General features: G+C 41.6%; 1 protein-coding gene and 1 long non-coding RNA gene across 2 annotated transcripts; both read right to left on the bottom strand.

The window, feature by feature from the left end:
• Positions 1–24,915: 24,915 nt before the first annotated feature.
• LOC120438103 (protein NLRC3-like) lies at positions 24,916–30,317 on the bottom strand (the record flags this gene model as incomplete). The annotated part of the gene is made up of 2 exons (XM_039608546.1): positions 24,916–25,108; positions 28,546–30,317. Coding segments are annotated over 2 exons (1,950 nt in total), but the record flags the coding sequence as incomplete, so codon positions are not given.
• Positions 30,318–33,585: 3,268 nt separating this feature from the next.
• Positions 33,586–37,583, bottom strand: LOC120438101. The gene is made up of 3 exons (XR_005611669.1): positions 37,519–37,583; positions 37,324–37,434; positions 33,586–33,645 (listed from the first exon to the last, which is right to left on the bottom strand). It is a non-coding gene; the product is annotated as an uncharacterized LOC120438101 (long non-coding RNA).
• Positions 37,584–68,508: the final 30,925 nt, after the last annotated feature.

Raw genomic sequence — 68,508 nt, 5'->3', positions numbered from 1 at the left:
TTCACTGTGTTTGTGTCGATTGTGAGTTGACAGGAATCTGATGGAGAGAACAAACACAATCCAGCTGCAGTTATTGATCCATCATCTGTTCATTGATTGACACTTTGATGATGACTCCTGACATGATGAAGATGGTTGAATGTGTGCTGCTTTGTTTTCATGAATCCCATTAAAAACACACTTACACTTCCTCAGACCTGGTCTCAACCATCGGACTCCAGCAGGCTCCACCCTGAAAGGAGGAGGGGTCAGAGCAGTCAGCATGCACACATGGACATTACATGGCTCTCATACACACACTGTTACACACTGAGCTGAAAGCTCGGCTCCACTGTTTTATTCAAAGAAATCTACATTTATTTATCAGCACATTTAAAAACAGCTTGAGCCAAAGTGCTGCACAGAGTAGAGATAAAATAGGAAACATACACAGTAATTACTATAAAGACTCGTCACAATTGAAAGCTACAGAGTACAAATGTGTTTCCAACCGGGTTTTAAAAATGTCGAGTGTTGGTGACGACCTGATGTGAAGGGCGACTGTTCCAGAGTTTGGCTGCAGCGATCGATAAAGCTCACCTCTGTTTTTACGACTAGTTCTGGTCAGAAGCTACTTATCTGCAGACCTGAGGGCTCGACTTGAGAACAAATTTATTGTGAATTCAGCTGTGAATGTAAGGTTTGTCATTATTTAAGCTTCCATTTCCAAATGTTAGCTGACACTTTATTAGGTACACAGTGGCATCTATCTCAGGTACACCTGTGACCTAGATGTTCCTGCAAACAGACTCCTTGGAGACCCCCTACATAAATATCCATGTACTATCCAGCTAGACTAGTGTGTCTGTCCCTGAAAATATTCCTGCATGTGTGATTGTTCATATCTCATCTGCAGGAAACAAACAGGAAGTGAGTGTAAGACACAGGAAATGTTTCCAGCTCTTCCTCCTCTATCAGACATTCTCTCCATACCTGAGAGTGTCCAGTCTCCAGTCTGGATCCTTCAGTCCAGCTGACAGCAGCTTCATTCCTGAGTCTCCTGGATGATTGTAGCTCAGGTCCAGCTCTCTCAGATGGGAGGGGTTGGAGCTCAGAGCTGAAGCCAGAGAAGTACAGCTTTCCTCTGTGATCAGACAGCCTGACAGACTGCAGACACACAAAACAACACAAGTTGTTTAACAGTGTACGGTAACAGCCTCCAATATTAGAGAGAAAGCCCCAACCATCAGACAATCGACTGTGAGCAGCACTTGGTGATGGTGGGAAGGACACAAAGATCCTCCCAGTGAAAACAGGCTCCAGGAGGAGCATCTACCATGACTGGTTGCAGGGTGAGGGGAAAGAGAAGAGATGAGCTCAGAGAGACAAGAACAAAACACAAACTAAGGAGAGAGAAGACAAAGTTAAGGACATGCAGTAGTGACATATAAAAGCATCAGGAGTGAAAAGAGGGGAGTGGAGAAGAAAGCAGAGCATCATGGGAAGTCCACCAACAGCCTGAGCCTATAGCAGCATAACTAAGGGATGGTTCAGGGTCACCTGATCCAACTCAAACTATAAGCTTTATCAAAAAGGAAAGTTTGAAGCTGATCTTTAAAGTAGAGAGGGTGTCTGTCTCCTTAACTCAAACTGGGAGCTGCTTCCACACCAAGTCCAACATAGCCAGGCTTTCTTTGCTGCTTTGACAAAACCTCAATTCCCAGTCAGAGATGATGAGCATCATCACAGTGATGATCATTTCTCTGTTAACCCAGGCTTTCTGCTTCAGGATCTGTGCACGCTCACAGAACAAGGAGACCTTTAAACATCATTTCAGTAAATGGATGGACTGAGCTCAGCCTACAGATGAACTGGTGCCAGAGATCATAAAGAACATCAAACAGTCAAATTCAACACGTTAGATGGAAATATGAGATTAATGTTGCAGACAATCATGAACCTGCTGAATTCATGAACATCAAGAATGCAGCGAGTGGTAAAATAAAGATTTGACCTCAGTGTTTCTGTCTATTCCTAACATATTCCTAACATGATAGCTGCACTTTACAGCTCTAAAACTGGAACTGACACATATTTAAACTCTACATGTTACTCAGTACATTCAGTACTGACTAGTGATGTGATTTCCGGCTCTTTTAGAGAACCAGCTCTTTCGGTTCGGCTCACTGAAAAGAGCCGGCTCTTTCGGCTCCGAACCGGCTCCTCAGGTTTTTTGTTGCTTTAATTAATTTATTATTAACAATAATATAAAATTTTGCACAAAAGGAATTACTAACATAAAAAGTGGTTTTATTTATATATAAATATATGCGGTGGCCCCTAGAGAGAAAACACGTACAAACCCAAAACACATTTCTAGCATTAACTGAACTTCCAAAACAGAGCTACCTAGATCACTTAAATTACACAATTGAAAGCATATGTGTATTGTTTGTGTATTTATACACAAGCACTCATATATATTATTCAAATAAAAAAAAAAAAGTTCATTTACCTGTTACTACCACACACCAAATCCAGTTGTTGGTACTTGCTGGCTTGTGTAGCCTCTAGGTAACAAAAGCTCAACACTGCGCCTAGCATCCTGGAGCACTTCTGTTGTGTTTTGTATGTGTTTTGGAGTTTTTACGTGTTTTGGAGTTTGTACGTGCTTTTGTCTCTAGGGGCCACCATAAATATACTTTTATTTATTCACTCCACATAAAATGTAATAAATAAATCATATAATACAAAACCAACTATTCACAGTTCAACTTTTAACTATTTAAATTTTCAGCTTTTTCCTTTTAAACAAATTTAAAGTGAAACAGCACAAAACACTGCAAACCACAACACAATTAAATATAAATTAAAACATGAAAAAGAAGATGCACATTCTCTGTCATATGGGCCTGCATGAATAAACTTTCTGAATCCTTTATCATCCGCAACTGAAAATAGTTGTGGATGATTACTATACCTTTCTAATGTGACGTTGTTGTCCCTGGCTCTCTTTCTCTCTCTCTCCCTCCCGCTCTGTTCCTGTGCTACTGAGTGGAACTACCGCCCCTCCCCCCTCTGCCCAGTGCAAAGCACAAGGCTCGCGTGCGGATTGAAGCGGAAAAAAAGTGCGAGAGAGAGAGGGTGAGAGAAAAAAAACCCCACGGCTCCCAATAAGGAGCCGGCTCGCGTCGTTCACGTCAAAGATACGGTATGGGCTCAAAATGTGGTCATAAATATTTTGTACTTGTAAATCAGGATTTGTATGTGTAAAAAGAATTTGTGCGTGCGTAAAAAAGATTTGTATGTGTAAAAAAGATTTGTGTGTGGACTTAGCCAAAAACCCCCCTGCAAGTTACAAGTACGAATTTTGACCCTATTTTTCTTCCTGTCATCTGATTGGTCAATGTCATGTCAATCACAAATGTAACAATCCAATCAGAGAACAGATGGGTTTGGCTGTCGGAGGGCACTTTTTGAATTGCCGAGAACGCACGGGAGCACGCACCGCCGAGAATGCAGCACGGACTCGTGATTTGTACAATTGGAACACCTGCGCACGTGATGATGTCACAGGTCCGGAGTTTTTACTGTCGTCCCTCCTAATTTAACTGTGAGTAACATGTTATGAAGCTTAACTTTAATCACAGCCAAACCGATTTACTCAGGAACAAATAAAACACTGAAATAAACCAAACATTAACATTTAGAAGTGATCTAAGTGACTTATATATCATTGTTAACCTCAGTAGTGAAACCTCTATTAATAAAATAGTGTACATGTACATACGCGTACATACCTTAATAAAACAAGCAGGTGAGATGTTAGAACGCTTTTATTGCTATTCTAGTGGACACTCAATACTATAGACAGCTGCTGGAGTTTCTGTAACCTGAGTAGTAAAAAGACCACGGGCGGGGGGGTGAAAACGATGTGCCGGGAGTCCGCTGTTGAGTTTTGGACGAAATGCATTCTGGGATGTTTAGCTGTCCCAAGTCACCACCGATGCATGCTCGATAAAACGGGCGGAGCGAGAACACATCCGGGACTTTTTCGTTCTCGGCTTGATGCGTTTCAATTGAACAGTACTTGGTCTCCGACTGATGACGTATCACGAGTACACGAGAACGCAAGCACGCACAAGCACGCATATTGAGAAACGCCCAGGTACAGATCTTTGACACGGACAGGTTCATTTTAAACTGTTCCAGAGGGCAGTGTTGATCCAACTAAAGTAATTTGGAAGCAAAGTTGAGTTTTCTTATCGTCGGAGTTGGTCTGTTGGTCTCTCTGGAGACTACTGGACGTAGCTGGGTAACCATGGTTACCTGGGAGTTACAGAAACGTGCAGAACATGTGATTCATGTTGCACAGCAGTGGGACACTCAGTACAGATAGTTCATCAAATATGATGCTGCCAGAGACGTCTGCCTTTGAACACGCCCCTGCATGTTTGTGTATATAAGTACATGAATGCTCTACGTCATTTGAATCTTTGATTCTTGTTTCTGTTGCAGGTCTGGGAGGAGAAAAGTTGGTTTCATGCTCTGTGATTCTGTGTTTTGTCATCTCTCTCAGGTGATGGAGAGCTCAGACGATGACCCCGCCTACGTGGTCAAATTCAAGTCTGTATTCAGAACAGACCTGGAGACACGCAAGCAAAATGCCAACATTGTATATGTGAAAGCTGCTGCTGCACTGGAGCCAGATTCAAGGAGCTCAAGTGTTTACCCAGATCTTACTGAACTTACTGCAGGAACAGAGGGTTGTTGGAGGGAAACCTGTGGAAGCAACAACATCCGAGCCACCAGAGAAAAAGTTGGTCCTATTGGTGCTTCATCAGAGTGTGAACAGGAGGAAGACTCAGCTGAGAACAGTGTGGTGGATACAGAGCAGAGCCCACCATCAGTACAGAGGCCTGTCCATTACAGTATGCTCCAAACATGCAGCACATGTACTTGGCCACAGCTGCAACATCTGTACCTGTGAGAGCTTGTTCTCTGCTGCTGCTCATATTGTACAGAAGAAGAGAGTTTCTTTATCATCAGAAAATGTCAATGAGCTTGTGTCTTAGCAGCTGGCTCGGTGCAGAGGAGGAAGAACATGTCAAGTCAGAGGAAGATAAATGCAGTTCATGTTGTCAACTCAACCTGGACGATTGAAAGAGTTTTTCTTTGTCTTGTTTCTGACTGAGATTCTCCAAAGGAAATCCAGCACAAACACACACTTCACACACTCAAAGTCCTGCACAGTAAATGAGCTGATGAGCGTTTGTGCTGCTGCCTGATAACAGAACAATAGTTCTGCTGGTTCCTGTTCTGAAAACACACATTTATAAATGTTCACTTGCTGTTGATCAAAGGTGCCTGTTATAATGTTGTGATGGTGTCTCTGGACTCTGAGGGGAACTTTGTTTGGAACAAACTAGATCAAATGTTAACGTCCTGGCAGAGGCAAAGAACTTTGATTTGATATTTGATTAGATTAGATTCATGTTTCAGCTCAGATTGACAGAAATATTTGAACTGCTACTGTGTTAAAGGGAACACTGCTGTTAGAAAGCACCTGATTTGTTTCTGCACACTGAATGTTGCACTTCTCATACTGCAGTACTATTAACATAAGGACACAATACACTACTTTTGAATTAATTATTGAATGTTGCTGTAACAATGCCATTAATGCTGATTCAAAGTGTTCATGGTTGCCCAGCACTACAAATGACTGTACAAGTGTGACTGATACACTTTCTAATGTGTGTGTAGCCACACTGTGTGTGACTGTGTCACAGGTGAGTCTGTGTATCCAGGTTCTATGAGCAGAACAGGATATAGTGACTGAGCCCAGCAGCTTAAAGTCTGACTCCATCCTCCATTTAAATAACTCACACCAACAACTGAACAGCTTTGCCTTTGTGTAGCTGACACTTCATTTTAATGTCCTTCTATTCTGGTTCATCTGGTTTCAGTTTCTATGAGCACACAGGTTCCATCAGTGACTCTGTGACCTCAGTAATCTTTGCTGGACCTTAAGGCTCTGAACAAAGCTGCACATCACAAGACTAAATAGAATCAGTCTTTCATTTCTCACTCTGTTTGACTCCAGCTCTCGATGTCCCACCATAACCCATGGAAAGAATTACTGTCCATCCAGGCTCCTGAACATGAAGCTGATGAAGGTGGAGTATTGTGAGGGCTGATGGAGATGATGATGAGGAATCCAGGAGCAGTGGGTGGATGGCAGCATCACCATGAAGGATCAGTGTGAGAACACATCATTATCCACAAAGAAAACCAGTCTGAGTGTCTGACGCTCTTGTTAGGAAGACGCAGTCCCAGCAGTTAGCTTGTCTGCTAGTTAGCTGGTTTGATAGTTAGCTGAGAGCTAACTCACTAGAACATTCGATGCTAAACTGTGTAAACCAGAGGTGTCAAACATATGGCCCGTGGGCCAAATCCAGCCCTTGATATAATTTTATATGTCAAATATTGATGAATTTTCAGGCTTGCTGATAATCAATGTGAGCACGGCTGAGATGTTATTCTGATGAGCAAACCATGTGGCCAAACACTTTAAGAGACAGACTGGGATCGTACCATTATGTGAAAGAAAACGGAAATGTCCCACAGACAGCAAGGGTAGTGGTATAGATCAGGTACACAGAGAAACAGGGAGCTGTGCTTAAATGCAAACAAAGGGTTTCAAACTCGTCCAGGTCTTAAACCTCACGTGTTCTTCCTAATAGCAGTAAATGGATAAAAATAAGGCTTTTATGAAAACAATGAATAAAAATGGCTGCCTTTAAAAAGACTAAATGTACAGTTCAGTATTGAATACTACATAAAATAAAGCATATATAAAGTGTGTCTGAATGGCAGAGGTGCAGAAATATGTGCATATAGCACAGAGCCACGGCTCAGTGTCTGAATGAGTCTCACAGACCTGAATGTGCTGTTGAAGCCATTTATAATTATAACCTAATTCTTTACTCGTTTGATCTGCTCCTTACCACAAGCCACCAGGCAAAGAACGTTTTGGACTTTTAACTATATTTTCTTAAGTTTTACAACTTTTCTTACATACCCAAAATATTAACTCTAGAAACAAAAACAGAAAGAAAAAAAAACCCAATCACAGGACATTTTGTAGAGTTCAAACCTGCAGCTGCAGCTGGAGCGCAAACAGCAACAACACTATTTGTAAACGTGTCCTGGAGTTTATGCAGGTGCAGACAGAGCTACTGCTGTAAGTAAGCCTAACAGCTTCCAGATCATTTATTCTGGCAATATGGCAAGAAGGTCATCACTGCTTCAAGCACTGCCTATATGATCTGGTCAGAGAGCAAGGACAGCAAGCAGTCCTCTGCCCTTGAAGAAAATACATCTGCCCAAGATGAAGAAACTTCCTCTCCAGAAGATGAGGGGACAATCTTCAAAGAAGCTGACTGCATCGCCACTGATGTTGAGTACTAGCCAGTGCCCGAATCCTTTTCTTTGGGGGTTGGGGGCCTGGAGGTGGAGGCCGAGCAGCTGATGGAAAAGAACATAGGAGCATTTTCTGAGAGCGAGGAGTCAAGCGACTGAGTGGATCCCTCATGAAAGGAAAACCATGTGGGTCCCACCACTGAAGAGAGACTGCTCTACAATCCAGTACCCACTGGTATCAAACCAGGGGTCAACCTGTATGCAGTTCCCTGCATTAGCGGCCTGAGATCTACTTTTGACTTTTTTATAACAAAGGAGATCTTTTAGCTGCTGTGCACCCTTACAAACCTGCACGGGAGGCCGAGGTGTGAGGATTGGAGGATTATAGATGAAGTGGAGATAAAACCTACACCAGAATAAAGCAATACATAGCATGTTGGATGACAACACTGGAAGTTCTCAGGAAGTAAAAAAAAGGCATGGGGTTCAGACTCCACCTGACGGAGGAGCTCAGAGGACAACGTCTTTCCTTCGGTCACATTGGCTGAGGAACTCCTCATATGAAAACTGGCACAGGGGAAACAACCCAGAGCTTCCTCCTCAGCTCCTCCAGTTGCAACAGAGGAAGATTTTGTTGTCTGTCTTTGGCTTCACCAAAACTACCACAGCAATATCCCACATGCCAAAGCAACGGAGGAATATGCTTCTTTTGACAGCAACACACAGGGAACCAGCAGTCAGTGATGGGGAATAAAGGATGCGTGAAAGCAAGAAGCAATCCTGGACTACAATAGGCACAAATACAGCTTGGATAACTTAGAGAGGATGTTGGCACCTCGAGTTGTTGAAGGAAAACTAACTGATGGCTGCTGGCTCTTTTCTCCAATCTCCTGGATGTCTTGGGATACGATGTCTTTGTCCCGCCGGAAACAACTTCACTGAAGTGGGGGAGTCCTCTACAACCACCAAATGAAGAGTGATCCTGGGAGAGCTGGGGCACATGCTGGTGACCTCAACAACTGCAAGACACCCTTGTCCCTGATTCTCAGCCAATTCTGCTATTGATCTCAAGATACAGCAGTCTGAACCAGAGTATGACCCACACCCCACCAACAAAATGAGAAGAAGGTGAAAAGGCACACCTCCAGGATTGGAACAGCAGCCCTGTGCACCAGGTGTAGAAAGTGTGCCTACAAAAACCACTCTACTGTGGTTAGTACATCTTGCTGCTAATGAGGATGCACACAGAAGCACACAGATACTGGAATATAAATTTTGATCATTTTATTGGTCATTTCGGTGGTTATTTGGTCATTAAATGGCCTTTCTGGCCACTAACACACCATTTGTGATTTTCTTTTTGGCCATTCATTCAAACCCCCCCCACCCCAAAAAAAGTAAAAATAAATAATTCTTGCTGTTACTGTTACTGACCTGCAATGAAGATAAAAAGAAATATTAGGTTTCATCATTCATATGCTAAAAAAAGTGAACTTTATTACTATTTTCCCCCAAAAGCTTAGTAAGAATACATAATCTGACTGGTATTCAAAGGGTATAATATCTGAATTTGAATTATATTTTGGTTTTTATGACTAGGACCGGTGCTAATTTAAAAAATCAAGTCAATGAAAGTAGAAAAATGTTTTAATATATATGAATTTTGTAGCATTTTGTAAACATAAACAGGGGGTGGCCATTTTGGCCACGAACAAGTTTAGAGGAGTTTTTTTTGTTTTTCTGTCACTGCACAAAAAAACAAAGATGCATAAAACTCATTGATACTTTTAATTATTGCTACGCATCTAACCTCCATCATGGTTAGAAAATAAATCAGTTTGCATGTATTATTTAGAAAAAAAATGGGGATTTTATGCTCTTATCCCTATGTAAATCATTAAAATTATGTGATTTAACTGGTATTTAAAGGGTTAACATTCTGAATTTGAATCAAATTTTGATTTTCATGAACAGCACTAATGCTAATCTAAAAAATCAAGTCAAAAAAAGTGGAATTTGTTCTTAATATATATGAATTTTATAGCATTTTGTAAAATGGAACGGGGTGGCCATTGTTGGCCACGAACAGTCTGAGAGGGAGTTTTATGTTTTTGCTCTCCTGCACAAAAATAACAATACATTATAATCAGTGTTGATGTGAATCAATTATATGCCCCAGACTCTACTATTAATAATACAAGAAATTTCAGTAGCAATGCAATTATACAAAATTGCGAGATTTGAGGTTGTCTTCCCTCTAGTGCAGTGGATAAACAAACTGGTGTTTAAAGGGTTAAAAATTTAAAAAGTAATAACTATTTTATATTTATGAAAAGAACTGAAGTTAGTTAAAAGCTTTATGCAGAAAAAATGGCAAAAAAAAAAAAATTTTTTATAAAAATTACAGACCTAATCTGTTAGTGGCAACTTTTGGCCACGAACAAGCTGAAAGGGTAGTGATTTTGAACAAGCCGTTCATTTACTGCTGGTTCAGTGAATTTTGGTTGGACAGTGATGAAACCTACAGTCTCAGAATCTGTAAGAAGTCTGCTCTCATCACTGTTTTACCATCATGTTTCTACTTACACTATAACAAAACAGGAAGCAGTTCCCAGGAACTGCTTCCTGTTTTAGAACTTTTCAACATAAGAGTATGTTGCACTTCAGAAGACCTCCACATCTCCTCTTATTAGAGGGCTGCCTTATTATTAATTTGCTAATTCTGTCAGTTGAAGAAAAAACAATGCTTGATCTCACCTGAGAGTTTCCAGTGTACAGTGTGGACTCTTCAGTCCTTCAGACAGAAGCTTCACGCCTGAATCCTTCAGGTCGTTGTTACTCAGGTCCAGCTCTCTCAGATTAGAGGTCTGAGAGCTGAGAGCTGAGGCCAGAGCTTCACAGCTTCTCTCTGACAGGTCACAGTGACTCAGTCTGAAAAATAACAGATAAACAATTACAGAAATAAAACACTTATGTTGAAGTGTAACAAGATATTATTATATTTTTGCAATATTTAATCTTAGTTTTTTGTCAGGAAACTGAGCACTGATGCAGAGCAACATGTGGAGAGAATCAGAGGAGAAGAAGTGAAGAGAGAACAGCAGTAAAAAAAACAAAAAACCTTGAATTGTTCAGTGTGCTTTTGGTATCAACAAAATGTGTCGAATTTCTTTATTTTGTATTCATTTTGTTAGAATTGATAATTATCACTTAGATAACAACCACAGGCCAGGTCTACATGGCACTTTGGTAACAGTTACACCCAGAAATATTTCAGAAATGTGGACAATTTCTGCTGCAATGTATTCAGTATTGAACAAAGTGAGTGCTGATGATTACTTAGACTTTTCAGATGTTAGCAGTCATTACTTCTTTGGTTTAGTTTTTTTTTATATTTTATTTGAGTTGTTCCCACCTGATCTGTGTAAACTAGACTAAACATTTAAAAACTAAAGCTATGGTCACATATTTACTTACAGAGCTTTGTTGGAGGCTTTGACCACTGGCAGCAGCCTCAGAAGAGCCTTTTTAAAGGCTCATGTTCTCACTTAGATCATTTATTTCTACTTACATTTCTTCCTGGGAAAATGGGGATTACTTTGAAAACAGGAAATATTTTCCCAATAAGCAGCCCTGGATTAGTAAATCACTCAAACATGTTCTTAGTTAGAAGAAGCTGTGTTGTTATGAGGGAGAGAAGAAAAAAAAGGACACTCAAGGCTGGCTTGGAAATGAATGAAGTCCATGGTGGGGATGCAGAACAAGGAGCAAAGATGAATGTGATGATGAATCAGCAGAAGACTTGGACTCATTTGATTCCAGCTTTGATATCATTGATTTCAATAAAAAGCTTTGTGATTTTAGCAAAGGGCTGGTAGCTCTGAGAGTCCCACTGATGAGGTGTCTGTGAAGGTTCGCAGTCATCTAAAGAGCTTAGAAAAAAAGGCATCTGGACTTCTTTACGTTTCTTGAAGACGCTTCACCTCTCATCCAAGAAGCTTCTTTATTTCTGGGGTCAAATGGTGGAGAATCCCAGATTTGAGCCCTGTGGGAGAGTCCGCCAAGGGGGTCATGAACCCCCCTGTTGATCCTCTACACTAATCACATGAGCCAAGGTGTGATTAGTGTAGAGATGAGAATATTTTTTTGCTGTTACTATTCATGTTGCATTAGTAGCCTCTGTACAAACAGACTTCAGCCATATGAGAGTGAGTCTGAGTGAATGAGAGCACACACAGGACACGGTGATCTCCGAATGTGTGTGACTCAGTGAAAAAGAGGATTGTACTGGATATACTGTGACTGACAAACAGAGTTTAAAGAGAAAGGTGTTTGGTTTAAAATGGATTATGCTGCCATGGCAACTACAGCTGAAATGGACAACTATATATGTGAAAACTGCTGCTGCACTGGAGCCAGATTCAAGGAGGTCAAGTGTTTACCCGGATCTAGTAAGTGGCCCAGCCCCTCCTATATTTTTATGTATGTGGCCCTCAGTGAAAAAAGTTTGGACACCCCTGTGCTAATGAAACCTGAACTGACTGAAATGTGAAGTGAAGATTATTCAGATGTGAAAAGAAAAAGAGAGAGAGACTGATAATAAAGTGGGGCTGAAGATCAGTGAATATGATGTAAACACCTGATTGGTTGACCAGATATCAGACTGACAGTTTCCCCTGTGGATTATAACTTTAAGAAGATGTGGCATTAATCAATCCTGCTCTCCGGATTATTTCAATCAACACTGAGCTGGAACACATCTACAGTGCTGGAAGTGCTCGTCTCACCACCAACCTCTCTGTGTTCAGAATGTAGAAGTTTAGAAAATGGAAACTCCAAACAGCTGAAGCCAACAGGAAGCAGCTTCAAACAAACACAACAAGAGAAAAAACTCTGAATGTTTCACATTAAAGTCGTACATTTATCATAAAAACAGGACAAAGACTTGAAAAAGTCGTGTTTTTCCTTCCAGGAACCACATGGCTTCACTTTTAAAGGTGAAGTGTGAAAGAAATGGACATATTTGAAGTCCAACACCTTTTTCCAGTCACATGATTAAAGCAGACAAACTACAAGCTCATTTTCATTCCAACAAGTCATCTTCTGACCTGGACTAACAACACTGGTCTCTATGTGCAGCTGGCTGTGAGGCTCAGGGAGCGTCTACAAAGTGCAACACTGAAAGAACATCACACACAAATTTGCTTCCAGCACTTTCACACAAACATCTACTGTCATTATTGTCACCAAACTCTGTGGATCCTTTATTGCAAATTCAAATGGGATCAAATAGTCAGACAAAAGAGGGTTATGAGGAAATATGATGAAATGTTGTGTATTAGCAGCAAGTTATTGAATCATTTTCCTCAGAAACCAAATAAAATGATTCACAAACATGTTTTACAAACTCAGTGTTGGACTTCGATCAGCAGGATAACCTGATGTTTGTGGTACCGATACATATCTGATGTTTTAGAAAGCGTCTGTGTGAATGGTCATGTCGCATTAAATTCGTCTTTTAGGGGGTGATCGTGGCTCAAGAGTTGGCAGTTCGTCTTGTAATCTGAAGGTTGCCGGTGTCCAGCAGCCTCGCCTCTGTCAGTGCGCCCCAGGGTGGCTGTGGCTACAATGTAGCTGCCATCACCAGTGTGTGAATGGGTGGATGACTGGATGTAGTGTGAAGCGCTTTGGGGTCCTTAGGGACTAAGTGCTACACAAGTACAGGCCATTTACCATTTACGTCACTGACACAAGACAGATGCCAATTATCAGCGCCGGAAAAGACAAACAAGAAAGCATGGAGGCGGAAACCACAGACGGAGTGAGTTAATGGACAGAAACTGAGGTATTGGGCTTGATTAGCATATGGGAGACAATTCTGAAGAAATTGATAGACTGCTGCAACAACACCTACCAACTCTGTAGTCCCATTTTTACTTCATTAAACAAATTGCGTTGTGTGTGACGTCTTCTTTTGCACATGCGGGCCACGAACCGTTCACACTAGAGCGTGTTCGCTGTCACATTTTATTTGTAGTGTGAAAAACCAGACAAGAAAAAATGGATTTGATGAAAAAATCAGAATTGAGCATTAATACCTGCAGTGTGAACGTAGCCTTTGTCTCGCTGTATGAGAGTCAAGTTATTACTCAATATTTATGGAGGATGTTTTTAAATTAAGCTCAAATATGTGACAGACATTTAATCCCATTTCAGTTTGGCCTCATCCTGGGCCGGATTATCCAACACACTCTTTCTTACGTTTAAGCTCTTCAAGCCAAACATAGTAAAACAAGCATATATCTGTTTCCTGATAAAATGATGTGACAGGTAGAATAAAGTGGTGGTGTTACAGCCTTTCTGCCCTCTGCTGCCGAGGCTGTTAGTCTCTCCCAAACTCAGCATCAGGACTTCCACATGAATGAAAGCAGCAGAAGTGGCTTTACAAATGAAAGAGGAAGAGGAGAAGAAGAGGAGAGGGAGGCCACCCTGACCATCACTCCAGCTGAAAACATCACACTCCCATTAAAGTTGGTGAGAAAATGTTGAACAGGATGAGCTGCTGGCTAATCTGGAGGCTGTAGCAGCAGCTCACAGTCACAGTGGATTTCCACTCATGAAAAAGCTCTGGCTGCTTCATTTCTCATCTCATATCAGAGACTCTAAGGCTACGTTCACACTGCAGGTCTTAATGCTCAATTCCGATTTTTTGATCAAATCCGATTTTTTTGTCTGCTTGTTCACACTACACATAAAATGCGACATCAAACGCGCTCCAGTGTGAACGCTCAAAGCGGCCCGCATGCGCAAAAGAAGATGTCACACACAACTCGCTCTGTTTAGACCCAGAGCAAACAATATTGTTTGACTGATGGCCCTTAATATAAAGACTTCAGACTTTATGTTTCCAGATTTTTGCTTTAAGTTATTTTGTTATTTACATAATAATGTAGATGACCTAATAATGATCCTTTTTGCTGTTTTAGAGGAGCGGTGCTTCAAAGGATAGTTGCAGATTTCTGTCAAAATCTGCAGAAAATACAGTAAAAATAAAATGTTCACATTTCTCCAACGTTGTCTTCCCAACAGTTTCACCGGATGGTAGGAAATCGTTCGCGATGTCCTATCGGGCGCTTCTCCGGCGCTGATAATTGGCGCCTGTCTTGTGTCAGTGACGTAAAAGACGGATTTAATGCGACATGACCGCTCACACAGCAGTCGCTTTTAAAACATCGGATATGTATCGGATTCAGGACCACATACGAAAGTGACCCAGATCGGATTTGAAAATATCGGATTTGTGCCGCTCACACTGTCATACCAAGATCGGATATGGGTCGCATAGGGCGAAAAAAATCGGATTTGATGCGCCGCCTGCAGTGTGAACGTAGCCTCAAGGCTTCAGTGAAGCTGGACTGTGATGATTTCTTTCAGCCTGATGTGCTCTGTATTGTTTTATGCAGGTCATGTAAACAGGCATGAGCAGCTCATTGCAATATAAAAGTTTGGAACTGTAAAGAAAACAAACAGAGCTCATAAACTGAAACAGAACTGATTTCATTTTTTTAGCTGGATCATTTTAGTTGTTCCTTTTTATACTTATAATTATAATTACCATAAGTCTTAACATTCCTCTTTTCCCTGCCAGGCACCACCACAGTTCACTTTAATAAAACTTTACTTCAGATTTGTTTTCATGTTTTGACCCAGAGCCGTTTCCCCGCTGGTTAAGTCCAGTGTTTCATGACAATCCTGTTATTGAGGACCAGTGGGTGGGCTCACCTCTGAACACTTAGTCTGAGGACTCAGTGAAGAGTTTTAGGATAGAGACAAAGTTTTGGCACTGCGATAACAACTTTGATGTTCCAGCTACACTCGTTCTGATAAAATCCTGAAAATAAACTCTCCTAGTGGCAGCTATCACAGCCACAACAAGCCAATGATACCATTTTTATTTCAGTGTTACACTTCAGTAGAGATCATTCAAATAGCTGAAGCTGTTGTAGCACCGACCAATGTAGCTAGTATTCAAACAAGATCATATTAGAAATCCCGCCCACAGTACTGTGGGCGGGATTTCTAATTTAGTGACTTGCCATGGAAAAACAGTTCAGACATCACAAAATGTTAGTTATTTAAATTAATACCAGTCTCTGCACTTAGTAGAATGGCACCTTTCAGCATCTAATGATACTAAGAATATGTTTTCTGGATCAGCATTAGTGATGAAACAATGAGGGGAAACTGCAACAGCAGCAACAGAAACCAGGAGACAAAGCTGAGGTCTGGGTTCCTCTATGCTACACACAGCCTCCTGCCCCTGGACTTTAGTAAACACACAAATATCTCCAAGTACACTTACTTCAGAAACTCTATTAAACTCATTGCAGCAAAGGGTTCTTGCTGATCTGAGCTGGCTTGGCCCTGGCTTACTGAAGACTAAAGAAAGCAGAATCAGCTGTTCAAAACCCCACCAGGCTGCCCGCTGTGACTGAAACAATGGGACGGGTCGTGACTTCTCAAAATGGGCTCATTGAGCACAGCACGGATAAGATGTTGGAGAAGCTCATGGCGGTCGTGAGTTCTCAGACTTGATAACCTCTCGGGGAAGCTCGCGGCTCTCCAACGGGAGATTGAGAGACGAGTGACGGACTGTTAGATCAGCTGTGAAACTGACATGCAGTTGTTCGCACCAAAGAAAACCACCATCATTTCATGCGGCTAACATACCGGCGCCAGCTGTGGTCTCAAGGCTGGAGCTGAACATAACAAATCTCACCCTGATAACAGACGGTGTTTAGACTGTTCCTTCCCATCCTAACCAAGGACACCTGGGTCAGCTGGAAGACTGTTTACTTCACCTGGCAGAGCGAGGGACACCATCTCAGCTGCTGACCGGCCAGCTACCTAGCCTGACCTGTCTCCCCAATGTGATGTTTGTGTATTGTATGTACGGTTGGCAAGGTCAGTATCCTAATTGCCCCTTGAAAATAAATACAGTGTTCTGAATCTGAAAAGATTACAGAAGACGACTCTGTTCAGTAAATATTACGCTCATGCTGTCAAGAAAAACCAAAGGTAGGTAAAACTCTGGTTGTTGCAGCCATCCAGTATGACATGAGTTGTGAAGGATGATGAAACAAACACTTCACTCAATGTTTTTCTTCTAAACTGGATGTAATTTTGAGAGTTTTTCACACTCTGTCCCAGCAACAAATTGGGGGGAACATAGCAAATACATAAACTTTACCCACTTGGATCCTTATCATTCAAGATTATGAAAAGATTCTCTACTCAGAGAATACTGGTGACTTTAGACGAGAGATGATTTGGAAGATGATGAAGGGAAGAGTTTTCACAACTTGAGGCCTTTTGTCTTCACTGTATAGGACAGAGAAGACAGGAAGGAGGGAGAAGTGGGGATATAGACACACAGGAAATGGTTTTGGGAGACTCAAACCAGGCCCTGGAGTCACGACTCTAACCTTCAGTACATGCTACTCAGGATAATTTTGTTACTTTGAAAGACTAAATCAGAATGCCTTGAAATTGATATGGTATCACTGTAGGGTTGGATACTATTGATCTAACATCCTGTGGAAACATGAAATTTCAATTTAAGAGCATTTTGAAATTGTTAAATGAGTAAGTCATTGTGGAAAGCGAAATCAGCCTGACTTGATATTGATATAGTATCACCGTGGGGTTGTATACTGTTGATCTAAAGTGGAATTACCCTGTGGAACCACAAATTTTTCTTTTAGAGCATTTCAAATCGTTCCAAAAGAAAGTCAAATGTGGTAAATTTGAAAGTGCTATTAATTTGAAAGGCAAAATCAGAGTGACTCGAAATTGATATGGTATCACTGTGGGGTTGTATACTCTTGATCTACAGGGTGGGCCATTTATATGGATACACCGTAATAACATGGGAATGGTTGGTGATATTAAAGTCCTGTTTGTGGCACATTAGTATATGTGAGGGGCAAACTCCTCAAGATGGTGGTGACCATGGTGGACATTTAGAAGTCGGCCATCTTGGATACAACTTTTGTTTTTCAATAGGAAGAGGGCCATGTGACACATCAAACTTATTGGTAATGTCTGCAGAAGACACATGGTTCTTTTTATTACAGTTCCCAAACATTTTTAGAAGATAAACAAGGAATTGTTTGCATTGTGCGTGTTGCTAAATTTATTTTTTCTTGGCATCTTCTTGTGACCTTTGTCATTTTGTGTGATTGCTCTTGCTGAGCCTACATACTAGGAGAGAGAGTGGGACTAGTTTTCTTTCTCTAGAGCAGGGGTCTCAAACTCAAATGAGCCGCAGGCCACTTCTGGCACCGTCATCTCATTGGAGGGCACTTTAGTGTTCAAGTAGTACAAACACGAAAACCCCACTAATATTTCCTAAAATGTGGTGTTTTGTTTGTTTACTTTAATTCCAAATATTGTGTAAGAAGACTGCTTCTCTCTGCTCAACCAATTGCTGTTGCTGTGCAACTATTCACTCCACCATCAGGCACCTGCAGCTCAGTTAGCCGCTCAGGCACCTGCTCAACTTCCTCAACAAATATCACTACAGTCAGTAGCTCTGTCTCTAGCACCGTCACCTGATCTATCGCTAACATGGCCAGCTGCCCAGCCTTTAGCCGTGGTTTAGCCAGCTGCCCTGCTAGTTACTCAGCCTACAGCCCAGCCCCTCGATCCTCTGCTGGATGTTCAGAGGAGCTCAGTCTGTTAAGTGAGGACTGTTTACCTGGGCTGGAACAGACTGACTGCCCCCACAGCCCCAGGCGCAGCATCACAAGCCGGCTATGAGCCCTGTGCTGTCTCAACCAGCTTCACCTTTGCCAGAGGTCTCGATACCTGCTGGTCAGCTTCTGATACCATCAACAGCTTTGACATTCATGTCTTTCTTTTCTCTCTCTCTGTTTCCACAGAAGCTCAAAGTCTCTGCAGCCTGTTTTTATCTGCTATCATCAGATCTTCAACAGCCTCATTCACATCCCTCTAGGGATGGTACGTGTCCGTGCCATGATGGCACCGGTTCTGACATAAACGGTAGTAACCAGATCGAAAAGCAGCGCACATTTCGGTGCTTTATTTCGGTGCTTTTTTTTTTTTTTCCTGATCCAATTCTAGCCAATCATTTTACCTTTCCGAGGATAGTAGGCGGGCCCAGGTACGTACATTCTTTTAGAGCAGAGCTACAGATTAAAAATGCCCAAGGCGAAGCGGTCAAAAGTCTGGCTGTACTTCACAGCAAAAGATGCAAACTCAGCAGCCTGCAACAAGTGCTTTAAGCTGATACTGTGATACTGTCAAAGGAGGTAACACCTCAAATCTGAAACACCTGGCGACGCGATAGCGCTTTTTTTTAGAAGCCGAGAAATGCGCCGTGTTTGATAGCTTGCTGCGAGACCTCACACCGAGCACATCTACTGCGGGTGTGGTGCCTGTTATCGGACCCGGAGTTAGCAACATCTCCCAAAAACCCGAAGAGGAGAGTCCTGGCCCCTAGCCCTGACTGTGTAGCAGAAATGATGACGATGATGATGGCAGCAGCAGCCGTTCTTCTCTGCGTGAGTAGCTTAATGTTGTTCGTGTGTAATTCACGTTGAGTAGGCTAACCACGTTATTACATTAATGCATGTAAGGTGAACTAGCAAACATCATCATAGCTACATGCGGCTTCTGTCTTCTTGTTTGACAGCAGATACTCCCTTCACTCTGGCCAAAAAGGCTAAAATGACCAAAGAAAAAGTGGAAAACAGCTAAACATGAGAGGTTTTGGACAAAGTTTGTGTTTTTTTCCATTGTTTAAGAACTGCTTCCAGCCAAGAGTGATACCATATATGCCCTATAGCTGAAGAAAAGGCTAACATTGTTATCTTTTACAAAAACAGCTGAACATGAGAGGTTTTTGGACCAATTTTGTGTTCTCCATTCTTTAAGCACCGGTTTGAGCACTGTTTAAGCACCGGCACGTTTCAAAAGTACCGGTTTGGCACCGGTATCGGATAAAACCTAAAAGATACCCATCCCTACATCCCTCACACACTCTACAGCCTCATCAGTACTGACTTCATCTTCACTGACTGATGGAGCACAACATGAACCTGTGGAGGCTGAAAAACTGTCCTGTCAAACATCTCCCCGTCACCACTCCACTTCTGTCAGCCTTTAAATGAACCCTGCTCAAGTCTGTCACTTCTGTTTGGAGCCAAAAGGAAAAACTGTTGTTCAGTCGTTTGAAAGACACAACATTTCTGAAAGCACTCAAACTTCTTCACATTTGTCTTCAGACACATCCTGAACATTTAGGAACTAAAGAAAGTACAGTGTCTGTTTACTCTCTCAGTGTGTTACTCTTGATGGGTGTACTACAAAGCAAGATAGCACCGCCTTTTGAAGAGACCAGGGACATTATTCTTGTGGAATACTGGTCCAGTTTCTGTTGCAACATTTTCAGGCTGTGGTCAGGCTGTGGTCAGAGGAAAGTTCTCACTTTCCTCTGTTGATCATTGGGGTTGTGGCACGAAGGCCTAATCAAACATGTGGAGCTCCACACTGGCTGCCCCTTGGAAATAAGTACACAGAGTACCTTTAGCAGCACAGAGTCCAGCTGGCAACTCCTGTGTGAGAGCAGGACCAGGACCTGTGTGAGAGCAGGACCACCAGCCAGAGAGGCTAGCTGCAAGGCCAGGCCGGGCTCCAACACCAGCCAGAGAGATTAGCTGCCAGGCCAGGCCGGACTCCACCACCAGCCAGTGAGGCTAGCTCCCAGGCCAGGCCGGGCTCCACCACCAGCCAGAGAGGCTAGCTGCAAGGCCAGGCCGGGCTCCAACACCAGCCAGAGAGACTAGCTGCCAGGCCAGGCCGGGCTCCACCACCAGCCGGAGAAGCTAGCTCCCAGGCCAGGCGGGGCTCCACCACCAGCCGGAGAGGCTAGCTCCCAGGCCAGGCCGGGCTCCACCACCAGCCGGAGAGGCTAGGCCAGGCCGGGCTCCACCACCAGCCGGAGAGGCTAGCTCCCAGGCCAGGCCGGGCTCCATCACCAGCCAGAGAGGCTAGCTGTCAGGCCAAGCCCGGCTTCACCACCAGCAGGAGAGGCTAGCTGCCAGGACACGCCAGCCACCAGCACCAGCCAGTGAGGATAATCGCCAACCCTACCAAGCTCAACCACCAAACAAAGCTCAGAGGCAGGCTGAGCCACGCACCACCAACAGCCAGAGAGGCAAACTACCAGGACAGGCCGGGCTTAGGCAAGCCACAAGGGTGCTTCTCAACTAATAGGCCTTAACACCGACAAGATGCCACCTAAGAGGAGCAACGTCAACGAGGAGGAACTGGAGGACATAAAGAAATCCCTAAACTTTATGTCAGAAGAAATAACAACTATTTCAAAACAACAAAAACTGATACTCAATTTAATGGAGGACATTAAAGAACTAAGAAGGCAGAGCGAGGAAAAAGACAAGAAGATTGCTATGCTGGAAGGAAGGGTGTCAGATCTGGAACAATATTCAAGAATAAATGATGTGATACTGACTGGACTGGAAACTAAGCATCAGACATATGCACGGGTAGCAGCATCAGAGAGAGGGAGCCACCGAGCAAGAGCTACGCCCTTGGAAGAGCAGGTAATGGCCTTTTTCAAAAGCAAGGGTATAGAAATGGACAGTAAAGATATTGAGGATGCCATCCTCTTCCAAGGAAAAACAAAAATCAAATACCTGCCGTTATCATACGCTTTGTTAACAGAAAACAGAAAAAAAGAACTGCTCAAGCAAGGAAGAAAGCTGAAAGGAACAAATGTTTATTTAAACGAACATCTAATCAAGAAAATGCAGACATTGCAAGACAAGCAAGAATACTAAGAAAACAGAAGAAAATACAGTCAACTTGGACATCAGATTGTAAAATATTCATTAAGTTAAATGGAACACCAGAACAGGCAAAAGTTCTAGTCATAAGAGAGATGACGGAACTAGAAAAATATAACGGATAAATCAGAATGCAAAGTAGTGCTAGATATGATGGTACTTGTCTAAGTTGCACAACCAACTAGGATGCCTGACAGTTTTCAAGTAACAACTTGTATAGATATTGACAATAGGACATTGGTGTATGACAGCAATATAGATCCTGATTGTAATTTCTTTAAAAATAAGATAAATGAATGCAATTATTATACAAATGGCCAATTTAAAAAGAAAATAAAGGTAGAAAATGCTATCACAATTGTTCACTTTAATAGTCGAAGCTTATATGCAAACTTTCAATCCATCAAAGACTACATAACACAGTTTGAACAGCCATTCAAGGTAATAGCCATATTGGAGACCTGGATAACTCCTGGAAAAGAAGAAGACTTTAAAATAAATGGATATGAATTCCTTCATGTAGACAGAATCAACAAGAAAGGAGGTGGGGTGGCACTTTACATTGATAAAAACCTAAAGTACGAAAGAATGGGAAGAATGACGACTGTTATTGATGGCGTGATGGAATGTTTAACAGTGGAAATAAATATGGAAAAAAGGAAAAACCTAATTGTCAGTTGTATATATAGAACACCAGGATCTAAGATTGAGATATTTAAGGATAATATGGAGGACTTATTTACAAATATAAATCAGAAAAGAATTTTTATTTGTGGGGACTTTAATATTGACTTATTGAATCCAAATCATAATAAGAGCACAGAAGAATTTATTGATTCCATGTACAGCATGGGTTTATTTCCACTGATAACAAGGCCGACCAGAATAACATCTCATTGTGCAACTCTACTAGATAATATATTTACAAATATAATAGAAGGAAATATAAAAAGTGGGTTGTTAATCAATGATATAAGTGACCACTTACCAGTCTTTGCATCTTATAATTGCCATTATAAAGTGAACAACGATGGACACAAGATTATTTACAAAAGAATAAGAACAGAGAAAACATTAAACTGTCTTAGAAATGAACTTTTAAAGCAAGATTGGAATATTGTGTATGAACAAACAGAAGTTAATAAAGCTTATGAAGGATTTTTAAGAACATTTAACACATTACTTGATAAAAACTGCCCAGTAATTGAAATCAACAGGAAACATAACTATGCAGGAAGACCATGGATGACTAAAGGATTACAAAATGCCAGCAAAAAAAAAAGAATACCCTATATCGAGAATTCATAAAAAGAGAACAATAGAAACTGAAAGGAAGTATAAAACTTACAAAAATAAATTAACTAATATAATGAGATCCTGTAAAAGAGAGTATTATATTAAGAGGTTAGAACACAACAAAGATAACACAAGAGATATATGGAATGTATTAAACAGTATAATCAAAAATGAATCAAGGAATAATGATTACCCTGGGTACTTTATAGAAGGGACAAGAAGTATTAATAACATGGAAGAGATAGTAAATGGCTTTAATGAATTTTTCAGAAACATAGGGCCAAAACTGGCAGAAGAAATAAAGGTGGATGGAATAGAAAGGGACACTGGTGAAAATATTGAAAGGAATAGTAGCTCAATGTTTTTAAGAGCAGTGGAAGAGAAAGAGATTTATGACATAGTTAGAGGACTTAAGAACAAAAACAGTACAGACTGGAATGATATTGATATGGTAACAGTAAAGACAGTTATTGATGGTATTGTAAAACCATTAAAATACATATTCAACTTGTCGTTTCAAAAAGGGGTTTTCCACAAAAATGAAAGTTGCTAAAGTTATTCCCATTTACAAAACCGTGAAAGGCATCATTTTACAAACTATAGACCAGTGTCAATACTCTCCCAGTTCTCTAAGATACTGGAAAAACTTTTCATAAAAAGATTTGACAGTTTTGTGGAAAATATGAATTACTGACAGATAGTCAGTATGGGTTCAGAAGCAACAGATCAACAGCTTTGGCATTGATAGATTTAATGGAAAAGATAACGGAATGTATGGATAATAAGAGGTATGCACTCGGCATTTTCTTAGATCTAAAGAAGGCGTTTGATACTGTTAATCATGAAATTCTATTAAAAAACTGGAAAAGTACGGGTTTAGGGGAGTGGTTTTGGAATGGTTAAAAGCTATGTAGGAATAGGCAACAATATGTACAAATAAATGAATATAAATCTAATTTGATGGATGTAGCTTGTGGAGTACCTCAAGGTTCAGTATTGGGTCCAAAATGTTTATTATGTACTTAAATGATATCTGCAGAGAATCGGAGATTTTAAAGTTTGTAATATTTGCAGATGACACAAATATACTGTGTTCAGGTGTGGAATTGCCACAGGTTTTGGAAATGATCACACAGGAATTAACGATATTAAAGAAGTGGTTTGATATAAATAAATTATCATTGAATCTAGATAAAACCAAATTTATGTTTTTGGAAACAAAAGAAAAACATCAAAATAGAAATATGTGTTGACAATGTATATTTAGAAAGAGTAAATGAAATAAAATTTCTTGGGGTGATCATTGACCACAAGCTCTGTTGGAAGCCACACATTACTTATGTTCGGGGAAATTGGCACGGGCATTGCCGTCCTGGGGAAAGCAAAGTATATGTTGGATCAGAAAGCACTGCACATTTTATACTGTGCTTTACTACTGCCGATATGAGCTACTGTGTAGAGGTCTGGGGAAACACATACAAAAGTAACACACAAACAATAACTATAATACAGAAAAGGGCCATTAGATTAATAAATGATGTGGGGTACAGCGACCATACAAATGCACTCTTTGTCAAAATGCAAGCTATTAAATTCCAAGACTTGGTGAAGCTTAAAACAGCGCAAATAATGTATAAAGTAAGAAATAAATTGCTTCCAAAAGAAATCTGTAAATTGTTCATAGAAAGAGAAGGTGGGTATAACTTAAGAGGGAAATGAAATTTAAAAATACAAAGTGCTAGAACAACTTTAAGAACTATGTCTATCTCAATTGCAGGAGTTAAATTATGGAACAGTCTAACAGAAGAAATAAAAGAAAGTAAAAACATAAACCAGTTTAAAATAAAATATAAAAACCAAATTTTAAATAAGTATAAGAATGAAGAAAATGGGGTTAACCCAGGATGGTAATGTTGCTGGTAATGGTGTTGTAGTTCTTTTTTGGTTTTTTTGGTTTGTTTGTTTTTCCATAACTTGTGAATCTGCAAATATACACATTCTGTATTTTTCATATAAAAGAAACTATACTGTAGTGGGGCTTGCTAATTTCTTGTTTTTGATTTATGTATGTTTTGTTTTGTTTTGCTTTACTTTTGTTTCATATGTTGATTGTTTAATTTAAGACTAAAAGAAAATTAATTGAATGAGAGGTAAAACTTGAGGGGGTAGGGACAAATAAGTAATTACTTCTGCCTACTCCTTTTCAAACAAATAATGGAATGATATTTGGAAATGACTGTGAAGGCACATGTTTGAAATAAAAATGAACTGAAAAAACTGAAAGTTTCAAACATCAAAGACCTGAAATACAGAAAAACAACAACAGCTGCAGTCAGTGAACTCACCTCAGAGTCTCCAGTCGACAGTTTGGACTCTCCAGTCCAGCACACAGAAGCTTCTCTGCTGAATCCTGCAGGTTGTTCCAACTCATGTCCAGCTCTGTCAGATGGGAGGGGTTGGACGTCAGAGCTGAGGCCACAACTTCACAGTGAGTCTCTGAGAGTCCACAATATGTTAGTCTGTGATGATAGAAAATATAAAATGTGTTATTATAAAAGCAGAAAATCTGTGTTATAAACAGAAACTGAATGTATATGAAGACAAAACAGAGTGAGGTTATAATCTGATGAACATCTGCTCTTCACATCTGTGCTTCAGCTCCTCTTACTGTGTTTGACATGACACAATGATTCCGTCTCTCTCAGACCTGCAGACTTTTAATGAGAATCTTTGTTTGGCTTTAATCTGCAGATGAAGGAGGAAGATGGTGTCATATTTAGGCTTCCATAATGTCCACAGTCTGTCACTGAGATCTGATCCAGAGTCAGAGTGAAGACACACATTTGGACTGTTTCCTGTTTTGACTCCAGAACATTTTGAATGAGTTCAGCTCAGTGAAGAGTTCCAGCTGGAAAGATGATCTCTGTTTGCTACCTGCTGCTGTCAGGTACGACTGTTCACATCCACACGCAGGAAAAACCTGCTGACTGTTACCAAACGGAGCAGAAATCTCATCACTGGACAATAATGATGAATGAACTCAGAGCTAGAGCAGGGCGATATGACCAAAAATATTTATCACGATATACATTTGAAAATTTGCGATAACGATATAACTGACGATATAATTGACACTAGACAAAATACTTTACAACTCCACAACTTTATTAGTGCAAAAAAACCCATCAATGTATTTTCACTTAAACAAGCAGCTGTTTTTTATGTGCATTAAAGTTATATAAAAATGTAACAGTGCAAATTCCTTGCTGCCAGTTTAACCAAAAGGCATTTCCAGTGTAAACTGTCCGACATATCCTCAGCATAACCATGTATAATATCCACAAAACTTAAAAAGAGCTTATACACACACAATACAGTAATATTATGTTGAAGCACAGTACGTATCACTCCATGAGGCGCCTGCGCACGATAGCCGTAATGTTCCGACAATCCATCAAGCGGTGCGGCTTCAGTAGCTTAGCAAAGTCGTACTGAAACATCTGACAGATTTTCGGGCGCCGTGTACCACATAAAATCGTTTCGAGGTCAGTAAACACAACCGGAATTCATACATAAGGCACACGGGATTATAAGGGACACTGCCGATTTTCAGAAAAATAAAACGATTGATTTTAAGTGTGCCGTATTTTCCAAACAACACGGTAATAACGACGCCCCGCTAACATGCGCTACCAAAAATAGTGCTTTGTTGTGTATCTGACGGACGAAAGCTAAACCAGTTCCACACCACTGAAGTTGCAGCATTTTTACAAACCAGTTCTGGTTCATCCGTTTCATTTAACGATCCACTTTCGCTCTTCTCATTCTGCGTCGCTGCCATGTGCGTATGTAAACATAGGCACTGCGCATGCGCGTTTTACCCATATTCTATCGCAATATTTCATTTTCCTATCGTTGCCCAACATTATACCGGTATTACCGTGAACGGTATGATATAGCCCAGCCCTACTCAGAGCTGCTGATATCAGATCTGATTTCAGGGGAACTAAACACAGAAATGATTGGCTCATTTTAGCTTTCTGAGCCATTATCTGCTGGTGCGTCGCTAGTTGGCAGAAAATGATTTGTATTCCTGTTCAGGGCTTCAGTGTTTATGAGTCCAGATCAGGGGTGGGCAATCTCAGTCCACGAGGGCCGGTGTCCCTGCAGGTTTTAGATGTGTCCTCGAACCAACACAGCTGATTTAAATGGCTAAATTAGCTCCTCAACATGTCCTGAAGTTCTCCAGAGGCCTGGTAACGAACTAATCATGTGATTCAGGTGTGTTGACCCAAGGTGAGATCTAAAACCTCCGGGGACACCGGCCCTCGTGGACTGAGATTGCCCACCCCTGGTCCAGATCCAGGTGACAGCAAGTCAAAATGATGTTACCTGTCTGTGTCCAGCAGCAGCCTGTATTCACTTTGAATATAGTTAGAAACGGGCATCGATCAGTTTATCTTGACTGGTTTGTAAATGTCACTGTTTCCATTGGACCTGAGTGACGGTACAAAGACAGAGAGGAAGAGAAAGGAGAGAGAGGATGGAGACAGCAAAGAGAGAGCAAACACAGACAGGTGAGAGTGGACAGGTGACCAAGGTCAGCAACCAATCAGAGAGCTTCTGTTTGACCCACAGTCACTGATGATGACTGCACATAACCAAGCAGTGTGTTACTCTGATATCAAATATGGATCCTGCTCTTCTAATAATGATCATCAGATGATATTATTGTGTTATTTTGTAGCTGAATACGATGTTTGTGTGATTATCAGTGAAAGAAGCAGTGAGGAGGATGAGAGAGAGAGAGGACAGAGGGTGAAGTTAGAAACACTAAAAAGATTTTTCATGGATTTCATGGATGATTTGAGTGATTTCCAGCAGGACACTTAAACATGTCAGTGGACGTCCTAAAGAACATATTCACTGATATGAAACGTGTCATTGAACAGGATTAATATCAGTGGAAACATGGTGGAAACAGCTGTGACTGCATGGATGTGGCACACTTCAAATCTGATCTCCACTCTTGGATTTGGGATCCATGGAGCTGCTGCTGAGTCTGTACAATAAAGGATGGTGTGGAAGGTTGCAGCGTACGGACACAAACACTGTGTGGTTACAACATGAACCTCCCACCGTCTATACGGCACTGATGACATCATGACGTTTGCCAGGAAGTTAGCTCAGGGATGTAAACAGCAGCCAGAAACACAGCAGTGAATTCCATCAGCAGAAAACAGGGACGACATTTCAGCAGCAACAACTAAACACTGAACAATCAGCTGATTAATGAGGACATGAAGTCAGACATTAGGAGCAGCAGCAGGAATGAGAGTGAATCCATGAGCTGCTGTGACATCAGCATTAGCTCACAGATTTGACACATGTTCAGTCCAGATGTGTCTTCTCACTCAGTTTGTCCCACTGTTGGCAGTAAGAGAGCACAGCTGGTTCACCTCTGACCCTCACTCTGACCCACAGCTCTGTCACTCATCAGGACATCACACTTTAATCACACTAAACCAGAGTCTTCCTCAGCACCTTCATCCTCACTCACCATGTTTATGCCACTAAACTCTGTGTCTGTAGTTCTGTCTGTACTCAGAGGAGAAGCTCAGACGGTGACTGCTCTGGATATTTGTCTCTGTTTGTAACATCAGAGTTCACTACAAAGAAGCTCTTCATAGATTCTTATTTCTGTCTCTCTAACAGCAGCGTCTGAATGACCAACAACAGCAGCAGGTTTAAACTACTGACTACATGTAGATGTGAGTCTACGACAATGCAGCGTACCAATGCAGGATCATGCAAAGTGCACACACACGTTTCCTGATCAACACAAAATATCATTTTATCTGAGAAACTCAAACTAATGAGAGTCGTTTAGTTCTGTGTATATCTGAAGAAGTAAACTACACTAATTAATGATGTTAGTGATCACATCTGGACTCACCGAGCCTTTCTGCAGTTCCTCACAGCTGGAATCAGTCTCTGTCGTCCCCGTTCTGATGTGTGGTACTTCTGCAGGTCCAACTCATCCAGAACCTCCTCTGACATCTGCAGCATGAAGGCCAGAGCTGAGCACTGGATCTCAGAGAGTTTCTCTGATCTGTTCTCTGACTTCAGGAACTCTTGGATCTCCTGAAATAATGAGAGGTGGTTCATCTCCATCAGACAGTGGAAGATGTTGATGCTTCTGTCAGGAGAGATTTCATCACTGTTCATCTCCTTCAGGTTGTTGATGACTCTCTGGATGGTTTCTGCACTGATCTCTGTCTGACCCAGCAGACCTCCTAAGAGTCTCTGGTTGGACTCCAGACAGAGGCCATGAAGGAAGCGAACAAACAGGTCCAGGTGGCCATTTTTACTCTGGAGGGATTTTTCCATGACTCTCTTCAGGAAATCATCCAGACTTGATTTCCAATAACTGTTTCCCAGGAAGTCCTCCACCACCTTTGTCTTCCTGTTGTTGAGACAGTGGAACCTGTAGACGGCAGCCAGAAACTCCTGAATGCTCAGATGAACAAAGCAGTAGACTGGTTTCTGGAAGCTCACACACTCTCTTTTGAAGATCTCTGTACAAACTCCTGAGTACACCGAGGCCTCTGTCACATCCAGACCACACTGCTCCAGGTCTTCTTGGTAGAACATGATGTTTCCTTCCTCCAGATGTTCAAACGCCAGCCTCCCCAGCTTCAGAAGAACTTCCCTGTCAGCCTCCATCAGCTCCTGTGGACTCGTCTCATGTCCCTCATGGTACTTGTTCTTCTTCCTCTTTGTCTGAACCAGCAGGAAGTGTGAGTACATGTCAGTCAGGGTCTTGGGCAGCTCTCCTCTCTGCTCTGTAGTCAACATGTGCTCCAGAACTGTAGCAGTGATCCAGCAGAAGACTGGGATACTACACATGATGTGGAGGCTCCTGGTTGTCTTCATGTGGGAGATGATTCGGCTGGACAGCTCTTCATCACTGAATCTCCTCCTGAAGTACTCCTCCTTCTGGGGGTCAGTGAAGCCTCGTACTTCTGTTACCCTGTCAACACATGTAGGAGGGATCTGATTGGCTGCTGCAGGTCGGGAAGTTATCCAGACGAGAGCCGAGGGAAGCAGATTCCCCTGGATGAGGTTTGTCAGCAGCTGGCTGACTGATGACTTCTGTGTGACATCAGACAGCAGCTTCCTGTTGGTGAAATCCAATGAAAGTCTGCTTTCATCCAGGCCGTCAAAGATGAACAAAAGCTGAGAGACAGCCAGCTTCTCTGCTGTGACCTTCTGTAATGTTGGATGGAAAACATGGAGCAGCTCCAGAAGACTGTACTGCTCATCTCTGATCAGGTTCAGCTCCCTGAATGAAAGCAGAACCACCACACTGACATGTTGGTTCTCCAAGCCCTCTGCCCAGTCCAGAGTGAACTTCTGCACTGAGAAGGTTTTTCCAACACCAGCCACGCCGTTGGTCAGAACCACTCTGATGGGTCTCTGTTGGTCAGGGAAGGCTTTAAAGATGTCCTGGCACCTGATTGGAGCGTCATGGAGGGCGTCCATCTTGGAAGCTGTCTCCAGCTGCCTCACCTCATGTTGGGTATGAACCTCTTCACTCTGTCCCTCTGTGATGTAGAGCTCAGTGTAGATCCTGTTGAGGAGGGTTCTACTTCCTGTTTCATCACTTCCTTCAGTCACACGTTCACATCTCCTCCTCAGACTGATCTTATGTTCATCTAAAACCTCCTGCAGACCAACATCTGCTGAAAGAAAGAAAAACAGAAAGAAAACTCTTCAATGTCTGAACAACAACAAGAAGTCCAGTTTTCAGAAACGAGTCCATCAGCAGACAGATGTTCAGTCTTACTTTCTCCACACTGGGGACAGGAGGAGCCTCCTGATGAAGCAGACTGGTCCCAGTATGAGCAGATGCACTGTCTGCAGAACCAGTGTCCACAGCTGGTAGAGACTGGATCCTTCAGGACGTCCTGACACAAAGCACAGCAGGACAGCTGCTCCTCACAAACACCACTCCTCTTCCTCTCTCTGTGAACACATTTCTTTATCACTAACATCATTCACTGACAGATGCTAAAACTATTCAAATTTAAAAGATGGTTCAGAAGTTGTGATGGTCACAGAGTAAAGTGGAGATACTTTTGTTTGTAGGCAGCGTTCAGTCTGGAAACAAAGTGATGCTTCATTGATTTCATCAACAATAATGAGCTGCTTTTCCTGTCTGCCTGTCTTATTAAACACTCAGTGATCTGCCTGCAGTTTGCTTTGAATACACACTTCCTGCAAAGACTTCACAATAAAAGTCTTCCATCAGAGGGCACTGCTTATATTCTTTATGTTTTCCAGTCAGTGTGCAGAGTTTAGCTTGGTTTAGTTCATTTTCATTACTTTACAGAAGTAACTGATTAGTTACAGAAACATATCCAACGTGAGCAGTTTCCCCTCCAGCATCAACTCTAAGCAGCTAAAACAAAATTATCCCAGCTGTGAGTCAGACTGTACTCGGTGCCACATTACAGATGTGGTTTCTGACAGCTGCTCCAGCTGCAGGATCAAACACGAGTCCAAACATCTTTGTCTTTGCTGATTCTTTATTATTTAACACAACATGTAATCCTTGTCCCAGTATTAGTTATGCAGCGTTTAACATTAGCATTGTTAGCATGTCTGCAACAGAAACCTGGTCAGAAACTGTTGAGAGGGGCCGACACAGGAGAAGTTATTACAATCAACCCACCGCTGACTCTGTCACAGTCAGGGGGTCATGCAGTGGGCCAACCCACTCCCACTCAGTCTGAGGGCAACCCACACTGCACACTGGTCCTAGTGTCAAATCAAACAACAATTACAAAGAAGGAGGAGAGGTAGGAAAGACTGAGGAAAGGAAGCAATCAAAGGAAACACTAACAGATCAGCTTCTGTAGCGTCTCTGGGTTCTCCTGGTGACTCTGTGTCCACACTGACTCCAGTAGCTCCTCTTTATATATTTATTCATTTATTATTTATGTGATTCTCCTGTTCTTTTCCTCCCGACCTCATTTTGATCAGGACAAGTTTTCCTCTGAGTAAAACTAATGAGACTGTTCTCTGCTGTGAGATGAAGGCTCCAGGACGTCTACATAGGGTTTAAATATTTCACAGTATTTCCTAAGTTCAGTCTCAGGAGTGAAGCTTCACCACAATCATTTTCAAAGCTTTCTCTCCACTGATCAAACTACAACTCTTAGATTAGAACTGCAGACTTTAAATGCTATGTTTGGAAACTTATTGTCACAGGACAACATGACAGATTGTTTCCATGTTTGTCCAAATAGTTTTTTCTTGGCTTCCAGCAGTTAATCTAGTTTTAAATGAGTCGTATCCAGGAAGAAAAAGAAAACCTGTTTCAGGTGATCATTCACTGCAGTATAATCCATCTATAAGATCAAATAAATACGGGAAACATTGCTGACAGAATCTGCTGTGACGACTTTGTACAGCAGCTCTAAACATTTCTGTAACTGCTGATCGTTCCCGTCAGTTTGATGCTTCTAAAACATTTTCTTACTTTTCTTTGACGTTCTTTGGAACAACGACTTGTTTGCTTTGGGTCTGTCTTACTTTCTCCTGACACTTACTTCATATACACAATATCCTCGTGAGAACCAGCCTATTTATGTCCTCTGAAAAGGACATTAATTTTCGGTCTATATCTTTTGAGTTATTCAAGCTACCCTACTAACTCCTGATGTGATAGATAGAGGACATCCTGGGCTTTCCATTGATATCTAATGTTTGGTGGCCTCTTTTAGCTCCAAATAGGCAGGAAACCACAAGAAATGCTCAATTTTTGCCTCGGTTTGAAGGAGGATACTGCCAACAGAATTCAGTCACCATCCAAAACACTGAACTCAGGTGTTCCTGTCTCTTCCATGACCGTGTATGTACCAAATCAGCACCTGGGCATGCAGACTGCTTCTACAAGTATCTGTGAAAGAATAGCTCTCAGGAGCTCAGTGAAGTCCCGCGTGGTGGAAATCACAGAGTGGGGTCAGTGGATGGTGAAGTGCAGAGTTTAATTTGGCCTTCAGATGAGCTCAAGAACAGAGTGTCATTAAAGAGGTTTCCATGGCGACCAGCTGCATCCAAGCCTTACATCACAAAGCACACGGCAAGTGGAGACGTGTTCTCCAGAGTGACCAATCACACTTCTCCATCTGACAATCTGACTGAGGACTACAGGTTTGGTGGTTGCCAGGGCAACAGTACTTGTATGGCTGCACTGTGCCAAAAATAAAGTCGTCATCAACACTTGTAGAACAGTTTAAGCTGTTATATGTTGAACTCATAAACTGACATCATATCAAATGCTGTGGATTCAGAATATGATGTCACTCAGGTTTACATGTGTGTGAAGGCAGACGAGTCAGTACTTTTGGTAATATTATAATAATAATTATTATTATTATTATAATATTCTCCATTGAAATCTTCATCCTCCACTCCAAAGGTCACAATCTGAAGGAAACATCTGGTTTTGTTCCCTGTGATTAACTCTGAGCATCAGTATGGTGGGATTTATCCACTACATCCACACCACTGTGGTTCAGTGTTGTCCTGATGGAGTAACAGCAGCCAGTATGATCCAGGCTTTAGCTGCTGGGTCTCTGTGTGACCTCTCAGACTGTTTAACAGATCAGACACAAAGAGAATCAGAGCAGCTCTTTAAAGACAAACATGAACCCACTCAGGTCACACTTTCCCCACAGATATGAGCATCACTGTCCTCAAACAGCAAATGACCAAGTCTAACATTTGGATCTTTTCTCTTTCATTGTTTTCTTTTTAATGAATCTTTGTAACAATCTGAGGATGTTTCAGGTCAGATTTATCCAGGAAACACAAACATGTAAAGGAGTCATCACAGCTCTCTGACCTCATTGGTCCAGGTTCACCACTGAAGAGTGGATTTAGATCTTTGGACCGGTCACTCCTCACAGACGAACAGCTGGATCCTGCAGACTCTGCTCTGTCCTCTTCTTCCTCCATCATCATCTTCTTGTGGACTTCAGTCAGTCTGAGAGGTAAACCACAAACACTCAGTGAGTTCACATTAACAAGAGTCACTGAGTTACAGTCGCTGACCTCTGACCTGTCATGTAACCTAGAAACCAGGTCACATGATCCAGATCAGGGATCACAGAAACCTGATCTTACCTGCTGACTCTGACATTTGAGACCTTCCAATAACAAAACACAAAAAGGAGAAACTGACAGAACATTAGGAACAGCTCTGAGTCTGATACAGTCAGCTCTCTGCAAACTCCGACCTCAGTATGAATTAAAGCTCTTTTATGGGCTCTCAGACACTTTAGGATCACATGATGTTCACACATGATATCTGTGACTGTCCTAGTGACCTTCATGTTGATGCAGATCTCAGCTCCACATCAGCTCTGCTGAATAATCTAAAGTTTGTCTGACATCAGGAATCAGACGCTGTCATGAGCACACCTCCATGTTTCTGTTTCTCTGACACACTGAATTCAAACAGTCTGAGGAAACAAGGATGAACTTGGAGCTCCTGCAGGCTCTGACTTTATTCCTGGAGACACATGAATCACATGGTTTTATCCACATTTGGACTGTTTTATCTCCTCAGTTTGAATTGAAGTTGTTTAATCCTGAGTGAAACTAACACATCAGCTGACAGCTGTAATCCGCACCAATCAGCTGTCAGAGAGACTCATTCACATGCAGCTCAAACTCTTCTCTGCTGAATTGGAGAACTTTGTTTCTGTGACTGTGTGAAACTCTGATCCACAGCAGAAGAGTTCACCTGATGTCCACATGAAGAAGATCCACAGTGAAGCTTCTCAGTGTACAAACACTTTGGAGACCTGATCATTAGGGCTGTTCGATATAACGATATATATCGGATGACGATATAAAAACGTCTATCGTTTCATTTTACGCTATCGTTTGTTTCGTGGTGTCGCAAAATAAACTGTTTACGGCAATATTTTTTCATTATTTTGATGGTCACTGTAGTGGCTATATTAATTTCCTAAAGTTCTCTCTTTCTCTTATATTTAATATAACCACACTACGGATGGACAAGCGCCCGTTTTTATGCGTTGTCATTAGCAACAACGACGGTAAAACCGTCACGTGTCAGCTTGTTTATTTTCCACATAAACCTTTCACAATAAAGCTCAAGATCCTGTTGAGACTTTTCAAAATAAACTGAATCACGTGAAAGATGCAGAGTGTTTACGGATGAGAAGCAAAAAAGAGCCGTCAGGTGCTAAAAAATAAACCTTAGACTCAAACGTTAGAACAGGCTTTTCCCCGCAGCACGCTGTGTAATAAATACTCACAACCTGTCTAAAAATGTATCGTTTCATGCATCAGTTAAAACACTCGACTCCAGGTACGCGACGCCCAGCTGGAAACACTTCACGCAAGTCGAGCTGCCCGACATTCACAGAATTTACAGAAAATGTTACATTTTTGTGATTTATATCGTTATCAGACGATAGATGTCTTAATATCGGGATATGAGATTTTGGTCATATCGCACAGCCCTACTGATCATTGTTCCCATACTGTCCTGACTCAGATCATTTTCTTGTTGCTTAGTTTTATACATTTGTGCACACAGGAAGGGCCTTGAAAGAGAAAATTATCAGAATCTTGAACAGATTTGTGCTGTTTGTGCTCAAAGTAAGAAAGTAAAAGTAACTCGTTTCTACCACCTGTTTTGGTTCAAAGCTCACTGAACTTTGTGCTACAAAGAAAATTTTGTAATGATTGTGAACGACCCCGATGAAGGCCACAACCTGAAACGCGTTGGTCAATTATTAAAGCTGTTTGATAGGTTCGTAGCTTGAACCCATTCGCTGGAACGTTGAAGGCAATGTAATTACACAGCAAGCAAGACACAAGTAGGCAACGTTCTTTGTGTTACTCATGCATGAGGAGACCTGCCTGGAGCCAAGTGTCGTTCCACCCACTTGACCTCCGTCAGATTCTCAGCCAGGTTCCCCATAGCACTCCTTTTATTGTGGTTACATGAACATATGATGTTTCATATAGGTATACATGTGAACAAAGAATACCCGTGTGTGTGTGTGTGTGTGTGTGTGTGTGTGTGTGTGTGTCTGTCAGGAGTCAGACCATGTTTCTTTTTAGCTGAAAAACCTTACACCAGGTAACCTGCAGTGTTGAAAACGTGTTTCCTGACTATGTTTGCTACCCTACAATCCGTCCTGCTCTGTAGTAAAATCAGCGATATTTGACCGTCCTGTTGCTCCCATTGACATTTATACAGCCTATTTAAAATCTAAAACTTAACATTGTCCGTAGCTGCTGTTGTTACCACTGTCCTGTTTGAAATGTGTGGGGTCAAGATGTGACCCCAGGAAGACTCCCCAAAGCTGGTGCCAGGAGTCTAGCGGTCCATCTAAACAAAAGACTCTTATGCTTAACCAGATACAGAGTAGGTGTCCTCCTATACCATAAAACAATAAGACAAGGCACGACCTCTCCCATGCTCTGGGTGTGAAAGCCAGAGTGATCTGGAATGCACACAACGTGTGTCTGCAGACTACTAAGGATCAAACTTCTATTAATCTACAACTAATTATAAAACTCTAAGCATATATGAGTAGATATTTCTAAGCATAAAAGACAATCAACAATACAAAACCTAACATTGTTCTTCTTTCTTCAAGTGTTGCTGGAGTTCCTGCTTTTTGTAATGATTGTGAATGCACATGTTTGAAATAAAAATGAACTGAACATTAATATAATAATTAAATATCAGTAGATGTGAACCCAAACTTTTAATTCTGATTGTTTTCAGCTTGAATCAAACACAGTTAGTCTGACTCAGTTTTTTGCAGCACGTTTCACAATATGAAAAAACATAATGTCACATGTACAGACCCGATATCTGATTTAAAAACATATGTGAGATTTCCATTTCCAGTTTATCCAACACTAATGAGCAGTCTGTACCTTTAAATGTAAGCTCTCTTATCCCTGTCCATCCTGATCTTTCTTCAGCTCTCTTTCTTTTCTGTGCGTTAGTTTGTCAGTTGAAGTTTTTGAGCTGATAAAAATGCTGCATTTGAAATTACCTGCAAAATAAATCCCTGTTCCACTTTTAACGCACGGCTTTGGCACACGTCGTCTGTTTTTATCTGACATCTCCTGGTGATAAATGAAGGAACAGAAGCCTTTCATGTGTTTCTATTGAGGCTTAGATGTTTGACGGCTCGTAGTGATGTGAAGTAAGAACGCCCCAAAAATGTGTTACACAGACAGTACCTGTTATGGTCCTGTGACCCAGTGTTTATGTGTTCTCTGGGTTCATTAATATTCTTTGATTTAGTGTTAATACTGGTTCTGTTTCCTCTCCTGTGTACAGTGGTGGGTTTTGATACAGGCGACATCAGGGTGGCATCGTGGTGGGGGCGGAGTCAGTGTTGGCATTGGCAAAAAAAGGTTGCTCCCCCAACATCATGCCAGCACATTTTTGTGATTACATGGGCACCGATCGGATTTCTATCGCTCATTTGCGGGATCCTTTACATGTTTAATTTCCTGGTTGCTAAAGTGGATTTTCAGTTGTTCAGAAACCAAAAGCACGTTTTTAAGAAACAGTTTAAATGGGATTAGAGGGAATTACTTTTTTGCACTCCAGTTTATATCCAACAACATCAAAGAGTTCATGTTACTAACAGCTCACCTCTCTGCAGCAGACACTTTAAAATAAATGATGACATCTTTAGACTGGTCACTCTTACAGGACACACAGCTGGGTCCAGGTTCAGGTTTGCGTTTAGTTCCTGGTGGGTTCCTGTGAATAATGATGGAGCAGTGATGTGAGTGCTGAGCTGTGACATGGAGAAGAGTCATGGACAGTTAGAGATGGTCATCTCACCTCTGAGCTTTGGTCTGGCTCTCATGTTCCCCACACAGAGTGCTTTTAGAGGGAGGGACTCCCTCCTGTTTGCTCTCACTGCCACCCATGCTGCTCAATTCAGCTCACACACACTTTCTACCTGCAGAGGAAACACAAATCATTCATGTGCACATCAGCTGAGAGCTGCAGAGGTCGTGTCTGATGTGTTGGACTAACATCCATCTGAGACACAGCTTTCATCAGTTCACTACAAAAAGTGTCACAGAGCCGAGTTCAGCCTGCAAATCCTCCATTACTGTAGTCCTACAAAGGTCAAACATGGCTGCAGAGAGCAGCTTTATGTCAGTAACATGTCCAGGACCAAGCTGACTGCTTACAGAGTTCATACTCTAACTGCTAGCTGCTCTGCTAAGCTAACTCATGTTAATGCTGCTCAGAAAATGTTTATAAAATATTAAAGAGTGAAAAGTAAAGCTTGGAGTCACAGGATGATGCTGATGTAAGCAATGAGAGCACTGAGTTCTTCATCGTTGTTACAGTTCCTTTTTTTTTAAGCCACAGAAAAAATCTTAAGGAAAAAAATGAAAATGCTGATAAATCTGTTTATCTGTAAGACAAAACGTAGCTTAGTTTGTGGAAAGCTGCATGAAGCTGACAGCGATATTTGTCTCAAAACTGCACATGTGATGGAGAGAAATGTTTTAGATATTTGTGCACAGGAAGGTTTTTGATTCGTGAAGCTGAACATCATATACATGATGAGGATCTACTCAGGTTGGGATGTGTGAATTGCAGCACACACTTGTGAGTCCTCAGATGAAACACACAAATCATTGCACACATGTGTAAATCTGTGGATCATATGGTACCCAGTTGAGTTACTCTAGAGACCAGCTTGTCTGTTAATGAGCTGAGATCTTTTATTGGGACTCTTCATCCAAGAGAAACCCTCCCTGTCACCTGTATCCATGGTTACTGACTGTCACCTGAGTGCACTGAGAGCAGAGAGAGGCTGTGCAGCGCTGACGTCAGTGTGCGCAGCTGCAGAAGGGAGTTTCTCGCTGTTCTCAGTGACGTAATGACTCTGTTGTGTTTCTGTTCCTAATTATTCAGGTTGATTCCAAACCCTCTGTTTCTGATGTGACGTCATCCCAGACACACGATGACAAACAGCTTTACTTTAACTTTACATTTATAATTTTGTTTCTTTCAGGAGAGTCCAGATTCCTACACAAACACTCAGAGCCTGAAACACAGAGACTAACTTAAACGTTTTTTCCTCTTAAAATCAAAGCGACAGCAGAGCGAGCAGAGAAAGAAACGACAGAGCAAATATTCACAGCATGTTTATTTTTCATCTGTTTCCACGTCACGTAGCGGCCTCACTCAGAGCTCAGGGCGCGGTCAGCCTCTTGGTCCAGCTGTGAGTCTGTTACCGTGAATCAGAATAACTATCAGAACTATGGAGCGGCTGATTTGTGCTGAACTAAGCTGCACACAGCTGATGTTAGCCAGGAAACATTACACACTGCTAACGTTACCTTAACACGGAGCTTCACACGGAGACGATCAGCGTCAAAGTTCAGGAGAGAAAAACTTCGGGAAGGGAAAAACCAGGGAGGGGCTTGTGGGACAGAGGGTCCACAATCCCACAGCCACAAACACTCTGACCAATCACAGCGCTCCGTTTCACTCTGCTTTTGTTACGTTCCCTCTGCTTTTCCACAGCAGTAAACTGCGTCATTAACAGTCAGACAGGATGGAGTCAGTGAACGCAGCACTTTTTCTGTTGAACGTAGAAAAACACAGAATAGATTAGTTTGAGTGAATGAGCAGCACATGTTTGTCTGCACAGACCATAATAATACTGACAGGCGGCTGTTTGTTCAGAGCTGATTTATTTCTGCTCATTTTCCTGTTTGAAACACAAACATCTGTCAACACTTTGTTTCAGCTCCACATTCATCCAAACATCCTCAGAGTTCTCTCCTGACAGTCAGACATTTAACCTGAGAGCAGGGGCGAGTTTAGCCCATGAATCAAAGCACCCCCAAAGATTTCGTACTTTTTTTGACAATATTTGCTGTTTGTGGGATACACTACTAAAAATATAGAAATCATACAGTACGTAATTGAGATGGAACATTTTTACAACAAAAGTATAGATAACCCCCCCCTCCCAAAATGGTTTGTTCCATCTCGGCTCTCCGGCTCTAGCGCCGCTGCTGCCAGAGCGATAGTGGCTGAGACGCAGCGGAGCGGAGGTGGAAGTGCCTGGCTTAACCTTCAGTTACTCTTTCTATAGTTAGGTATGTATATATAGTTATGTAGTTAGGTAGGAGTCAGGCCATGTTTCTTTTTAGCTGAAAAACCTTACACCCAGGTAACCTGCAGTGTTGGAAACCTATGTTTGCTACCCTACAATCCGTCCTGCTCTGTAGTAAAATCAGCGATATTTGACCATCCTGTTGCTCCCATTGACATTTATACAGCCTATTTAAAATCTAAAACTTAACATTGTCCGTAGCTGCTGTTGTTACCACTGTCCTGTTTGAGATGTAATGAGAGAAGCTGCTTATTTTGTCATATGTGCTGATATTGAACCCAAGGTACTAACTAGCTAACTGACTGGATGCCCATTAACCTTATAACTCCTGTTTGTGTGTGTGTGTGTGTGTGTGTGTGTGTGTGTGTGTGTGTGTGTGTGTGTGTGTGTGTACAGAGAGACAGCCAGGTTCATAATGCAAGACTTTTAACTAAGACACAAAAAAGAGAGCACATTACACCAGTGTTATGTTCATTGCACTGGTTTCCAGTACATTTTAGAATTCATTTTAAAATCTTGGTACTGACTTTTAAAGCTTTGAATTGCGATGCCCCCTGCCTACATTTCTGATATTTTATAACCCCACGCTCACTTCGCAGCCTGAGATCATCTAAACCAAGGCTGGTGTCCCACGAACTCGTTTTAAGACCAGAGGTGATAGATCTTTTAGAGCGGTGCCCCCAGGTTGTGGAATTCACTTCCACCATCATTGCGTTGCCTTGATTGTATTTATTTTTCTTAAAGGCAGCTTAAGACTCATTAATTTAGGTTGGCTTTTAATTAGATTTGTGCTGTATGTTTGATAATTAATGTATTTTATGTATTTCTGTTTTATATTACTGTGAAGCACTTTGTGGTTTTTATCCTGTGAAAAGTGCTGTACAAATAAATTGATTTGAATTGATTTGTTAAGGGATATGAGGACGTTTTTTCAAAAAAACATTCAGGTAAAAGTGTAAGATCAAATGATCCATCGATAAAGGATAATGTTGGATCAGTGTTTCAATATTTATATCCTTTATTAGGTGTACATGTGGTTTGGTTATTTGCCTTTTGGTTGAAAGTACACTGAGAGAGGACTTTTTGTTAGTGATCTTAATAGTATTTTTTAATCTAATTGAATACAATCTATTTGTGTATGATTGTCCAAAGAGGGAGAGAGGAAAGAGGAAAACATGAGGAGAAAGTACAAAGTCTGGAAGAACCAGGTAAGAAAACAGACAGGAAATACTAACAGGCAAAACAGAAACTGTTAAACTGGCAAAGAAAAAAAAAACAACTAATTTTACTCATACAGTCTGGAAGTTGTGTTGTCCCTATATTAAAGCTGCTGTACAGAATCTGCAAAACAAACTGGGTTGTCAGCCCTGGCACTGCATTACCATATTGAGCTTCAGTCAGAGGAAGTCACGGTTTCAAAAAAAACGTTTTGAAGCTCAAGAGTGAGGCTGGTGCCATCCCAGATATGTTAACATTGTACAATATTCTGGATAATCAGATCTTCCCCACACTGAAAACTGTTATTCAGGTTGCCCTAACAAACCCAGTTAGCAGCTGTAGCTGTGAAAGGTCTTTTAGAGTCTTGAGTCAGCTCCATACCTGGCTGAGAAGGACCATGGGTCAAAGCAGACTCCAGCATCTGGCTGTGATGTCAGCTGAGAAAGCGATGCTTGAGACTCTTGACCACCAAAAATGTGATAGACAGATTTACCAACCTCAAGGTGAGGCACATAGGATAAAAGAAAAGAAAAAATCTGCAGAGCCATAGTAGAATCTGCAGTAAAGAGCTTTTCATACATTGTACCACAGGCCAAGGTGTCTCCATTTTTCTAACCTTTTAATAATATTTTGTACATTTCAAGGACTCTTCTATTTTTGGAGTGTATTTTTATGTATCTGTATTATATTATACAGACACTTTAAAAGTGAATCTCTGTCCAAAAAATGCACTCAGTTTACTTTTTACTCACTGTGAGCATCATTCATTATTTTCCCACAGTAATTAAGGTAAGTATATGTATTTTTTCATTCAAACAATGTCTGTCTAGAGCCAAACCAAAATCAGTGCATGTAGTTGAAGAGACTGACTTAAGCGAGACTTTCTTTGTGGGCATGGTGTCACGTGAGGATGTAAAAAGTGAGCATAACGTAGCAGAAGACGGTGAGAGACACTCAGATTATGAAGATACATGGATTGTTTCACTCCCAATACAAAGAACTTTGGTGGCACTAAGGACTGATACAGGTGCACAGACAAACCTAATCAGCATGACAGAGATGAATGCTATGAAACCAAAGCCCAAAATAATAAAGAAAAGAGTACCTCTGAAAGACTACAATGGGAAGAATATTGAGAGCAGTGGTCAATGCAGACTTAAAGTGACAATAAAACATAAAGATTATGATGTGTTGTTTAATGTTGTTCCAGAAGGTCGTGAATCACTGCTGGGTGGCGTGACATCCAAAAGATTAAAGCTAGTAGACAGAGTGTATCACATCAGCTGTGCAGAAGCAGCGAGTGGTCAGCGAGGAGCAGTTGACTCCATTGTACGGCATTATGAGGATGTCTTCAAAGGTTTGGGATGCCTACCATGCACTTACAGTATCCAGCTGAGGGAGGATGCAAGGCCAGTGATCCATTCACCACGTAGAGTCCCAGCTCCACTGAAGGACCATTTAAAGAAAGAACTGGACAGGATGTCGCAGTTGCAGGTCATTACAAAGGTGGAAGAACCAACTGAGTGGGTAAACTCAATGGTGTGTGTGGATAAGAGGAATAAAAACAATGATTTGAGAATATGCATGGACCCTGGCGATTTAAATCAAGCCATAAAACGGGAGCACTACCAGATACCAAAGCGTGAAGAGATTGCAAGTGAAATGGCAGGCGCCAAATACTTCTCAAAGCTAAATGCAGCACAGGGTTTCTGGCAAATAAAGCTAGATGTGAAAAGTTCAAAATACTGTACTTTCAATACACCTTTTGGCAGGTACAGATTCCTCAGAATGCCATTTGTCATAATTTCAGCATCTGAGATTTTTCATCGTGCCATGGACAACATGTCAGAGGGATTACAAGGTGTTCGCTGTTATGTTGATGATGTGGTTGTTTGGGGCTCCACCCTACAAGAACATAATGAAAGACTGGTGAAGGTGCTGCAACGTGTGAGGGAGAATGGATTAAAGCTAAATCGTGACAAGTGTCATTTTGGTGTAGAGGAAATAACATTTTTAGGAGATAAATTCTCTGCTGGAGGTATTGAGCCAGATGAAAGAAAAATAAAAGCCATCGCAACAATGCCACGCCCAACTGATAAGATATCTGCCTGCACTGACTGCAGGGCCCAGCTACAGGATCATGTTCAGCTATAAATAGACTGCATGTTTTACAGGGACTGTCAGCACTAAAGGAGGCCGAGGACAAACTAAACAGGACACAAACAAACACACACAGTTTGTTTGTGAAGAAATTCGGCCAGTGAGTTTGATTCAAGCTGATCAATAATCTATAATCATGTGGATTTGTCTTCAAACAGACGAGTGATCCAGAGTTTGTCCTGAAATAAGAGCTGAACATTTAGGTCCAAACATCACAGGAACAGTCAAACTCGTTAGCTTCATAGCATAATTGCCTAAGTCACTTTGACCAGACAATGACTTAGGCACTTATGCTATGAAGCTAACGAACTGTTAAAAGAGGAAACTACGGTGGCCTTGAGAGGCCAAATGGAGTGCAACTTAAGAAAACACCAACAATAAGAAAAACTCTGCAAAAGCACACAAAACACAACAGAAATAGGAAAAAACAGATTTCCAAAAGCACACGGGAAGTGTTTCTGGGGAGACAATAACCTGATGGACGAGTTGCAGGAAGTGAAAATATGCTAAGACACTTAAAAGATGAAGTGGAGGATCTATTGGTTTGGTGAGGAAAGAAAAGATGAGAGGTAAGTGTGTTAGCCTAACTATTAGTCTACAAATCCGTCTGTAGTTTCCTGTAACTCCCTGCTTTTTCTGTTTTCCTGGATGATGTTCTAGGATGCCCTCTGGACCCAGTGGAGGTGGTGAGTGACAGGAGAATGGTGGCTAAGCTGTCGTCCCTGTTGGACAACATCTCCCACCCCATGCATGAGACTCTGACAGGACTGAGCAGCTCCTTCAGTGGCTGCGGCACCCACGGTGTGGGACGGAGAGATTTCGCAGGTCTTTCCTCCCCACTGCTGTCAGACTCCACAACAAAGACTCCAACTGATCAAACACACACATCCACATATGTGCACATCCACCAGCAACACACTGACCTGCATTCATCCATAGATGACACTCAGGACCCTGGTTCACAGCTGTTCTTGTTCACAGCTGCATCCAGTTAGAGAGAAAACTGTGTAATGCAATGATGATGTTCCAGCATCATGTTGTTGCTCCTCCTCCACATGTTTACCTGCCACAGTTTAACTCCGCCTCTCAGACAGTCATGTCACCTGATCTGCATGTTTTGCTGTACGATGACGTCATCTTGACGTTGACGAGGAGAAAAACTAGTTTTGTCCTGCAGATGGCGATCTTGCACCGTGTTCAGAGAGCCGACACTTTGATGATGCTGCTCTACTCAGCTTACTTTTAGCCTGGGTTGGACTCTATATGAGCAGATTCCCCTCTGGTTTCACTGTTAAACACACTTGTTTGATTTCACTTGGAAAAGCTGAAAAATAAATATTTTATTGCAAAATTATTTGTTGGTACATTTTTTGAGGGTCAAATATCTTGTTTGATTTGAGGAATGAAATGTTAATGTGGAAACAATGAACCAGGTTAAAATACTTTAAATCAGTGCAGATGTATAATGTAATGTAACATGTTGATAATGGTTGTAGTGGGCTTGTAATGTAAATGTGATTAAATGTGACATTAATGGTGACGCTGCATAAACCTGATACAACAGTTCTATTAGTGGGTCTGTGTGATCAGCATCAGTGGGTTAAGGTGAGGCCTTGACTAGTAGAACGTCATGTTGGTGTCTGACAACACATGAGCAACATCAGACTCCGAGCGCTACGATGCTAAAGATCAGAAGATCCAGTGTGACATCATCGTTACCTGGCAACAGCAGCCATCATCTGACTTTATTGGAGGATATTTACACCAGCAACACTGTTTAGTTTGATATGACGGATTAACAACATGCTGTGATATCCAGTTCATCTGTAATAGATACTGGATCTAATCAGTCAGCAGATATTTGATCAGCTTATTTATAACTATACTAGAAACAAACACAAGTGTGTTGGTGATTCATGCAAACTTGCATATCAGCCTTTCAAGGTTTTGTAGTATTGAGAACAAAGAGGTTGTGTTAGGGCTGAAAAGCCCGACTTGTTCTCCTCTGCAGGTCATCAAATGCACCACAGAAGTTTGTATTTGCACAGCCTGTATATGTTTGATGGCTTTATTATTCTCTGTTCAAAGACAATAAATGTGCAAAATGTCTCATGTAGTATCAGCTTCATTTAAAATGACTGCAAACATTTAGAGAACATGTGCTGCTGTTTGTCCTACATTTCAACACTGAATGAACCCTGAAAACGTGATGGCAGGTGGCAGATTGGAGTCCACATGAAACTCTAAATCAATATGAAGAAAATGCTCCTACTAATCTGCATATATGTTGATATCAAATCCTTTTCCAGCACATGGATAAATCTCTATAAATCTTTCAGTCTGATCAGAATGGGCACAGTGTTGTTATTGCAGCACTCCCTGATGTTTGAAAAGCTAAATGTCCATTTTAAAGTGGTCGTGTGTAGGATTGTGTTTCCTTCCTTTGTGCAGTTCTTACAGTAAACATGTTTGAATGTTTCCTGTTCCCCTGATGCTTCTTCCTGTTGGATAAAGTTGGTTTGAATAACATGTTCTTATAGGTTTCAATGAACTTCAAACTGTGATCCACTTACAAAACTGCCTCATTTTATTGGAACGATCCACATTTGCATCCATTCACGGTACATTTGACATCTGAACACGTTTGTACACATGATGAAAGGACAGATGGTGTTTGTGTGTCCTTCTTAAACTTAGTGTGAATGTTTCATCATGTAGAACTACTTAGAACAAAGTCTTTGGGAACATTTGGAGAACACGTTTAGGAAAGTAACATCCTGGTAGAACATTTTCTTAAAGCAAAGCAGAGCTGCAACATGACTGTGAGGATTCACAATAATAAAGTCAGGATACTTTATTATTATGAAGACTAAAGTGCACCTTAATGCTGCCAATGAATACACATGTTCTTTGTGAAAGCATGAGCACAGCTGACATGCACCACACTGACCCCACTCGCCCCATTTCTTCATCCACTTCTTGCTCTTGTGCTTGAAATGAGATGCAGACGCAGCAAAAGTCAGAGGCTCTAAAATCCACAAAAAGGGGGCTTGTTAGATCAGGATATTGATGTGATCCATAGAAAACATGGATAATACACCACTTTATTTGAAGACATCTGTAGCACTGCCTCAGGATGTTTCCACAGACTCCTCTGTGCACCTAAAGAAAAGGTCAAAGGTCAGCAGCACATGTAGTTGGGACAATTCTTCATTTACAAACAACAGTCGCACAAACTACACAATTATTTTCCTCCAATTAGGACTTTTCACTTGCAGAAATGGTCCTGTGTGATTTCTAGGCTGTGATATAAAAACTAGTTCCTAATGGCAGCGATTCACTCAGTAAACATGTGTTTCCTTCACCAACCTCACACACAGATCCAATAAGATCAGGAAGTGGGCAGTATAGTACAATATGTGTTATTTTGTACTGTGCTGCCCAAACTAAAGATCTGCTGAAGTGTTGGAAATGATTCAGATGTTTATTTTGGACGATACAGCAGAAGATCAGACATGAAAGTGGAGATAACACAGAAGACCTGCAGCAAAGGGTCAGAGGTCAGACTGGGCCACGTGATTCAACAATGAGCCAATGATCATCAAGTAGTGACTAAAGCAGAGCCCTGACATTCTGACATTTATCACACAGTTAGAACAAATGTCTGCTGATGACTTCATCTCATGAAATGACTGATAGATGTCAATTCATTGATCAGCTGAGCTGCTGATCTTCATCGTGCACAGAAACATTCAGCTTGTTTCAATCAGTAAATAACTCCCACTACTCTCAGTTTGAACTGTTCCCACTCAAAATGCTGTCAGAACAATGATCATTGTAGAACTTCACAAACATCACGTGTTGTTTTCCACATGTAAGATCAGCAAACATACAGAAACTTCCTGTTGCCACACACGGCCTCTAAAATCTCTTCCACGCTTTCTGTCTGAAGTCCACTCTCTGTGTCGGATCCACAGGAAACAACAAGATCTTATTAACATGGTTTTCAATGTGTCTCCTTCCAAAAGTCCAACCAATGAACAAATGTGTATATTTGTGGAGGCCGAACAAAAGCATGACACATTTGTCTGTTTCTATAAACTGGTGTCAAACACAAATATGAAGAGTTTCATTGACAGACTCCAAAATGCCCCCGCAGTGAATCACAGGGAAATCCTACAGTGTGCAGAGAATCTTAATGGCTCCAACATCAACACATCCACAATGTTGGATCCAGTTCTACCTCACAGAGTTACTAAGACACACCCTCTGCCAGCATTACAACAGCTCCACCTGCTTCACCTGCCTCCTCAGCCTCTGTACACCTGAAGAGAAAAGAAAGGCTCCAAAAGCTCAAATCTACAAAGGATTCATGAAGTTTCATCCAACAATAACATGTTTGCCTTCCACAGTGTGCTGTTAGACACCACTGTACCTCTGCCATTTCAAAAGAGCAGCTTGGGAACATTTTGGCTCCAAACACTTTGTGTTTAAGTTCCTAATCTTTGTTTTCTTTGTGAACAACATCTGGAGCTTTTTGACTCATAGAAACATCATTTTGTTCTTTAGATGACAGCAGATTGGGACTGAATAATCAATCACTATCAAACCAATAAAGATGCTGATTTTACAGGAACTTTGTTGGAGAAGCTGAAAGACATGAAACTGGTGGAGATCCCAAACCAGTTGATAGTGCTGATTATTCCAAATAAAGCTGTTTTCCATTTGAGATGAAATGACTTTCTGTGCTGATATATAATAAAGATGTTGGTTGTTTTGAGCCCCTGTATTAAAAGTAGATCCAGTTTAAAGTCAGCTTGAGTTTGATGTCTTTATGTCAAAGCTGCTCATGATGTTGAGCTGCTGATGGAATAAAAACAGGTAATCTGCCTCAATATAAAAGCATGTAGTCCAGACTTAAATGTAGCCTATTGTTAGCTGAGGTCCACACACAGTGTTTGACAGTGTAAACTGTGTGAAAGGGCTGCTGGTGGAGCTCACTAGGATGAGCAGGTGACCATGTGCCACGAGGTGGAGAGCAGCTGGCCTGGCTTTGATTCTGACCACGCCCCTTTCTCTCTCCCTCTGCTTTGCTGTCACTTATCTTCACTGCTCTGTCCAATAAAGCTGAAAAAGGCCCCAAATCAAAGAAATCTGCTGCAGCCTCTGAAATGTCTTCTGTTTCCTTCCCGACGGCTTTTTCACCGTCAGCCCATCAGACAGTCCAGCAGCATTTATGATGATGTCATGATGTTGAAGAGACTGCTATGGTGGCCTCCCATGACCCCCAGCCTCATCTACACTGAGATGCAGACATTTGAAAACATTCAGCAGACAACTGAATAATAGTCCAACACAACAGTCTGTGTACAGACACACACTGAGCTTTCATAGAGTCAAAGGAGTCAATCAAACACAGCTAGTTGAGTCATTTCTTGTGTGAGTCTAAAGTGAATCTAGTATTTGAAAGTCCACTTCCTGTATTTGTTGTTGAAGACTTCTTCAGCTTCTTCTCAAGGACATCAGCTGCTTGTTTGGCAGCAGAGGCAGTTAAGAAGCTTCCTGAAAAACACTGAACAGTGAGTTCACTGTGGCATATGACAAATTCAGCTTTCTATGTGCAAATGTGTCTGTGTCAACCTTTCAAATGCTGTTGAATCCAAAACATCAGCGGCTCCTTGGCTGCTCACTTCATGCACTTCTGTCTTTGTGACAGTCCAATGACATCACAGCTGTTTCCACCCCAGTGTCTCAGGACTGGACACCTTTAAACATGTGGAGGATCAAACAGCCGTCCAGCTAAACATACATGAAACTATCAAAGCTGACAATCATTCCAATAACATCTAATGGTGCATATATATAGACACAGGACTACAAGGAAATGGCTCTCAGCATCTGGCTGTGGGAACAAATGATCCCTGTTTGTCTTCAAATTGTGTGCATGTTTTAGACGTGTGTCACATGTAGAAACACAAAAATGACACAAAGATGTGTTTGACACAACTGTGCAGCTGTAAGTTGTTTCTAATGATTCATTGAAGCTCTTCTAACATTCTGGAGACAATCAGTCCATGAATCTGTTCAACACCACAACAATTTGACTTCAATGTGAACGTTTGCCATTAAATAACCTTCTTCATCCAGCTGACAGCATCCTTCATCCTATGATATGAACAGTTCCTCCTGTTGATGACAAACCTCTGACATGATCTGCTTGAGGAGCTTTTTCATGTGAAGCTCTCTGAGCTCAGGGCTAAGTTGCTGTGTTTCATCTTTAAGAGCTGCTGCCTCCTCGCCGGACTTGTTCTTCTCTTCTTCTCCTAATGACACCATTTCTGCTTCAGATCTTTCACTGGGCCTAAAACAGATGAAGAGTAGATCTACTGCTGTTCACTGTTTGTGTCAATATGGAGAAATATGAAAGACAAACACAGCACATACAGAGAAATGTAGACAGAATGTGCAGCCAGTGCAGTAAATGCTCTAAATATCAGCTCTTTAGAAAATGATCCTGTTGAACATGAAACTAACATCCAATGAGAAACACAGCTTCCTTGTTTCATGTCCAATAACAATAAATGAAGAGCTAATAAAGAGCTATTCTATTGTAAAATGCTGAGATGATTATTAGACAGAACCCAGCGGCTCACCAAAAGCCTGCATTGCAAATCTATATGAAAGTAATCTATGCTCATATATGGCAAAATCCTTTAAGTGTCACTGTGTTTTTCATCTGTGCTCTTGTTGGTTGGACAAGTTTGTAAATGACAAAGAGCTCAGTGGACTTTGCATCCATCAAATCCTGTTAGATGTTTGTTTTTCCTTCACAGCTTTGTGATGAAGGCTAAAGAACAGAGATATGAACTATTGCCAATATGAATCCTGATGCATGACGTGGGCACAGACCCACCAAAGCAACACTCAGCTCACCTCATTCCAGGCGCTTGTCTGCTGGAGACCATGAGCCTTGTTAGTCACACATTAGCACCGTGGTAGGAAACAGCCTCCATCATTTCATTAGATCTGAATTTGGACTGTTTCCCTCTGGATGAGAACCAAGTCTGTCAAATCTATTGATCCAACACAAACTATCAAACACATTGGCTCACAGTCAGATTGGCTTTGTATGGATGGTGTAACAGGGGCTGGGAAAGGATGCTGAAAGCTGAATATAATACAGAACAATAACAGGACATATAATCATGTAGAAACATGATCTTCAACAGGCACACTTCTATTATTCATGATCACAAAGAACTTGTGCAGCCCTGATATCAGCCCTAATATATGAGTGTGTTTGCCCAAAGATTGAAACAGCATCAACATGACAGCTGTAAGAAATCTTCTCTCAGCCTTGTTTGGCAGAAGATCCCTGCAACACAAAGATTGTAGCTGAAAGATGACGTGTGTAAAGTTTGTCTTTGGGAGGGTTGAGGCTGTTTTAGACCTTTGATAGTTTCAATCCAGTTCTGAAAGACAGAAATAAAAACAACATCATTAAGATCAGATCATGGAGCTGTTTCCTGCCTTGTTTCTAGCTTCACATTACAAGACTTTACTACAATAAAGATGCTAACATGTATCTGTAGGAACAACATCATTGAATCTACAACAACTGGAGCCAAACCAGTGGCTCTGCTGGGATCACTGGTGAGCCAACACTTCCTTGTTGATGCAGATTTCAGGGCTTCCTGTTGCTCCTCCGTTATAACTGTTCTCTCTTCTCAACACATGATGACACAAAGGAATCAGCAGTGACGAAGATGATGCTGAAGAGAAGCACACATTTCACACATATAACAGAGCAGTGCAGTTACACACACCTCTGCTTGACATTAGGCCTCAAACAAAGACACAAAACACTAACTTGACTCTAAATAGAAGAAACTGGCAGCTTTTTCTGTTCTGTGCTTATTTATATTTGACACACATGCTTCTCTTTGTGCAAACACACATCGCACTATAAGGGTAACCTAGCACACAATGATTGGACAGCACAGTGATGATGCTGGGAGATCCTATACTGAAGCAACACAGAAACACTGAGAACTTTAAACATTGATTATATTGAGATAAGCAGCCGACCCAGTCTAGATAAAGGCGAGCAGCTGGGACCGCTGCTGCACCAAAACAGGTTTCAGTGTTTCCATGTGTGTGTGTGTGATGTCTTTACTTATACTGGTCAATAGACTTTAGTCAACACATGATTGAAAGGTGTTACACATGAAATAAAAACAGTGTTTCATCTTTATTCCTCTGAAGCAGCTGCATTATAACCAATCTGCTCCTTTGTGGCCTTTAAAACAGCTTAAATAACTGTTGTTATATTTGTTTCTGCTCCTCTTGGACAGACGACTCTTGAAAAGACATTTTGAATTTCAGTGTGACTTTAACTGGATAAATAAGGGATATATAAACGTCCCTCTGCAACAAACTGATTCCAGCTTCGACCTCATGATAGGAATGTTTTGTGGCTCAAGATGACCTGATATCTTTCATGATGGAGACATTTGACACATGTTTCACATATTAGAGACCAACAAGTTATTCATAGCAGTTTAAATACGGGAGTCACTTTTGGGCCCAGCAGATAAAACAGAGCCAATATTTCCTTCTTTATTTAAGTGACGTGTGTCACAGATGTGACCTAGTAAAGTGTAGCTGAACATTAGTAACGTTATTAACACTCTCAGCTCGTCCTTGTTCCAGACCTGAAGATCCTCTTCTTTCATTCAGCAGCAGCTTCAGGTCTCTGATGGTCCAGGCTTGTTGTTGGAAACAGCCCTGCTGGGATGATGGTGTCCTCACAGAAACAGTCAGTGATGCTGTTGATCTCCATCACAGAGCACGTCCCAGTCTGCAGTCTCAGTCCTGCAGGGCCTCGCTGGCTTCCTGACTCCACCCAGTCAACAACAGGAAGTGTTTGCAGGAACAAACTGAGGCTGTGGTCAAACAGGAGTTTTTATCTCCTGGCTCTGACTCTCACTGCGCCCCGCTGCTGTGTCAACATGTGTTTGTGCTAAACAATGATGGAAAGTGTTATAAATGACTTGTTGGCCTCTGATCTGTCACAAACAGCTGAAACGTGTCTCTCATGAGTCACATGAAGGTTTCTGACAGAGAGGACAAAAAGTAGCTGCAGTCAGTTTGTGTCATTTTTATATTTATTCATCTGGGAGAAAAATCTGAGGGACATTAAAATGTGTTTTTCAACAGAGACAAGAACATAAATATAACGTCACAGGTAAATGAACATATTTCAAGTAAACAGCTGGACTGATCAGGTCCAAACACAGAGTGATCAACAAACAGCTGTCATATCTTTATATATAAGCTCTTTATAAATCCTGTTCACTGCAGTCTGTTTCCTAATAATGTCAAACTGTTAGAAACACAGAAACATCAGAATCGTCTTTGTTGACATAAACCTGTCTGGGATCCTTTGTTGTTCTTTGGATGCAGAGTTACATTATAAATATAAAGAGTTATTTCAGAGTCTCATCAGTTTTCCTGCATGTCTTTATTGAACACATCAGCAGGGCTGAAGCTCTCATGTTAAACACACACTGATCTATGGACACGTTCATGTGTTTCTAACAGCATCATAACCAGGCTGTTATCAGCTGCACTAACATGATGTCACACACACTGAATGTAACAGTGACATCATCACACAATCAGCTGTGATTGTTTCACTGTCATCAAACTAGTCAACAGGAAGTAGAATCAATAGAAACCAATCATTTACTGACAGCATGTCTGATGGAAATAAGTGCAGATTATGTATGAAGTATAACTGCACACAGTAACTGTGTTACAATAAGGACTTAACAGCGCCCTCTGCTGGAGTGTTTCAGTACTGCGTTAACTAGAATACACCACCTCCTCCTCCTCCTCACACCACCTGCTACAGCTCTACTCTTCTATGACTACAGTCATCCACAGCACTGATGTGAGGTCACATGGTTCATATGTAAGGAGCACAGAGACGTGCTAGCAGCTGACCTCAGGTCAGTTTAATGACTGTGAGCAGCAGCTGTGTTCTTGTCACTGTGACAGGGAGACACTCTCAGACACAGCGCTCATGTCAGCTTGTTCTCATGCAGGAGGATCAGGAGCTCCATGTTTGTCTTCATGTTTGAATCATGATGTGTTTGTGCCATCAGAGTCTGTCATGAGTACTCAGGGTTTCACAGCAGCTCTTCTGGATGCTGACGAGGACTCCAACCTCATGTTTCACCTCTCTGAGCTTCTGATGTCTGTGAACACTCGTGTTTCTTCTCTGGGCTCATCTGGACAAAAACACCTTTCTGTGTTTGGCTCCAGCCTCATTGTGACTGACAGGAAGTGTGTTATCCATGAGCTTCTTTGTTTCCTGCTGTGTTTCCTGTCTGTGGACAAACACGAGTGTTTCAGCTGAGGACTTGGTTCCTTCCACCTGTCCATACAGGACATCACGCTGTCTTTTCTCTTTAAATGCAGCTCCAGGTCCTTCCACGTGCTGCTCTGTATTTGTGCAGTTTGTAGTCTGTCCTGGGAAACGTAGCACACATGGTGTTCTTCTGCTGTTTCCTCCTTTCACTGAGTGTGAAACACTGACGCTGTGCTGTTGTTGACAGAGCTGATTCTAGCTGCAGCTGGACTCTGTCATCTAACTGAATGTGTTGGTGCTGATCACGGGGCTCTGAGGGGGAGCAGCAGGAGGACTCTGGATGCTGACGTCAGTGTATCTGTGGAAGCTCACACAGCGTCTCTGTCATTCAATATTGTGTATATATTGTATCTATGCAAAGATGAACAGACTGTGTGTTCACTGGTCTCTGTGCTGCTGACTGCTTTGCTGCAGCTCTGATGTCATCATCACTCCCTCCTCCACCCTCAGCAGTCCCAGCATGCTGCTGTGGTGCACCCCACCCTCACTCTACACCTGAGCCATAGACCACACCCTCCACCTCAATATACACCACAGTTTTCTCTGCTATGGAAATGAGATCAGGAGGAAATCATTATTATGATTATTTAATAAATGCTCACATTAATGTGGGCTTATTTGTTTCATATTAGAAACATTAGTTGAGTGTTTTAGTATAAAATGGTGAAAGTCCCTCTTTTGCTCCTCCCTCACCTGTGGATGGACGGTGCTGTTACCGTGGTGACAGCTGTGATGTGTTTCAGTCCTGCCTGGTTATCACTGCAGGAATCTTTACTTTCACATTTATTACAGGTAATAACTCTGATTTTTCTGTGTATTATGAACTAAATGTATCCTGATACACACAGAGATGGATGAGCAGAGGTCACATGATGAAACAACAAACATGGAGTCTTTGATTTATTTAGATATTTATTGATGAATGCAAACAAACCCTGACACTGAACCATCGTCGAGCAGAACAAACCTGATCACATGACCTGCTGACCCAAACAGTGAAAAGCTCCATGGCAACAACAACAAACAGCCTCACATATGTTAACAGAGGCTGTTAGAAGCACAGAGTCTTTACAGTCTTTCTCCTGTTTGTACACAGATCTCTGCACATCTTCATCACAGTTACTCACAGACGTGCAGAGTGTGTGGATATCAAAGCTAAGTTTCCACCATGTTTGTAGTCTGTACTGGGACTCATGGAGCATCTCTCTATGAGCACTCAGTGCTTTAAACAGTGAGTCCCAGTTTAACCAGCAGCCTTCACACCACACAGACATGGAAACTTCAAACCCTCAGACTGAAGTCACTGGCAGTCTCTGGCACCAGCGACTGCGCTAACAAACATACAGCAAACAGTGAAGGTTTGGTAGAGAAAGCTGGTTTGGTAATACCAAGTATGCAGCGGGGGAGGCGGGGTTACATTACTAGATGATTAAACATGAAACTATTTTGCTGATAATAATTGAAACGATTAAAGAAAATCAAGATAATTCATAATTTTATAAACTGGAATGATGAAATTATATCGGCTGGATCTGATTATTGGGGTCATGACCCCAGAACCCCTGGAAATGACGCGCCTGGTCCTGAGGTCAAATCCACCATCTTTGTTTCAGTGCTTCATGTTCTCCCGTGTTTGTGTGCGTCCTCTCCGGTACTCCGGCTTCCTCCCACAGTCCAAACACATGCAGTTAGTGGGGTCAGGTTAACTGTGAGTGGTTGTGTCTCTGTGTTATTCCACCTTAATCAATGACTTCCTGTTAGCATTAAGTGCTTCTGTAGGACTGATGTCATTTTCATGGTTGGATCATTTAAATGAAGCTGGACTCAGATGCAGTAAATAAGTTGATTGATCATTAATGAATAAAGCTGGTCAAATCCATCACGTGGACACATGTGATTGTGTAGTATTGATCCCAATGCTGGTATTAGTCCTGGATCAATAACACTGGATGGATGCGTTCAGCATGGAGCCCTGAGCTGTGTTACAGACAAACATGAAACTGACAGGTCTGTGTCATTCACAGTCTGTAACACTTCTAAACAACAGAGGCTGACCCAAGTGCCTCAGAGCCAGGCACGCTCACATCACAGCTCTCTAAAGAAGTTTCAAAATAAGAGCTGAAAGCTGTGTTTGCTTGTGTTAGCTTATTATTGTGGAGACTAACATTCAGTGATCATGTGTTCAGACTCATAATGATTACTCTCATAAATCCTGATCTTTGTATTTACTGTGTGTTGGATCAATAACTGAGATTCAGCCCTTGAGTCCCGTTATTCACAGGATCAATCAGATCATCAGAGATGATCAGCAATCAGTGGTGCCAACAGCGCCTCCTGTGGTGAGAGGATGCAATAATGCAATGTAGCATTTTTACACTGAACACTTCCAGTCATGGAAACTGTCTGTTGGATCTGTGTGACGTTGCTTTCTTGTGTTGCTTTCTTGGTTAGAGTTCCTCACAAATGTCCAGATGATTCTTCTAATGAGGCGTCGACCATGTTTTCAGTTCTTGGAAGAAAACATCGCCTTTGCCATCCTTACTTTTCTTTGACTTCTTCAAATGCAGCTGAACTCCAGCTGGTATTTGATTGGACTCTGCAGCTGTTTCTGGTCATCAGTTCATTCCTGCAAACCTCTGAACCTGAACAACAATGATGCTGCATTGCTGGCTGATCCCAAAAGGTTGATTCTGTTCATCTGGACGTTTTCACGTTTGCTCACTGATCAGGTGACTTCTTCAGTCTCAGCTGACTGCAGCTTTACAACCTTACAAACAGCACATTTGCACAATGACTGGAACCAGCAGCACCTGATATATATGATACTAATATAATACATATACATATATAATCCATACTAATGATGAAGGAACTGAGCTCACAGTGTTCATTCAGTGAACTACTCAGTTTATTTTGGCCTCAGAAATGCTCACTCTGTTTGTACATCACTGTCAGCAATAGACTCATTCTGCTGTGTGGACAGGAACACATGTGACATCACTTCCTGTTTGTTTGTGACTGAAGAGGAAGAAGTTTACAAGGAATCATTTAGAAGAGTTTCAAACATCAACTGATTGAATCCATGAATGTGAAAACGTGTTTGTGAGTGAAAGAGACAGACATGTACAGACTGAACTGTTCAACAGTCAGAGTGTTTCTCTAACAGGAGACACTCTTTACACTCAGCACAGGGACACTGAGGAACCAGGAGGCCAGAGTCTAAACCCAGGATAAAGAGTTTGAGTGAATGTGGTGTTGAAGGTGTGGAGGTGGATCAGAGTGTCAGAGGAGACTGTGTAGAAGGACAGAGTGCCAGCAGGACAGTCCACATACACTGCTGCTCTGTTAGAGACAGAGGAGGAGGAGGAGGAGGAGGAGGAGATGGATGTTACTCTGTTATTGTGCCAGACAGAATGAGGACCACCATCAGAGCAGCTCAGACTCCAGGACTGATCATTGTATCCAAACACACAGTCATCACTGCCTCCTTTCCTTCTGATGCTTCTGTAACTCACTGATATAGAAACTCTTCCTCTCCACTCGACCTCCCAGTAACAGCGACCAGTCAGACCATTTCTACACAGCAGTTGACAAACATCAAATCTGTCTGGATGATCAGGATATGACTGAACCTCCTCCACACGTGTCACCTTCCTGTTGCTGTCAGACAGTTGGAGGTTTGTGTTCACTGTGTTTGTGTCGATTGTGAGTTGACAGGAATCTGATGGAGAGAACAAACACAATCCAGCTGCAGTTATTGATCCATCATCTGTTCATTGATTGACACTTTGATGATGACTCCTGACATGATGAAGATGGTTGAATGTGTGCTGCTTTGTTTTCATGAATCCCATTAAAAACACACTTACACTTCCTCAGACCTGGTCTCAACCATCGGACTCCAGCAGGCTCCACCCTGAAAGGAGGAGGGGTCAGAGCAGTCAGCACGCACACATGGACATTACATGGCTCTCACACACACACTGTTACACACTGAGCTCAAAGCTCGGCTCCACTGTTTGATTCAAAGAAATCTACATTTATTTATCAGCACATTTAAAAACAGCTTGAGCCAAAGTGCTGCACAGAGTAGAGATAAAATAGGAAACATACACAGTAATTACTATAAAGACTCGTCAGAATTGAAAGCTGCAGAGTACAAATGTGTTTCCAACCGGGTTTTAAACATGTCGAGTGTTGGTGAAGACCTGATGTGAAGGGCGACTGTTCCAGAGTTTGGCTGCAGCCATCGATAAAGCTCACCTCTGTTTTTACGGCTAGTTCTGGTCAGAAGCTGCTTATCTGCAGACCTGAGGGCTCCACTTGGATTATTTTGGTTAAAGAGAGATAAGATGGAGCCAATCCATTCAGAGATTTAAAGACAAGCAACAAGATCTGGAAGTGGATTCTACGACGTACTGGTAACCAGTGGAAACAGCTGGAAAAAGCTGGTGATGGGTTGTCTAGCACAGACCCACCGCTGGAACCAGACAATTCATGAGGGAGAGAACTGTGACAGCGCCGTTCCTTCACTTGACCTCAGTCGCTCTCGTCTGCTCCCTCGTAACACTGCTCTTTATTGAGCTTACATGGATATGCATAAGTTCATTAACATATGACATCTTACACAGGTATGAACAAAGAGTACCAGTCTGTGCATAGTGTGTGTGTGTGTGTGTGTGTGTGTGTGTGTGTGTGTGTGTTCCAGATGTGAGCCTGTGACCCCAAAGCTGGTGCTAAGAGTCCAGCGGTCCCCCTAACAAAGGGCTCTCATGACCTTAAGTTGTGTGTGCATATGTGAGTACAAGAAAATAATTATTAGAATGTAATGTGTTAAATTTGTTTAGATCATAGTAATCACAGCTAATGCTAAGTAGGATGCCATTATTAGCTAATGCTAATTTAGGTGAATTAGCATTATCCATTAACGCTAACAATGTTTTTGCCAACTCTTTTCCCTTGCATTATAACATATAACATATAATATCAGCAGCTAATGCTAACACTACTTTCAGTTCAGTAAAGCCTATTTAGCATTAATTAACTTCATTTAGCATTAAAAAGTTTATGCTAAATAGGCTACTATTAGCAGCTAATGCTAATTTTAGGTGAATAGCGATTAGCAGCTAATGCTAATACCATATTTTCTAATGTGGCATGAATTAGCATCATCCGTTAATGCTAACTCTTTTCCCTTGCATTATAACGATGTGAGCAGCTAATGCTAAGAAGGATGCTATTATTAGTAATGATAATTTGATATGTGTTAGCATTATCCGCTACTGCTAGCAATGTTTTATCTTATTTTTTAACAATATCAGCAGCTAATGCTAACACTACTTTCATTTCAGTTAAGCCTATTTAGCATTAATTAACTTCACTTAGCATTAAGAAGTTTATGCTAAATAGGCTACCATTAGTGGCTAACGCTAATTTTAGGTAAATAAACATTGGCAACTAATGCTTATACCATATTCTCTTGATTTCTAACACTGTGACCAGCTAATGCTAAGTAGGTTGCCGTTAATGCTAATGCTAATTTATCCGCTAATGCTAACAATGTTTTATCTTACATGCTTATACTATTTTTCCTTCAATTTTAACAATGTGATGTGTGTTACCGTTAATAACTATTGCTAATTTGATGTGAATAATGCTATTATACTTTGCATTATAACGATGTGAGGATTTATGCTAAGTAGGCTGCCATTTCTAGCTAATGCTAATTTGACGCGACTTAGCATCATCCGTTAATGCTTTTCCCTTTCACTTAGCATCATCCGTTAATGCTTTTCTTTTCCCTTGCATTATAACAATGTGAGCAGCTAATGCTGAGAAGGCTGCTGTTATTAGCTAATGCTATATTGATGTGAATTAGCATTATGCGCTTATGCTAACAATAGTTTTTCTTACTTTTTAACAATACGAGTAGCTAATTTGAATACATTTTTTATTCAATTTTAACTTTTCCTCTGCGATGTGAAGAGTTAATGCTAAATAGGACGCCATTAGTGGCTAATTTTAATTTTACATGAAAAAGCATTAGAAGCTAATGCTAATACCATATTTTCTTGCTTTATATCAATATCGGTAGCTAATGCTAGGTACGTAGCCAGTATTAGCTAATGCTAATTTAGGTGAATTAGCATTTTCCATGAACGCTAACAATGATACGCATTGTTACGCCATTAGTGGCTAATTCTAATTTTAGATGAAAAAGCATTAACAGCTAATGCTTATGCTGTTTGCTTTGTAAGGATGACAGCAGCTAATGCTAAGAAGGCTGCTGGTATTAGCTAATGTTAATTTGATGCGAGTTAGCATTACCCGATAATGCTAACACTTTTCCCTTCCCTTTTAACAATGTTTACAGCTAGTGCTGGTAGACTGATGCTAGCAGCTAATGCTAAGAAGGCTGCTGTTATTAGCTAATGCTAATTTGAGGTGAATTAGCATTATATTAGTGAGGAGTTAATGCTAATGCTAACAATGTTTTTTTCTTATATTTTAACAATAGGATTAGCTAATGCTTAAACTATTTTTCCTTCAATTTTAACAATGTGATGTGTGTTAACGTTCATAACTATTGGTAATTTGATGTTAATTAACATTATCAAATAATGCTAACTATTTTCCTTTGCATTATAATGATGTGAGGACTAAGGCTAAGTAGGTTACCATTACTAGCTAATGCTAATTTGACGCGAGTTAGCATTACCCAATAATGCTAACACTTTTCCCTTCCCTTTTAACAATGTTTGCAGCTAGTGCTAGGTAGGCTGATGCTAGCAGCTAATGCTAATTTGATGTGAATTAACATTATATTAGTGAGGATTTAATGTTAAGTAGTCTGCCATTAGTGGCTAATGCTAATTTTAGGTGAAGAAGAATTGGCAGCTAATGCTAATACCATATGTGACCAGCCATTAGTAGCCAATTTTAGATGAAAAGCATTAACAGCTAATGCTCATACGGTTTGCTTTGTAAGAATGACAGCAGCTAATGATACGAAGTCTACCGTTATTAACTAATGCTAATTTGATGTGAATTAGCATTAACCGATAATGGTAACTCTTTTCCCCTGCATTATAACAATGTCAGGAGTTAATGCTAAGTAGGCTGCCATTAGGGGCTAACTCTAATTAGGGGTGAATTTGATGTAAAATTTGATGTAAATGTATTAGTAAGGGGTTAATGCTAAGTAGGCTGCCATTAGCAGCTAAAGGTAATTTGAGGCGAATAAGCACTAGTAGCTAATGCTAATACCCTTTTCTCCTGTGTTATAATGATGTGACGTTAATGCTAAACCACATTAGCTTAGCAGCATTAGCTTATCAGAGTTTTTATCATGGTCACACAAATCCTTAGCAGAGCAAAGTGGCCTACTTAGCAATAGCTGCTCAAGTTGTAGAAAGCAAGAGAAAACAGTATTAGCATTAGCTGCTAAATGTGCACTTGAGGACAAATTTATTGTGAATTCAGCTGTGAATGTAGAGTTTCCAGTATTTAACTGGAATATTCCAGTATTCCAGTATTGTGAAGGCACTGAGCAGCTCCTTCAGTGGGAGACTGCGGCACCCACGGTGTGGGACGGAGAGATTTCGCAGGTCTTTCCTCCCCACTGCTGTCAGACTCTACAATAAAGACTTTTGCAGCTGATCAAACACACAAACCCACACATGTGCAATAAGACTGCTATATGTGCAATTCTTCCTCTGACGAAGTTGTGTTTTTGTATTTTCCTACTCAGTTGTATATAGTAGTTGTATTTCTATTTTATTCTATTGTATATATTATTCTATACTATTTTATTCTATTGTACATAGTATTTTATTTTATTTTATTGCATTCCAGTGTTTTCTAATTTCTGCTACATAACTTTGCACTTTTGCTGCCTCGTTGTCACACACAAAGACTGAAATGATTCACAGCCTTGTTTCATCCTTCTGTCAGTGTCACTGACTGTCACTGTGACTGTGGACATACAGCATGGGAAACATACACATGGCTGACACTTTATTAGGTACACAGTGGCTGCTATCTCAGGAACATCTGTGACCTAATAAAGTGTATCTAAAGTTAAAAAACTGTTGTCTCTGTCCACATATTTATGGACCTGACTGTAGGTCTACTTTTAATGAAACTCTCAACATGACTTATCAGTTATCATTAATGTTCCTGCAAACAGACTCCTTGGAGACCCCCTACAAAAATATCCATGTACTATCCAGCTAGACTAGTGTGTCTGTCCCTGAAAATATTCCTGCATGTGTGATTGTTCGTGTCTCATCTGCAGGAAACAAACAGGAAGTGAGTGAAGGACACAGGAAATGTTTCCAGCTCTTCCTCCTCTATCAGACATTCTTCATACCTGAGAGTGTCCAGTCTCCAGCCTGGATCCTTCAGTCCAGCCGACAGCAGCTTCATTCCCGAGTCTCCTGGATGATTGTAGCTCAGGTCCAGCTCTCTCAGATGGGAGGGGTTGGAGCTCAGAGCTGAGGCCAGAGAAGTACAGCCTTCCTCTGTGATCAGACAGCCTGACAGACTGCAGACACACAAAACAGCAATCCATCTGTCAACAATTATTTTCTCTTTGTCACAATAACATCTATCCATTTACATCCATTCACTGTAACTTTCTTTATAAGTGACAATACCCAACAGACAACAACAATCATCTGAAGCTGTTTAACAGTGTAAGGTAACAGCCTCCAATATTAGAGAGAAAGCCCCAACCATCAGACAATCCACTGTGAGCAGCACTTGGTGATGGTGGGAAGAAGAACTCCCTTTGACACAAAGATCCTCCTCTCCAGTGAAAACAGGCTCCAGGAGGAGCATCTACCACAGGGGTAGGCAACCTTTCTGATGACGAGTGCCATTTAAAATTTCCTCAGAAGTCAGTGTGCCATATGATTGCATTAGCAATAAATTTAATAACGCTCTATATGAACAGTTACACACTATATAGAACCACTTTATAGAATTATATTTGTTTGCAGATGTTGGCAGCTATCAGTGAATAGTTATCAGCTATATTGAAACAAAAAAAAGACACTTTTTATCCATAACAAGAACTCCATAACAGCAAATGAACTGTACAACAGAAAATACAAATGCTATTTAGGGTCTCCTCACAACAATGATAAGAAAAATAAAGTGGGCCAATATGGTATGTTTGTTAATACAGAGATACACATGTTAATGTGATCTCTGGTCTCCCACTCAGAGACACAGCTCTCAGAGTGTCCAGCATTCAGAGGCTACCTGAGGACACTCATGTGAGAGAAAATCTGCTCACACAGATATGTAGAGCCAAATACTGTCAATAAGGCCTCTGCAATGTTCTGAAGACAGCTAAACTTGTCAGGTAGTGATGTCCAGCAGGTGAAAATGCAAGCTCCATGAACACGCACAGCTGTGGATTCCAGCTGCTTCGACGTCGCATTAACTGGCGAGACAAATTAGCTGCTCATTAAAGCTTTCTGGTTTGATCAGAAAATAAAACATTGGTCCATACACCTGAAAGTCCCAAAAATGCATTATGTCTCGAGTCTACGGATGTATCCGTGTATTTCCGTGGTACTGATGCTGTGCTGAGCGGAAAGCTCCTGAAGCTTTTGAAATGTCGGAATGTGGAAAGCTGACAACGTCCCTCTCATCAGTAGGCTAAGTTATTCTTAGCCAATTACAAGTTGAATCTGGTAGTTGGGGTTGTTAGCTAAGATACCGTCATTAAGAAGAGGCACAACTAATGTGTCTATGTGAGCTGATTTGCGATGTGCACTGCTGGCGCGGCCACTTATTTTTGATGCACCTTCTCAGATTAATTCACTGCATGTCGTGCCCAAGGCTGGACTGGGACAAAAAAACGGCCCGGGCATTTTGACTAAAGACCGGCCCACCAGGTATTAAAGCCATAAAGCCTTTGAATGAAAACAAACGCTGTTGTGACAGTGATGTACAGTCTTGTTGTTATATGTATGATTTCTATTCATTTTACGTCATTTAAAAACTTTGGTTTTAAGCTTCAGATAATTATTTAATAACAGCCAGACATTTTAAATCAGAATAAGAAAGTATTTCTTTGTGCCCCCCTTTCCCTGTTAATGCCCTACCTGGCCCCCTGGCAAAACTTTGCTAGACCCGCCCCTGCACAGTTACCAGCTGTCAGCTACGTAGAAAAGGATCCTGGTGTTATTTGTCTCTCAGAAACAGTTCATAACTTCCCTTCAACTCTTTCATGTCACCTAAAAGGTAAACCTGTTTCTCCATCACCTGTTCAGCTCTGATGATTCAGTAAGGACATCTCCTGGTTTCATCTTCATGTTTCCCTCTCACCAGATATACAAACCAATATCAGGACCAGCAGCTTTTACAGCTGTGGCTCCAGCAAACATCAGCTGATACTGGAAATTAATATTAAATAAATTCTAACAACAGCTGATCAAACTTAAACAACCTGCTGTTGTTTAGTGCGACATCCAGCGGTTTCCTCTTTCTGGCGCAAAGTGGGCGATAAACAAACATGAGAGAAAAGCCGATCAGCTGATCATTGATCAGTTTCATGATTGAAGTAGAAGCAGGAGAGAATGACAGGAGAAGAAGATGCAGATGTGCAGCGTAACGACAGAATAAATCCAGCTTTCTTTTCATTCTAGCTAAAGTACGGGACAAACTGTGTTCCTTCTCAGCTCAACACGAAACGCGTAATAATTTCTCTGAATGCGGGACGATTCTGTTTGTATGGGACGGTTGGCAACTCCATCTAACATCATAGCACCCACCCAGCTGTATAGAAACTCTGTCATGCTAGCTAGCACGCAGTATTGTAACTGACAGTAAAAAGTCAGCACAACGAAAATAAACTCCACCTAAACTTGGTTTATATCTGACCCAGACAGACTGCAGGTCATAACTTCTTACCTGAAGTTCAGTTCACCTGACACTCGGACTGGCGGCCGCCTCGGGTCTCTCCTCCTCCTGCCTCCCCTCTCCCTCATCCACCTGCTGGCCTCCGCCACTTGTTAATTTTACTGAATCTGTGGAAGCTCCGCCATAGCCACCACCAAACAACTGAGTTACTTTTACACACCAGCCAGCATCTGGCCAATCCACCACCTCTCATTGTTTATACGCTTACAAAAAAAAAAAAAAAAAAAAAATATCATCGGGCCACCGAGCAAATGCCTGATGGCCAGTCCAGCTATGGTCGTGCGTGCCATCAGTTAACCCTTCGCGTGCCAACGGTGGCACGCGTGCCTAGGGTTGCCGACCCCTGATCTACCATGACTGGTTGCAGGGTGAGGGGAAAGAGAAGAGATGAGCTCAGAGAGACAAGAACAAAACACAAACTAAGGACAGAGAAGACAAAAGTTAAGGACATGCAGTAGTGACATATAAAAGCATCAGGAGTGAAAAGAGTGGAGAAGAAAGCAGAGCATCATGGGAAGTCCACCAACAGCCTGAGCCTATAGCAGCATAACTAAGGGATGGTTCAGGGTCACCTGACCCAGCTCGAACTATAAGCTTTATCAAAAAGGAAAGTTTGAAGCTGATCTTCAAAGTAGAGAGGGTGTCTGTCTCCTGAACTCAAACTGGGAGCTGCTTCCACACCCAGTCCAACATAGCCAGGCTTTCTTTGCTGCTTTGACAAAACCTCAAATCCCAGTCAGAGATGATGAGCATCATCACAGTGATGATCATTTCTCTGTTAACCCAGGCTTTCTGCTTCAGGATCTGTGCACGCTCACAGAACAAGGAGACCTTTAAACATCATTTCACTAAATGGATGGACTAAGCTCAGCCTACAGATGAACTGGTGCCAGAGATCATAAAGAACATCAGTCAAATTCAACACTTTAGATGGAAATATGAGATTAATGCTGCAGACAATCATGAACCTGCTGAATTCATGAACATCAAGAATGCAGCGAGTGGTAAAATAGAGATTTGACCTCAGTGTTTCTGTCTATTCCTAACATATTCCTAACATGATAGCTGCACTTTAGAGCTCTAAAACTGGAACTGACACATATTTAAACTCTACATGTTACTCAGTACATTCAGTTCTGACACTCGCCCACAGTCCAACAAAGGAAACATGGAGATCACATCAGTTTGTCACCAAAGTCTAATTATTAGGGCAACTTAACCTGTTATTGTCTCGTTAACTCATTAACTGATTAACACCAACAATTATTTTAATCACAGTTTTTAAAATCATGATTATTGTGAAAGTGCTCACTGGCTCTGAATATAAAAGCCATGGGTCACAGGAGGGATGTTGACCATTGCTGGCTTGAAATGGGCGTCATTATGCGTCTCAACCAATAAGAGCATTGATGGTGGGCCTAATACTACTGCAGCGCTCACATGACCCAGGACAGAAAGAAAGGGGCGGGGTCAGAAACATGGAAACAGGTACAGATCTTTGACATGTTCATTTTAAACTGTTCCAGGAGGCAGTGTTGATACAACTAAAGTTATCAGGAAGCAAAGTTGAGTTTTTTATCGTCGGAGTGCTTCAAGTCTGAAGTATCACTTAAATGCATTACACGCTGTTGATGGCAGCAAACAAACCACCCAAACAAACAGTGGTGGGAGGCTTGGGCAGACTACGTTGGATCAGCTGGTGGGAGGAGTCTAGATAAACCAAAGAAAGACAAGCTAACAAACGCCACAGTGAAGTGAGTAGCTACAAACTGCAGGCCGATTAGTGTTGTTGAAGAAGTCGGTCTGAGGAACGTTCTTAGGATTTACAAATGACGGCATGTATGAGCCTCAAGACGCACCATCACAAGAAGAACACATGAACTGTAGAAGAAGGAGAGGCTACGAAAGCCACGGCGTTACAACATGAACCTGCTGTTGGTCTCTTTGGAGACTACTGGGCGTGGCTGGGTAACCATGGTTACCTGGGAGTTACAGAAAGGTGCAGAACATGTGATTCATGTTGCACAGCAGTGGGACAGTTGAAATAAAGTCAGCACACTCAGTACAGATAGTGCATCAAATATGCTGCTGCTGCCAGACGTCTGCCTTTGAACACGTCCCTGCATCGCACACAACACCAAGGTTGACATGGCAACCACAGCTAACAGGGACAAAGTGCACAGCTGGAGCCCTGCAGGTATATTTAACATGATTAATTTCTCACTGTCCTATCTGTGAGAGACAAACAGCCTCTGTATGTGTGTGTAAATACAGCATGAATATGTAGAGGACATGTTTGTGTATATAAGTACATGAATGCTCTGCGTCATTTCAATCTTTGATTATTGTTTCTGTTGCAGGTCTGTGACTGAACTTCTGGGAGGAGAAAAGTTGGTTTCATGCTCTGTGATTCTGTGATTTGTCGTCTCTCTCAGGTGATGGAGAGCTCAGATGATGACCCCGCCTACGTGGTCAAATTCAAGTCTACATTCAGAACAGACCTGGAGACGCGCAAGCAAAATGCCAACATTGTATATGTGAAAGCTGCTGCTGCACTGGAGCCAGATTCAAGGAGCTCAAGTGTTTACCCAGATCTTACTGAACTTACTGAAGGAACAGAGGGTTGTTGGAGGGAAACCTGTGGAAGCAACAACATCTGAGCCACCAGAGAAAAAGTTGGTCCTATTGGTGCTTCATCAGAGTGTGAACAGGAGGAAGACTCAGCTGAGAACAGTGTGGTGGATACAGAGCAGAGCCCACCATCAGTACAGAGGCCTGTCCATTAGAGTGCTGCTCCAAACATGCAGCACATGTACTTGGCCACAGCTGCAACATCTGTACCTGTGAGAGCTTGTTCTCTGTTGCTGCTCATATTGTACAGAAGAAGAGAGTTTCTTTATCATCAGAAAATGTCAGTGAGCTTGTGTCTTAGCAGCTGGCTCGGTGCTGTTGGTCAAAGGTATGTTGGTGTCTCTGGACTCTGAGGGGAACTTTGTAAAAAACTAGATCAGATGTTGACGTCCTGGCAGAGGCAAAGAACTTTGATTTGATATTTGATTAGATTCATGTTTCAGCTCAGACTGACAGAAATATTTGAACTGCTGCTGTGTTAAAGGGAACACTGCTGTTAGAAAGCACCTGATTTGTTTCTGCACACTGAATGTTGCACTTTTCATACTGCAGTACTATTAACATAAGGACACAATACACTACTTTGAACTCATGATTGCATGTTGCTGTAACAAAGCCATTAATGGTGATTCAAAGTGTTCATGGTTTCCCAGCACAACAAATGATTGTACAAGTGTGACTGATCCACTTTCTAATGTGTGTGTAGCCACACTGTGTGTCCCTGTGTCACAGGTGAGTCTGTGTATCCAGGTTCTATGAGGAGAACAGGATATAGTGACTGAGTCCAGCAGCTTAAAGTCTGACTCCATCCTCCATTTAAATAACTCACACCAACAACTGAACAGCTTTGCCTTTGTGTAGCCAACACTTCATTTTAATGTCCTTCTATTCTGGTTCATCTGGTTTCAGTTTCTGTGAGCACACAGGTTTCATCAGTGACTCTATGACCTCAGTAATCTTTGCTGGGCCTTAATGCTCTGAACAAAGCAGCACATCACAAGACTAAATAGAATCAGTCTTTCATTTCTCACTGCTGTTTGACTTCAGCTCTCAATGTCCCACCATAACCCATGGAAAGAGTTACTGTCCATCCAGGCTCCTGAACATGAAGCTGATGAAGGTGGAGTATTGTGAGAGCTGATGGAGATGATCCAGTCTGAGTGTCTGATGCTCTTGTTAGAAAGACGCAGTCCCAGCAGTTAGCTGGTCTGCTAGTTAGCTGAGAGCTAACTCGTACATTGAATACCAAACTGTGTAAACCAGGGGTGTCAAACATATGGCCCGTGGGCCAAATCCAGCCCTT

This window comes from Oreochromis aureus, linkage group 3 (genome assembly GCF_013358895.1).
Source record: "Oreochromis aureus strain Israel breed Guangdong linkage group 3, ZZ_aureus, whole genome shotgun sequence".
Taxonomy (NCBI): domain Eukaryota; kingdom Metazoa; phylum Chordata; class Actinopteri; order Cichliformes; family Cichlidae; genus Oreochromis; species Oreochromis aureus.
The sequence above is the reverse complement of the archived record's forward strand: the minus strand, read 5'-3'. Positions and strand labels throughout refer to the sequence as shown.